This window comes from Mytilus galloprovincialis, chromosome 3 (assembly GCF_965363235.1).
Source record: "Mytilus galloprovincialis chromosome 3, xbMytGall1.hap1.1, whole genome shotgun sequence".
NCBI classification, from domain to species: Eukaryota; Metazoa; Mollusca; class Bivalvia; order Mytilida; family Mytilidae; genus Mytilus; species Mytilus galloprovincialis.
Window position 1 is genome coordinate 62,892,194 of NC_134840.1, and position 60,948 is coordinate 62,953,141.

At 33.8% G+C, this 60,948-nt stretch overlaps 2 protein-coding genes across 6 annotated transcripts; one reads left to right on the forward strand and one right to left on the reverse strand.

The window, feature by feature from the left end:
- The first annotated feature begins 5,009 nt into the window (after positions 1–5,009).
- Positions 5,010–9,871, forward strand: LOC143066747 (uncharacterized). Its single transcript, XM_076239558.1, has 5 exons — positions 5,010–5,439; positions 5,933–6,046; positions 6,838–7,030; positions 8,146–8,361; positions 9,730–9,871. The coding sequence occupies exons 1-5, from the start codon at positions 5,313–5,315 to the stop codon at positions 9,869–9,871; spliced, it is 792 nt and encodes a 263-aa protein (XP_076095673.1). The 5' UTR covers positions 5,010–5,312.
- A 21,848-nt stretch (positions 9,872–31,719) lies between these two features.
- On the reverse strand, positions 31,720–54,597 carry LOC143068598 (monocarboxylate transporter 14-like). Of its 5 annotated transcripts, none has more exons than XM_076242786.1 (7): positions 54,480–54,597; positions 43,813–44,157; positions 42,881–43,024; positions 40,809–41,786; positions 39,476–39,655; positions 32,540–32,665; positions 31,720–32,047 (listed from the first exon to the last, which is right to left on the reverse strand). In XM_076242786.1, exons 2-7 carry the CDS (start codon positions 44,069–44,071, stop codon positions 31,869–31,871), a joined length of 1,866 nt encoding a protein of 621 aa, XP_076098901.1. In that variant the 5' UTR covers positions 44,072–44,157; positions 54,480–54,597; the 3' UTR covers positions 31,720–31,868. The 5 variants fall into 5 exon arrangements, with proteins under 5 accessions (XP_076098901.1, XP_076098902.1, XP_076098900.1 ...); XM_076242787.1 differs by lacking the exon at positions 54,480–54,597 and adding an exon at positions 47,228–47,354; XM_076242785.1 differs by lacking the exon at positions 54,480–54,597 and adding an exon at positions 45,834–45,921.
- Positions 54,598–60,948: the final 6,351 nt, after the last annotated feature.

The window sequence follows — 60,948 nt, forward strand, 5'->3', positions numbered from 1 at the left end:
ATTTTGGCACTCATTGGACCTACTATGTTGCCATGGAAACTACACCAAAAATTTCAAAAATATCAAAATGCTCCAAACTTTATGAAACTTCACAGTAACGATGAGCAACATTGGAAGATGTGGAATTTGGCGTTGGAATTTCCAAAATATCTGTTGTTACCATGGAAACAATGCAAAAAGGTCAAAACTTTGAATTTTCACAGAACATTCCAGAACATCAATGTTAAATTTATTCTAGAGACATTAAATGGAATATGATGGTATATATGATTATGGAGGGAAAAAATTGCAGCGGGGGTTTGACTTTGGAATATTCAAAATGGCCGCCGTTACCATGGGAACAGCAAAATTATGAAAAACTTCAAAATGCTTTAAATTTAATGAAACTTATAACAAATTTTGCCTAGCTTATGTAGACTTAACTTTTGAGTTTCAAATTTTCAAAATGGCCGCCGTTGCCATAGAAACAGCAAAAATGTTCTAAATGGCTGCCGCTGGCCTGGCAATGGGGAAAGGGTGCCATCCGCTATTGCTTGCAATGGCAAATCTAGTTTTTATGGCACCCTCAACGGAGTTGGGGTGACATATTGTTATTGTTCGTTTCTTTTTTTTATGTCACCCTGACGGAGGTCGGGTGACATATTGTTATTGTACGATTCTTTTTTTCTTATTATTCTTATTCCGCACTTTTTGTCCAGCTTAGTTCTTGGAACTGAATGGACCAATGTTGATGGAACTATAACATAATGTTAATCACCATGTGTAGTTTTGCATCTGACTTTGGAATTAAAAAAATGGCTGCCATTGCCATGGAAACAGCAAAAATGTGAAAAATAGAAATGTGTTCCAAATTATATGAAACTTCTATGATATTAAGAGACTCATGCACACTTCAATATGGTACATTTTTTTTTCAACTGGGGGGTCTCTAGACATAATTTGAGGGGGGTGAATTTTTCATGGAACATTCCAGAACATAAGTGTTAAATCTATTCTTGAGACATTAAATGGTATATGATGGTATATAATTATGGAGAGAACAATTTGCAGCAGAAGTTAGACTTTGGAATTTTCAAAATGGCCGCCGTTACCATGGAAACAGCAAAAATATGAAAAACTCCAAAATGCTTCAAATTTAATGAAACTTCAAAGAAATGTTGCCTAGCCAATGTAGACTTGAGTTTTGAGTTTGGAATTTTCAAAATGGCCGCCGTTGCCATGGAAACGGCACAATTGTGAAAACAGAAAAACGTACATAAAGCTATGAAAACTGACAGAAAGATCTTTTGTTATGGATATATCTGTATTTACTGATGGAACTTTTCGAAATGGCTGCCGTTTAGTGGCAATTGGGGAACCAGGGTGACATCCGCTATTGCTTGCAATGGCAATTCTAGTTCTTTTTATTATTATTATTATTTTTATTCTTCCACACATTTTGTCCATACTATTTCTCAGAATTGGTCAGACCAATGATGATGGAACTGTACCATAATATGAACCACCATGTTAAGTTGTGCAAGAGACATTGGAATGGTAAAAAATGGCCGCCGTTACCATGGAAACTGAACAAATGTGAAAAAATCCAGTTTTTTGTTTTTGTGAACTGTTTGGATTTGCTTTAACTCAGAATCGTCATATTTTTATACAATGTAGGTGCCCACTATATACAGGTGTTGGATGATTTTGGCACCCATTGGAACTACTATGTTGCCATGGAAACTACACCAAAAATTTCAAAATTCTCAAAATGCTCCAAACTTCAGGAAACTTCACAGTAACGATGAGCAACATTGGAAGATGTGGAATTTGGCGTTGGAATTTTGAAAATATATGTTGTTACCATGGAAACAATGCAAAAAGGTCAAAACTTTGAATTTTCACAGAACATTCCAGAACATCGATGTTAAAATTTATTCTAGAGACATTAAATGGTAAATGATTATGGAGAGAAACAATTGCAGCGAGGGTTTGACTTTGGAATATTCAAAATGGCCGCCGTTACCATGGAAACAGCAAAAATATCAAAAACTTCAAAATGCTTAAAATTTAATGAAACTTATAACAAATGTTGCCTAGTATATGTAGATTTGACTTTTGAGTTTGGAATTTTCAAAATGGCCGCCGTTGCCAGGGAAACTGCAAAATTTGTCTAATGGCTGCTGCTGGCCTGGCAATTGGGGAAGGGTGCCATCCGCTATTGCTTGCAATGGCAAATCTAGTTTCTTATTTTTATTCTTCCACACATTTTGTCCACGCTATTTCTCGGAATTGGTCAGACCAATGTTGATGGAACTATACCATAATATGAACCGCCATGTGAAGTTGTGCAAGAGACATTGGAATGGTAAAAAATGGCCGCCGTTACCATGGAAACTAAAAAAATGTAAAAAAAAATCAAAATTCTAAATCTTTCGTTATAAGAGCCAACCTAATGAAACTTTATGTAAATGTTGGCAGTGGTGCCCTGAGGTACCAACAGTACTTAGCTTCTGCAAAATCTCTACCATTGCCATGGAAACTGGAGAAAAGTTTAACATTGAACCTATGGGAAAAAACATCAAACCAGTCTTTTCTTAAGGAATATAAGATCAAATTCAAAGAAACTTTATGAATATATAACATGGCATAAGTCGATGTTGAAACTGTAGTTGGAATTTTCGAAATGAACACTGTTACCATGGAAACTGCAAAAATGTAAAAAAATCTCAAAATGCGCCAAACTTAATGAAACTCATTATAAATTATCAATGTCAAGTAATGTTAACAGACATCTATAGATGCGGTCTTTGACTTTGAAATTTTCAAAATGGCTGCCGCTCACCTGGCAATAGGGGAAGGGTGCCATCCGCTATTGCTTGCAATGGCAAATCTAGTTATTATTCTTCTTCTTCCTCTTCTTCTTCCGCCACTTTAAAAATGAACTTGTCCGCAGCGGTTCTCCTAAACGGCTTGTCAGATTTACTTAGGATTTTACAATATGTTAGACTAACATGTCTAGGTGAGCCATCAATGTTTCGTTTGTGCATTGGGGTCTATTAAGGGGTATTTTGGGGGGTAGAAAGGAGGGAGGGGTTTACTATAGAACCCTATGGGATTTTATTTTCTAAAATTTTCAAATGAATATAACTTGAAAACTGTAAGTGATAGATACATGCAGTCTTCATTATAGATTATAGGACAATAAAACAAATCACATGAAATATAGGTGGAGTCCCTGGGGGGTCATCCCAACCCCCTTCAATTTGAGAATATGCTTTTATCTTGCAAACGGTCCAGATCCCCACCCCTAAACCATATATATTCTTGAATGGGACGATAAAACAAATCAAATGAAATTAAAGGGAAGTCCCCGGGGGTCATCCCCACCCCGTTCAATTTGAGAATGTGCTATTATCTTGTAAACAGTCCAGATCCCCACCCCTAGACCATATATATTCTTGTAGGGGACAATAAAACAAATGAAATGAAATAAAAGTGATGTCCCAAGGGGCTCACTCCACCTCCTCTTGTTTGAAAACTTGTAAACGGTCAACATCCTCACCCCTAAACCATATCTATTCTTGTATTGGACAATAAAACTAATCAAATGAAATTAAATGGAAGTTCCTTGGGGTCACCCCCACCCCGTTCAATTTGAGAATGTACTATTATCTTGTAAACGGTCCAGATCCCCACCCCTAAACCATATATATTCTTGTAGGGGACAATAAAACAAATGAAATGAAATAAAAGGGAAGTCCCGAGGGGGTCACACCACCCCCTCTTGTTTGAAAACTTGTAAACGGTCAACATCCCCACCCCTAAACCACATATATTCTTGTATGGGACAATAAAACAAATCAAATGAAATGTAGGTAAAGTCTTTGGGGGTTACCACCACCCCCTCCTGTTTGAATACTTGTAAATGGTGGAGATCCCCACCCGTAAGCCATATATATTCTTGTTTTGGACAAAAAATCAAATCAAATGAACATGGGACCATATAAATGGCGAGTTATGGGAGCTTTGTTTGGGAGACTTTGCAACAGCATCACAGTTTTCTGAAGACCTACAAATTAAGAGTTTCCTGAAAGTCATCACTCCTCATGTGAACATGCTATACTGAGTAATGTAGTTTAAATCTGACCCTTTCAACTCCCCGTTAACAGGATGCCTAAATATTGTTACACCAAATTTCATATATTTTTTTAGTAAAATACATTGTACGCTCTGCAGTTAACGTTTATACGAAAGAGTACAAGAGTTATGCATACCTAAGTTACTATTCACAATAAACACATTACAAGTGAACGAAATTGCAGAATGCTTAATGTATAAAAAAAAAAAAAAATTTAACCATTAAAAATCTAACAATGGGCATATGATTGGAAATTTATTTATGAGAAATAAGACTGGAAAAGTGGTCGTATTCTGATTATTCCCTCAGCACACAGCAAGGAGAAATAACATAGACTGTTCAGTCTGAAGGTACCTGGTATAGAGAGTCATGTCTTATAGTAGATTCTCTCCTTGTGGTGAACTAGCATGTTAAAAAAGTAGCTCAGTGCATTATTGGTCTAGTTTTGTACAAAATAGGTTAATTACATTGTATTTATATCTGAGTATCATTTCCTTTTCCTGCACTCAACTTGCCACTGGATCACATCACATCCAACCTTCCATCTTCTCAAAAGTAATATACCGAGTTCCAATGTTCAATTCTTGTTCAATATGTTCTGATTTTACTCAAGCAAGATACAAATACATGTAATATGGTATTGTCAAATAGAAATATTAATAAGATCTTACTAAAAACACAAACCTTATAAAATAACCACACAAGATGCAATTCTGACAATAAATATGACATAAAGCCAGAATATTAAAAAAAAAGCTAAGTAACTATTGAAGAGCTATAGGTATACAAATTCAAACGTTTTGGATAATTTTTAATATGAGGCAGGTGCAACCTAGCGCACTCCCGAAGATAGGCTTGGATGCAGACAAAGAAGAAAAAAAAAGTTTAAAAACACAAAACATTTAAACTGCAATATCCTGTATCCCCAAATTCTTATCCAGTCCCCTTTTATTTTGAAAAAAAATTAGCCCCCCCCCCCCCCCCTCTCCTTTTAAAAAAATCTGGATTTGCCACTGTCTATTTATATCCATTATGTTTGCATATCAAATTGTATCAATAAACATGTATACAGTTGTTTCAACTGTCATTACATGTACTTAGTGTCACTGTAAATATTGTTATTAATGACCCAATTCATTAATTTTCAGTTAAAGTAGTAGAGACGGAAGTGAGATCAGTAAATCAGATATTGATGGACAAAAAATCAATGGCAAAAAGAAAATTACCAGCTGAATCGGATGATGTCAAACCAGCAAAGAAGGCAAATGTCGGAAGGCCTCCTATAAATGCAGAAAATAGAATGTTGATATTTAAAAAAAGTAAGTGAGATTGTAGGTATTTTTCTTATTTAAAAACTTATAACAATATTATAATCAATTGACGATTTCTTGAAATATATGTACTGTAAATAAAAAAAAAAGCACAACATTCAGAATTTGGAGTAATGACTGGTTGGCTCAAGAATCAATAATGTGTCTGAGAAGAGTATTGTTACCTTGTTTGCTAGCAAGGTAAAGATTCAGTTCAGTATATATAAATAATACAAAACAGGCTTCATATATATTCATTTCATATACACATACACCTTATATTAATAAGCTATCGATGCAGCCGTGGCATTAAACCATCAATCAATCACTCACAGATAAATATTAAGAGCAGCTTAGCTTAACAATGACTAAATGATGAAGATAAAACCATTATTACACTTTATGGATACTATGCAAGTAGCTTTATCTTTAACAGTGTTATATCTTTAAAATGCTTTGATGTATCTCAACCTTTAATACTGATTACTGTGTATTATTTTAGAAGTAAAAGACAAGTTTCCTGATGTCGTCATCAAATCACCCACCTTAGTGTCATGTGCATGCAGTGTAGACATACATTTGCATAGATCTTTTGGTACGACTAATCTAAATAAGCGTAAGTATATATATGAAACAAGCACACTTTATTGTTAGCAAGATTTGTTATACATGTATAACTAATACCTTAATCTTACTATTATATGATATGCAATCAAATGTTAAAGCTATTTTGATTGAGTAATAATTACACCCTTTATGACAATTCAGTCTTTTGAATGGCATGAAGCACCATATTTTCCCCAATTCTTAAAAGCACTGGGATATATGTATGCTATATAAAATTAAGGACTGGCTGTTATAGTGTCTACAAGATTGTTACAGATGGACACACTACCCCCCCCCCCCTCCCCTCCCCCTTAAGGAACAAACAGCCTTTTAAAGTTAACCAACTAAGTTTTAGAGCATGTGAATTAAAAATAAAATATAAATATTACCTTATGTTTAACCATACTGCATTATCAAAGGTAACAATACTTCCGACAGCAATCAACTTTCTTTTAAAACAACCTTACTTACTAAAGATCACTAAAGATCTATTTCTCTGTTTTACTCAATACCCCTTATAAACATAAAGCCCGCCTCTGGGTACAGGATTAATCGCTGTGTTATATACGTAGGTCCATTGGTGGCCTTGGGTTGTTTTGTACATTTTAGTTGGGTTAATGTCGCTTTGACACATTTCTGTTACCATTCTTTATTCTATTCCCCCACATTGAAATATAAACACCAGAATTGGTCATTCTGATTGCAGTAATTTGGATATTTTGTTTTAATGATTATGTCAATAACTTTAGTTGTAGTATCTGTAGACCAATATGACCTGTATACAATTTTTTTTACTTTTAGATATGAAAAGTTGTAATGCAAAGAGGGTCCAAAAGGCAGCAACTTCTGGATCAGCTGTGAAATTAAAAGAGTTTTTGTTGAAACATTCTACATCAGAAGAAAAAAAGTCCACTTCTTCTAAATTGGATGAGGTTCAAAGTGATGATTCACTTCACAGTGGGGGACTTCCCAGTGATGAGGAGCCTTCTGATATGTAAGCAAGAAAGTACTTTATCTTCATTTGTTGACATCAATTGAATATTCACGTGCTATAAGCATTTACCAGTTATATCTGTCCATTTGAATTTCATATGACAATAGTTTTGTAAATGAAACAAGTTGTGACTTCAATATATAGGGTTGTCTGTGGGTTTTTAATGATATGTGACAAACACCATACATTACAGTTTCAATGTATAAATTTGTATTCAAGAATATTGTTATACAGTGAAACCTGTCTAAACCGAACCCTGAGTAAACCGAAAATCTGTGTAAACCAAACTCCATATATAGTCCCGTTTTAAGTATCTATCATGTCTATACAAATAAAACCTGTGTAATCCGAATACCTGTCTAAACTGAATACAAATTTTTGTCCCAAAGGGATTCGGTTTAGACAGGTTTCACTGTACTTTTTTTTTTATCTCTTTTTGTGATGTGATTTTTTATTTACACATTTTTATTTACATATTGTTTTTATACAACTGCAAAAAAAATGCAATTTATCTTTATGTCATGTATGTGTCTTTTTTTTTTCAATTTTATCCATTATATCAGTCTTGAAAAAAAACATGGCCCCCATCGCTTAAAATAAAACATAGGGGTTTATATACCTTAACTACAAAACTAACAGTTAGACCAGATCTACAAACTGATTGGTCCATGATTGTTTGCTGTCAATAGTTGTTAGACTTCATATGCATGAAATGAGTTTTGTAGAATTTTAATATAATTTTGTGGTCAACAAAGTTCTATGTTCTCACTTGCTTCAACTCTCAACTTTACTTCAGTGACATGTTGCAGTCCGTGCTATCATGCTGTGCCCAGAAAAGCCAATTATTTTAATTATTCAACCTTTAATTTTGTAACTGATTACAAAAACCAACCAAATGTTTAACTCGTTCTAAGAGTTTGTTATTAAGTTGTTTGATTTTGTTATTGTCCATGTTGTGGCAAATGAAGGTTTTGTTGTATTTTTATTTATTTATTGTTTTATTAGAATTTAAGATGAAAATCTAGTCATTGCTTGCTAGTCGTTCTAGTTCATTTTATTTTATTGTATTAGATGTATAATAAAAGGTGTCATGAAATATTTCTTGTTTTTTATAGTCTAATGTTGCAAGATGTACAAGACAATACATGGCTTGATGAAAGTCCCCCATGTTCTCCTGCATCATTTAGAGAATCAAGTTGCATATTAGAGAATGAGCTACATGACTTTACATCCAGTTTTGAAAGTGTTTCAAGCTTATCATCTGAGAGTGAATATGATTCAGATGGTTTGTCAACAGCAGTTTACGCAGACCAAATTTCTGACAATATTAGGTAAATTCTTGACTCAGGGATAAACTTTCAATGCTAAATGTCTTATTAGCTCACCTGACCCAAAGGGTCATGTGAGCTTTTGCTACCACTGAGCGTCTGTCATAAAATTATCACATTTTAATCTTTTCCTCTGAAACCACTGGGCCAAATTTAACCAAACTTGGTAGGGATGATCCTTGGTAGTTGGGGATTCTAGTTTGTTCATATGGTGGTCCATGGGGTCCAAAGAAAGTTTTAAAATGGGTTTCAAATGGGAAAAGCTTTAAATCTCCTGAAGAAGAACCAGCAGTAGCAAGGGAGTCATACTTTGTCTGAAGCAGCAGTAGAGTTTGTACAAATGAAGGTCTAGACCTTCATTTGTACAAACTTGAAACATCATGTCCTACTGATGTTTCAGACAAATCACAACTGTCTTGCTACTGCTGGTTCTTAAGAAGAAGATTTTTAAAGCTTTTTCCCATTAAAGCCTAACTTTGAACCCCAAGTGCTCGGACCACATGGACTCCGGGACCTTCATTTGTATAAACTTGAAACATCATGTCCTACTGGTTTCAGACAAATTATGATGCCTTGCTACTGCTGGTTCTCCAGTAGAAGATTTTTAAAGCCTTTTCTCAAAAAAGCCTTTGTTAAACTTTGGACCCCATGGACACCCAGATTCTATGTACCAACATTTCAGAAAAATCTTATGACTCGTTTGGAGTTATTCCCCCTGAAATGCCAACTGAAAGACCAGGTGAGCGCTACAGGCTCCTGGGAGCTTCTTGTTTTAATATTTAATGTACACTGTTTTTGTTGATGTTTAGAATCTGACCTTTAGAGCCACCATATGGCCTTCAACAACCATCATGAATTTCATACTTTATAACAATTGCTATGTGATCCAAGATAGATCTTTGCACGAGTGGTTCTCTAACATTAAATACTTGAAAAAACATCTCGCATTCAGTAATTGAAAACACATGACAACAGATTGCATTAGCCATCATTAGATTTATCAGAAAGAAATGATCAGAAATGAAATGTATTTACCAGTTATGTCAATAATCTAACGAATTTTGATACTCATTTAAACCTATGACATAAAAGTGTGTTATGTCAAGGACATATATATACGTCCCTGGTTATGTATACAGGATCAGTCAGGTTCACACACACATGAAAACATACCAATATAGTTCATTGTCTAGTTCAATCTAGTGATCACAAGTCAAAACTATGCCTACTTCCATGGTTTAATATTGTCCAATCACAAATAATTACACGAAGATGAATTTTTGCAAATCATAATTCAAATTGTGCCTAGGCAATGTTATTTATTGTTACCACATCCCACACCATAATAATTGTGTTTTGTTTTTATTTCAGGAGATTTACCTATTGGGATAGTATATGTGAGAAACTTCAGGACGTGCTCAATTCAGGGCTTTTGCAGAAAAATCACATATTTTATGTGTACATTGATAATGTTTTGAATTTTGTGAAACAAGTAGAAGATCCTAAAAAATAATTTCATTGGGATGAAAGAATTCTTGAGTTTGTAGAAACAATTGAATATCATGGACATAAGAAGGTCTTGAATATCCTCAGAGGTCCAGGGTTTTTAGGAAAGGAAAGGGTGGTATTAAACACTTTGATTGGAAGTCATGGAATCTTCCACTTCCTAGCCATTTTGCAAGACACAAAAATGTAAGTGGATATACAACAGAAAATGGTATCCATTGTAACCTTTTAAGAAGCTTTTTGGAAATTTGTGCTCAAGAGGATTCTGTCGTAACTTCTTTACTTAACAATGGTTACACAAAAGTTATACCGGTTGCAATGCAGAAAGATGGAATGGCGTTAAAACCTGGGCTAATGGTCGACATTAGGCAAGGTGTATTGATAGGCGGAACATTGAAAATAGATAATGAATTCATTGAAAGGCACCCTAATCCCTCTCCGGAAATGCTAAAAAGTTTGTTTGTGCAAGAAGCTGAAGTTACATGTCTCACTTCCCTGGATAATAAACTGACTCTTCCTGTAGGTGTTGATTATAATTGTAAAGGAATTTCTTCTGCTGAGACTTTTGAAAAATTCAATCTCCATTGTAATCAATTGCAAATATGTTTGCAGTGCATAAAATCTGGTCACATTAACACTGAAAATGGAGTGATTGTAAGTGGTAACTGCTCATCAAAATGTGAATCTTGTTTAGAACAAAGATCCGTTTGCCAAGACTGTAAACGAAATGGACAATGTCACATAGACCCTTCCCTTCGATGTTGTGGCAACTGTTTAAGACAAAAAGAAAAATGTGTAAAGCTAATGGTTCTTGTGATTACTATGGACTCCGAATCAAAAAATAAAGGTGCAGAAGAAATGTTTGAAGAAAGAAAAAAAAATGGAAGCATTGATCCGAATGTCTCACTTGCATGTTGTGTACCAGATGGTGTCCATGTAGGAAAGCGTTTAGCCAGACACTTCAGTAATTGGTTTCTTCTCGTTGATGGATGCCGCATCAATCGGGTACTTCTTCGAACATTACGTGGAGACCCAAGTTTAAAAGATAAACTAAGACCACACCTGACAGTTGCAGCATGCAGAAATAGAGATAGAATGGATGTTGATGCATCTTTAGAGATATCAAGTAAACCAGTGAGAAACATTGTTTCAGGTATTAAGACAATAACTCATACAATAATACCAGAAAAATACCGGTTATATAAAGACAACAAAAAGGGGACACTGTCTTCACCCATTGCAGTCTGTATTACTGAAAATGGGATGTTACTGATAGCTGATGCAGCCAAAGGCAAACTGTTTTCTGCACGATTGCATTATCCCGTTGATGTTGTAGAAATTACAGGAAAGTTAAACCATCCTATTGGGGTTGCCTATACTAAGGAGGTTATTTATGTGTCTGATTTAACAGAGAAAGCCATATTCTTTTTAGATTTGAAAGGAAATTCTGTTTACGATCCCGACAGAATGACCATAAAGCAACTGCAAAAAGCTCTCAAAGACCAGGGGTTATGGGAAAATAAAGATAGAACCCTGAAGAAAGCAGACTTGCAACAAAAGTTACAAAAATGGATTAAAGATAATCAAGTCAGCACAGAAAGTTCAGGAAATGTAATTGGATCAGGACAAAAAGCCAAAAAACTTGAAATCATGGATCATGAAATAGATGCCCCTGCAGGACTTTGTACTATAGGAGCAGATAAATTGATTGTTTCAGACTTAAAATCAGGAAATATAAGTATGCTCACTTTGACAAGCAATGGACTTACTGTAACAGCAAGTACTATACAGATAGTTTACACTTGCATACCACTCATTTACAACATGGTTTTGAAAGACAATTAAGTATATTTTGCATCATCTGATTTGGCAAAAGGAGGTATTTTCAGTATCGAAAGAAACGGGGAAAAATTAGCTGAAAATGTAACGAAATTAGTCTCAAATGGATCAGATTTAAAACAAGCTTTTGGAATTGCAGTTTATCATGATGGTCTTGTTTTGACTGACATACAGGATAAGAAAATAAAACTTTTATCTGGTATGCATAGGAGTAATACCTTAACTGATTATGCAGGAGTGGGGAAAACGGGGCACAGAGATGGTGTAGAAGCTGAGTTTCAACAACCAGCAGGATTGTGCACAGAACAGGGTACAATCTTCGTGACAGACATTGCTGCAGGATCTGTGAGAATGGTCATTAGTTCTTCCCCTCTTGTCAAATTTCTTGAGTTCCTTAACATGTTCCACAAAGCAATTGGTGTCACTTTGCCAAATGTTAGTAATGAAGATAGTTTTGAAGATAGGATTGCTGTTTTACAGAAAGTATATGAGTTTCTCATTCAATGCAATGAACGTATTAGAGATTTTACAGGAATTAACAAAACTTTACAGGGTCCAGAGGGTGCATGTTCTGCTCAGTCAGTTTCAGACCTGAAGATGATGATAGACAGCTTACAACAAGTACTTGATCTTGTAAGGAAAGTCAAACCAACATTTGAGGAGAGATTGAATATCAAGTCTTGTCTAACATTAGTTGTTGAAAATCTCTTTGCAGAAATGAGGCAAGGAAATGACATGCCTCTTGTTCTTCAGTTTAGTCAAAGATTTCACTCTTGCACACGAGAACTTCTGAAAAGAGTAACTAAATCCAGTTTTGTTTATTTCACTGGTGAAAACTCATATTATCATCGAACAGACAACTCATATGTCTCATTTCAAGAAATACCAAGAATGGACTTGCCTGTGAAAAAGAAATTGAGTGCAGATCAAATGTCAAAATTAAGATGTTGGCGTTCAGAGTTTGGTCAGAGTGTCAGACAAAACACAGTCAGGGGTTTAACAACTAAAGATAAGCCCGGAACATTACCATTAACATGTTATGAAAAAGGTGATACAGCAGTTAAAGAGATAGATGTTGGTAATCTTGACAACTGTCTTCAAAAAGACACCAGAAAATCTAATGAATCAAGCCAGAAAATAATACTTAGTAATAAAACATTAATATATCTGAAATTGAATCAGAAATTGGTTGTTGCCAAATTGTTAGAACACTTGGTTGAACTGCAAGAAGAGGTAAAATGTATAATGTACCATCAGGCCAATCTTCTTCCTCTTCAGTTTGTTAGTGGAATGAACACTAAGGTCAAAAGTAGTGGCATATTAGGAACAATAGAGCTTGAGGATGTTGAGGTGGAAGATGATACTATTATTCTCTCAGTAGAATTGTATACATCTATTCTTCCAGCAAAAGATGCGGGTGCTACTATTTCACCAGAGGAGATGGATGAGGAAGAGGAAGAGCTTCCCAAAGAAAACCAAAGAAAGAGTAAAAGAGATAGACATTTCAGAGCAGACCCAGCTGTTGAAGCTTTTTTGTTATTAAATATTTAACATTTAAACTGTTATTTAATGATTACAAAGATTTTAGTTTATGATTATTTGATAACTAAAGATAATCAATTTTTGATTACCAAGGCAAATATTTAATGATTATGTGATTATATTGGCAAAAAAATGGTGATTATGTGATTACTAGGACCCCCCATGAGGGGCCTCTTTAGTTCATTGGTTACTCTTCCTCGGTCGTAAGCCATGGTGCTGAAAGATAGGAGAGAGAATAAGACAGTAGATTATCGAAGGTACCAGGATTATAATTTAGTACGCCAGACGCGCGTTTCGTCTACAAATGACTCATCAGTGACGCTCATATAAAATATTTTTATAGCCAAACAAGTACAAAAGAGGGACGAAAGATACCAAAGGGACAGTCAAACTCATAAAGTTGAAGAGCATTCAGGATCCAAAATTCCAAAATTCCAAATAGTTGTGCCAAATACAGCTAAGGTAATCTATGCCTGGGATAAGAAAATCCTTAGTTTTTCGAAAAACTCAAACTTTTGTAAACAGGAAATTTATAAAAATGACCACATTATTGATATTCATGAGATACTCTCAGGAACGAAACGTCCACAAGCAGTGTCTTCGCTCCAGTGGTGTAAATAGTTTATTAAAGGTACAAGATTATAATTTAGTACGCAAGACGCGTGTTTCGTCTACAAAAAACTAATCAGTGACGCTCATATCAATATATTTAAAAGCCAAACAAATACAAAGTTGAAGAGCATTGGAGATCCAAAATTCCAAAAAGTTGTGCCAAATACGGCTTAGATAATGTCAAATAAAACGTTTAAGTTCTGGTAGAACACTGGCAGTGACTTGATTATTAACAAAAGGACAAAGGTTGGCTAAGGAATATGAGAGGTGAAGAACCACTAACATCAGGAAGATCTAAAATTATTTGGAAGACTGGCTTATCACTCTTTATCCTGCAATTGGGTGTTCTACTATACAGATACAGCCCTACAGATATCGCTATGCTGTATCTGTATACTATACAGATATCGCTTAAAAGCTCCGCCCACTGCTGGACTGAGTGTTGTATGAACCTGCGTGACCTCAGAATGTGTATTGCATTCGCATTCCAATGACGTATCAATTGCGAATTATCGATTACTTTTATACGTTCTGTTTGTTATTTTTTAGAGCAATAAGAATCACACCAATTTTCTGATAACATACACACTATCGATTTCAAAACTTGAATGTGTATGATTGTGTAACAAAAACATTCATGTCAATTTCAGCATGAATGTTAATAGTGAATGTCGTCTGAAGCGTAGGACAACTCGTTTACTCCTGTTTCAAATTGGACAATGTTTTGTTTTTTGTTTTTACTGTTGAAATTAGTTGTTATGTTAAATTAGATAATTATTCACCTTGAGCAATGTATTATTGTTGACCATTTGAGATTCTTTTTTTGCGAACCAATCTTCAGCTGAATGTGCGATTACTGTATCGTATTACTACACGGGCCTCAAGGGATTTCAAATCGAAAATAAACGCAAAATATGTGTTTTTGTGTCTTTCAAAACACAAATATTATACAGAATTAATTGCAGGATAAAGACAATAACTGTTTAGTGTCTTTAAATATCAGCTGTATTTGTACTCGGCTCGAAACAGGTGTAAAAACTCGCCAAAAGCTCGCATACACCTTGTTTCCTAGCCTCGTACAGCTGATATTTAAAGACACTAAACAGTTATTGTCTATTTATCCTATCTTGAGTATTTGTTTATATGTTGTTGATATATATGACTGCATGGGCTGAAGTACGCCCAATCCCCTGCACATAATCTGTATTGCAGTGAAATAAACAATAAAGTAAGTTGGAAGTTTTCTACATTTTCTTGTAAATTGTCACAAATTGGCTGTTACATATTTTTCAGGACTTGTATATCACGGGATGCCTTTTTCACTCTTTCTCTATATGGACTTTACCGAATAACTTTTGGATTTTTTATTCCTATTGTTGTGGTAACAGTCTACCCATTATGGTTGGTAACAATCCAGGAAGCCCTTTCGTGTGGTTAAAGAATTAGCGAAGTGATTTCACCTTTTAAATACATAAAAATAATTGATGGAAATACATTTTGACAATGACCATTCCCAAAATGAGGATAAACACATCACCGTAAAATAATAGAGAAACATGTTATCTGTTTTTTTTTTTTTTTTTTTTTTTTTTTTTTTTTTTTAAATATTTTCAATCGATACAGTATCTGAAGTTTCATTCATATCACTTGGCTTCGATATCACAGCCTGAATAGTTTTCTTTTCCAGAACCAACTAATACAAAGTTCTCATTTCTGTTGAAGGTATCGTAAGTAGCACAGGCAAAACTTTCAGAATCTCTATTCAGTTGCATCTCTCTTTTGTAATGAATCTCTTTAATGTGTACTTTAAAATACCTGCACCGAGCCTGGAATTAATAATCATAAGATTAGATGAAGAATTGCTGTACTTATCTGATGTATCCGTTGTTAGTAAATGAAGCGGCTGAACAAAATGTGAGCTGTTATCATACATATTTTACGGGATTTGCCAAGTCTAGAAAAAAGTGCTGCCTATCCTCTGTCCATTAATGACTCTTTCGTGAAAAGTAAACTTTCCTCCAAATGTACTATTCTATATCATAAGATTCTTATTCATAAATGAAGTTCAATAATGTAGAATTTATTTACTCGTATTAATCAAATAAATAAATGTATCCGAATTTCAATGTAGTTACAGTCATCCTGGTGCTAGCAGTTGCACAGTTTCCCCCCGCCTGGATCACATACAGCTATTAAATAAAACAAGTGTTTAGCGTTGTGCTGAAAGCTTTTCCTGTCTTCTACTTCGGTTTTTGGTCCACATTTGCTTTATGTCATTGAAACTTGTGCTGGCATTATAAATATGCCTGGAAAAAATCCAGGAATTTCCTTCATGTGGTTAAGAGCTTAGTTAATAATTAATGGTAACATATTTGATAAAAGCATCCCCAAAAGAAGTATAATACCATACTGTTCAATAATTTAAAACGAAGAAATGTGAAAACATAAATTTCCCATTAAATATCTGATTTTGTAAAAAACTGGAAATTGAGTATTTCTTATACTGATAATTATATATATGAAATAGTGATTTTCTTTTAAAAAGATAGTACTGAATATCTTTAAAAACAGTACTTCAGGAAAATATTCTTTTACAGTTTATTGTCAATAGATTGACTAATATACATTGGTTATCTTTGAACCAAAATGCAGCAAAGGGTATTGTCCTTACATGATGTACATAGTTAGTAAGTGGAAATAAAATGGATATAAAACTTTCAGGTAAAAGCAAAACAAAAGCATGGGTTTAAAAATGCAAATATCAAAAGTTGGTGCTTGCTGCAATACAACAACATTAAACATGGAAATACTTTGTTGAAGATACAACTAGTCGAAATTGTATGTACACTTACACTATTTGGAATTTTGGTCCTCAATGATCTTCAACTTCGTACTTTATTTGGCCTTTTTAACTTTTTTAGATTCTAGCGTCACTGATGAGTCTTTTGAAGGCGAAACGCGCCTAAATACTAAATTTAGTCCGGGTATCTATGATGAGTTTATTATCATACTTGGTACTTACTGTGCTGAATGTGCTTGTGTTTGTTTGCACTGTTCACTTGTCACATAGTGTAATCATTTAAGCGATAAGTTTAACATAACCATATGAGCAGAAGGTTTGGATAGCCACACAGTCGCGTGTTTTGTCACAGGGATACGTACCCCAAAAAAAAGTAAAATCACAAAAATACTGAACTCAGAGGAGATTCCAATCGGAAAGTTTATAATCACATTGCAAAATCAAATGACAAAACACATCAAAAACGAATGGACAAGAACTGTCATTTTCCTGACTTGGTACGGGCATTTTCAAATGTAGAAAATGGTGGATTAAACCTGGTTTTAAAGCGCTAAACCTCTCATTTTGTTTGTTTTTCATTTACTGTTTAAAAATTGATTTACATTTGATGAAAAACACATTTGTTGGTTAAAAATATCTACCATTCCTCTATTAAAAACTTTACAATATATTCAATTTTTACATGTTTCCTAATTATAATTTAATTCCGAAAAAAGTTTGTTTCTTCTTAATCTTCTCTCGGCCTCTCTTTCCAGATTTTTTAAGTCAATGTTTTTTTTTATTTAGCTAAAACAATTATCTGATAGTTCCTTGGTTTTCTCTTGTACCGTAATTCTAAATTGTGAGCCGTGTTAACCTGTTGTACATGATCATGATGAAATGGATTGTAGGTATAAAGATTGACTTCATACTCTGACTCAAAAGAGGGATGAAAGATACCAAAGGGACAGTCAAACTCATAAATCGAAAATAAACTGACAACGACATGGCTTAAAATGTAAAAGACAAACAGACAACCAAAAGTACACATGACACAACATGGAAAACTAAAGAATAAGCAACAAGAACCTCACCAAAAACTAGGGGTGATCTCAGGTGCTCCAGAAGGGTAAGCAGATCCACATGTTGCTTATGTGATAACAAATCCGGTAAATAGTCTAATTCGGTAGGTCACATTCATGAAAGAGAAGGGGATTGTAGTTACGACGTAAGGAACATATCCGATATCATTAAGTGAACGGTTTTCCATAACGGTCAACCAACTCTTGGTGGCGTCCATAAAATTTAAGAAGGGATGATTTCAACTTCACCACTTGGGACTCTTAGTTTAATAGCTTCCTTGTGATCAGCAACCCCTATCAAGAAAATCATTATAGGAAATGCAAGCACGGCAATATCGTATCAATTGGGGGATATATACCCCGTATGCAGGTGCTGCTGGAATGTTGCTACTTAGAAATGGAAAGTTCACAATTGGAAAGCTGAAATCATTTCTTTTGTCGTAAAATTTTGTTTTCAACCGACCCTCATTGTCAATTTCTAGATGTAAGTCAAGATATGAGGCCAACTTAACTGTATATGTAGTATCCTTTATATCTAGTTCGATGGGATAGATGCGTTCCACATAGTCACCAAATTTTAATTATTTAGTGAAAAAAACATCATCTATGTAGCGAAAAGTAGATTTAAAAGATATCGCTAATTTTTTATCTTTCTTCTTTTTGCATGAAGTCAGCCTCATAGTAATAAAGAAACAAGTCGGCAAGTAGAAGGGCACAATTTGTTCCCATTGGAATGCCGACAGTCTGTTGAAAAACACGTCCTCCGAACGTAACAAATATGTTATCACTCAAGAAATCAAGCATCTTGATAATGTCAGTTTCAGAGAATGTTTTGTTTGCATCAGAGTGATCCTTTACAAAAACAAAATGGAAAACAATACGTTTAATAATTTATTGCGTCCGAAGCGCTTTTCTGGATTTACCTTCATCAGGAACGCTCAAAGCCAAATAAAGGCAACAGTAGTATACCGCTGTTCAAACTCATAAATCCATGGACAAAAAACAAAATGGGGGTAACAAACTAAAACTGAGGAAAACGTATTAAATATAAGAGGAGAACAACGTCACAACACTACAAAGTAACACACACAGAAACGGACCAAGCATCAGAAAAAATCCCCCGAGAATAACAAATATAACATCAAAACCAAATACGTGAATTTAGGATAGACAAGTACCGAGACACGTCTTATCGCAATGTGAATTTACACTCAAAAATAAGAGAAAACAAACGACGCAACGTTAAAATGTAACACACACAGAAACGAACTATAATATAACAATGGCCATATTCCTGACTTGGTACAGGACATTTTTAAAAAAGGAAAAAATGGTGGGTTGAACCTGGTTTTGTGGCATGCCAAACCTCCCACTCTCAAATACTGTGGATTAATTTATTTTCGTGGATACCAATTTTCGTGGATACCAATTTTCGTGGATTCATGGAAACTTACATATTCGTGGATATTTAATTTCGTGGTTTTACCGAAGTCTGCATACAAGCCTCTGTAAAATTTGTCATTCGTTGAACATCTATTTTTTTTGGTTTGCCTGTACCAACGAAATCCACGAAAATTGGTATCCCACGAATAATAATGAATCCACAGTATTTGAAATCCGAAGATGTATAAGTACCGAACATCGTTAAAGAGCTATTACAAAGTAGGGTTTATCCCCCCCCCCCCCCCCCAAGACAAGATACTTGTATCTACGTTGGCCATTCTTTTTTGAATGAAGCAAATCATTACCAACTCTTTCAATTTGTCTTTTAGTTTGCAATGTAGAATACTTGTGTAGAGTAGTCAATTAAGGTTGTTACTCTCAGATTGGTGTGATCATAAAGACCTTGTAGCTGGAAATGGCCAGTCTTTACCCGCAAGTCATATAAGTATCTGACCACACGGGGAAAATACTGTGAGGACCACTGGTTTCTCAACCTCAAGTAGTTAGAATGTGCCTGAATTGTGCTTGGTCCCGGTCCAAAAAAGTATATGGAACACCCATACTCATCTTTCCAGAAGGGCCTCATAGGCGGATCTAGGGGGCCTGGGCCCCCTTCCGTGGGAAAAATTGATTATATAGGTAATCATTGAAGCATGACTAGAGCGCCCCCCCCCCCTTTTTAGGAAAGTTCTGGATCCGCCACTGGGCCTCATGGCAGAGCCCTTTTGGACCGTCTCTGCCAGGATAGCTGGGTTCCATTCTGAGGGTGGCCTGGATGGGACGTGGGGTATGTGAGCGTGCTCCCAAAGGTTCCTTAATTTAATTATGTATTTCTCTGTGTAGAGTGTTCTTGCGGGTTTTTATGTGTTGTATTCTGTCACTTAGCGTTGTCAAACAGTGGTATACTACTGTTGCCTTTATTAATAACTTGTATAGTTCTATATATACACAGGTTTTACTCATTCTGTTAGCTGTAATTATCTTAAATGTATAATGTATAATTGATTTTCCTGTATCGCAGGTACTGCGTCAGAGTTTCCCTAATAAAGTTTTGTAAGTTCACCAAAGGTTGTTGGTTTACCCTAACCTTACTATGCCTGGTTTTTAAGCAGCTGGTCAATCATGTTTAACAAATGAAAAACAATAGAGTAAATCTAAATTTTTCAAAGAGTACCAATAATACTTCAATAGTCTGATATGACTATAAAACGTTTCATCTATCATTCTGAAACTCTAAAATAGCTTATACATATACATCAATATAGATCAGGATATAATGTGAAACATTTGTTTTTTCCTCAAAAATTTCCTGTTATCGGTTTTAAAGGGGCACTAAGATTTAGCTTCGTTTCGTGTGAATTTTAGCAATGACGCCATCTAATTAAACTTCGAGATGACCTTCCATGGCCATATTAGCGATGTAAACATAAATATAGATATAAATAGATAATGCAAATCGTTCAGTTGGATTTTTATAGGTCTACTAAATTTTGTATTATAGATTAAACATTTATGTTTATCGTCGTTTTTTCCTTCATAAGAATGATTTTTTTTGTGGATCGAATCAGTAATTCAAATTATTTACCTTTGTTTCACTTTCAATGTTGACGTTCTTTTCCTTTAAATAACCGTACACGGACAATGCATGTGTTATTCTATCTCTTTCTACACTGTGTCTAAACCACACCGGCAAAATTTGTTCGGACTCGATGGTATCTAACACCCGGCAAAATGACGGAACATCAATTGACAGAAGAAAGATAGGTTTCTCCTTATTTTCTTATTTTTTTTTTATGATATCGAAGAATATATATACATATACAACTATTTAATGAATGGCTGTTATTTATTTTGAATTTATTGAACCATAAAATTAATTTTTGACTCTTCACATTGAATAATCCGCGAAGCGGATTATGTTAAATGTGAAGAGTCAAAAATTAATTTTATGGTTCAATAAATTAAAAATAAATTATTGCCATTCATTATAAATAAATTTCTATCAAAAATAAGGCTCAAAGATGTATATTAATACGAATAACAACGTACACAGATATTTGCGTATGAATACACAACGTTAGAGTGGGCGTGTCGTCATAAAAATTGATAACATTGAAAATAAAGCTAATTCTTTTAACCAATCAGAAGACAGTAAATACACCAAATTTATTTATTTTCTATTGTGATATGCAATATTTTCTACAACCGTTCTATATTAACGGAGAAATAAGTAAAATGCAAGTCAAAATGACGAATTGAGTGAACCTTGCCTCGAAATTGTTTAATTTCTCGTTAAATTTTCCACATTGTACGGAAAGAAAGGTACGGGAAGACAGATACTGACACGAAGATTGCAAAACTAGTCATTATGAGCATCTCAATACTTGTATTTCTGTGTAAGGAACAAAAGAAATGGGGCATGTCAAATTAAAATACACCGGTTTTATCATTGTTGTTTACTACACAATCACCCGGTTTCGTCTATATATATCAACCGGTTTTTAATTTTTTTTTTAAACCAACAATTAATGAAATGCAACGTTAACACAGATCTGAACATAAACTTGGCGTGTTTAAATTTATTTTAAACGGGCACTTTTGTACATAGGTAATTATAGTAAACACATTTTCCTAATGAAAGGCGTATCCATTATTTCACTGATCTTCAAACTAATTACAAATGGAATATAAATGCTAAATAGCAAACACTGATATCTAATTATTTTATAACATTATGATATTTTTTTATATAGGTTTCGAGATACATCGCAATATGTGACCGTGCTTTTTTTACAAAAAAAAAAACAAACTAAACAACGCTTAATAAACAAAATTTAAAACATTACCAAAAAGTATGCAGAAGTTAAGATTTATATTACTAAGAAGTGTGTAAAGTTTGATGCAATTATGATATAAAATCGTTTTTGAGATATGGCGCGACATGTTAAAAAAACACACTCCTGTTTTACTTGCAAAGTCCGGTAACTCAAAAAGATTTAATTTTATTTTCACTAAAAGATTTACATATCGTTTGACCTTTATAAGAAATAACTTTGTTAAGTTTCATGAAATTAGATAAGCTGTTCTCAAGTTACGACATGTTTACGCTGGACAGAATGATAGACGGACGGATAGAATGACTGATAGTTGGAGGAACGGAAGAATGGAAGGAAGCACAGACGGACGGACGGACGTATACGTAACAATAATACGTCCTGTCAAAAATTGTGACGGCGTGTAAAAACGCAAAGAAATAAAAAAAAAAAAAACTCTTAATTAAAGGTCAATAAGTTTGATAAGGAATGGATATCGGCCAAGTCGATTAATTGTATATCTTGACTTCTTAAATCATTTTTGATATAGGACTTTTATATGTTTGAAAATAATAGATCGAACTTGATTTAAGGGCAATGCAATAACTCCTCTAAGAACTAATGTGAGAATTTAATAGTAAATGAAAAATGGTAGAGCTCAACATTTTGAAGATAGTCATCTAGCCCTTTCGAATTTTCTATGTTTTTAAACAATTGACATCATGCACTTGCATGTCCCCCTATGTTTATTTCTTAGCCATAGCGGCCATCTTGGTTGACAAGCGGGGACTCAGTAGACTTTTTAAAACTAGATACCCTAATTATAATAAAAAAAGACATATGATTTTAGATAAGATTTGTTAAATGCAGCCTTGTAATTTTAGATGTGAAAATTTATTTAAAAAATTGTGTTGAAAGATAATGCACGACGGTCGACCGGTGACCAAGTGATGAAAAAAAAATACTTTTCTGTTGGGTCAAGTGAGCTAAAAACAACCAAGAATTCCAAACAAAATTACACCGGTCTTGAATTTAAAAAAAAATGTGTAACAACTGAAAATTTCAAATTTCACGAACGAGATAACTTGATCGGACATAGCAAGCAACTTAATTGGCGTTTTTTTTTCAATAAAAGAAATAAGATATATTATTTATACTTATGTGTACGCACTGACATGTCACAAATACTTAAATGATCGCAATTCAATTTATTTTGAAATACTGTAAGATAAAAAAAAATATGGTCACAGAAACTTAACCGATTGTTTATGGAACCATTTAAGTCGAGGTCTAATGAATCCTGCCAGACGGACATGAACACATTCTAATTATTATAACCAACAACGCAAAACCCGTAACGTTTACCATCATAAATGAAGGAAATAAGTTCACGGTCACATGAATCGTCATGTGGCCAAGGGAAAAATAATATAGAAATGAGGTCAAGGGCAAAGGCAATGGACATATGGCAAATAGGAAAAAAAATCGTTAGATCTGTGTTCCATACTTGTATATGTTGCAGTCTAACCTTCTAACTTTGCACACTTTATACAAATAGTTCAAAACGCTATGAATTCGAATCACTTGGTCTCGCTTGTTTAAAAATATCAATGAGAATGTTTATAATAAACATAATCAAACTAACATAATCCTATTTCGCGGGTGGTCCTGTTTTCTTATTTCTTACAATATTTTAATTCGGTATACACTTTATAAGATAAGTGGTGAATCTAGAAGACGTATAGGTTGCACGGACCCCCCCCCCCTTTTTTTGATTGCCAAAACTATATTGATTCATGTATTTAACGATTTTTTAAAGCAAATAATAGTGAAAATATTGGTCGACTCGCTACGCTCAGCGGTATGTAAAAGCTGTTCAAATTACGTACACTTTGAAATAAACGGAATCCATCTGTCCGTATATATTGTCAAAATATATTGTCCAACGTCAGTGTACGATCAAAATAACACAATGGCGACAGTACAGACCCGTTTTTTTATAGTAAGGTTAACCATGGAACTTAATATTACTTCCATGGGTTAAAAAATATTTATTATTGAATTTTGTCGATGGCCTGAGACTATTATAGTAATTTATACATAGTAGTATAGTTACAATTAGTGATAAAAAAAAAAATAATGCATGGTAGTTGTAATCCTTTTCTTCTTATAAACATTCATTTTCTATGTCAATTATGCATGCATATACATATGTCTTATTATCAACGTTTATCCTTAAGAAGATTTATTTTTAGCGATCATAGAAAAGATTACATACATAGAATGATTAGATTACTTATAAAGGTGCCCATCCTATTGTACGAGAAAATCACATATCAATTGTGTGTTTCGATTTTTTAAGACCGTAAACTCTAATTTCAAGTTTAGACATATTTTCCATAATTCATATAGAAAACGCATATTTGAGAGCTTTAACCTCAATTTGCGCTAAAACCTTCATATCTATCTATTCTGTTGTAAAAAAAAAATTGAATGCATGCAAAGTAAAATTAAAATTATTTGTGTTCTATAAGAGTAGGAATTCAAGTGATTGCTTATTATTTATTTTAATCTGAGACTGTCCTGTGAAAGAACTTGTTTTCTAACGACCCACAAAACTCCTTTTAACACTGAAGTTCAATAATCAATTATAATGTAATGCGCTTATGATTTTTTTTTTATTTGACCAAACCGGGTTATGCATTGTGAAATCTATAACAAAACCGGGTGGTAAACATTGACGAAACCGGCCAGTTCCATTTTGACATGACCCATTTCTTTCGTTCCATACTCAGAAATACAAGTATTGAAATGTTCATAATGACAGGTTTTGCAATCTCCGTGTCAGTATCTGTCATCCCGTACCTTTCTTTCCATTCAATGTGAACAATTTAACGAGAAATTAAACAATTTCGAGGCAAGGTTCACTCAATTCGTCACTTTGACGTGCATTTTTACTTATTTCTCCGTTAATATAGAACGGTTGTAGAAAATATTGCATATCACAATAGAAAATAGTTGAATATGTATATATATTCTTCGATATCATAAAAAAAAATAAGGAGAAAATAAGGAGAAACCTATCTTTCTTCTGTCAATTGATGTTCCGTCATTGTGCCGGGTGTTAGATACCATCGAGTCCGAACAAATTTGGCCGGTGTGGTTTAGACACAGTGTTCTACGGGGTTAAATTGGAGTTCACATGAATACAGGTTTAATGAGGTCGAATTATTCACTTGCAAGTGAATAATTCATTATTAATTTTTATTAGCTTAATTTGACAAAATTGAACCATTTTAGCTGCTAAAAGTGAATTATTATTTCACTATTTCACTTTCATCAATGATTGAACCAAAAAAATCATGCTTTAGATTTTTTTTAATATTTCGTAGCTAGTGCCCCTTTAAGGACAATAATTACCAGGATTCTAATTAAGTACGCCAGACGCGCGTTTCGTCTACATAAGACTCATATCAAAATATATATAAAGCCAAACAAGTACAAAGTTGAAGAGCATTGAGGACCCGAATTCCAAAAAGTGGTGCCAAATACGGCTAAGGTAATCAATGCCTGGGATAAGAAAATCCTTAGTTTTTCGAAAAATTCAAAATTTCGTTAACAGGAAATTTATAAAAATGACCACATTATTGATATTCATGTCAACACCGGAGTGTTGACTACTGGGCTGGTGATACCCTCGGGGACGAAACGTCCACCAGCAGTGGCATCGACCCAGTGTTGTAAATAGTTATCAAAAGTATCAGGATTATAATTTACTACGCCAGACGCGCAAACAAGCTGAAGAACTAAACTATATGTGCAGTTTGATTTTTTTGCACGCCTGCCAACCATTTATAAAATTATGTAAGGGAAAACTTTTTATTTTTAATGGCATAATTGCTTTTAAAATCATTTGATCTGAGAAAAAAAAACATTAATGGCGAGATGATTGGATTTATTTTTCTGTCTCATATTGATATGTTCGAGCTTTTGATTTTGACATTTGATAAAGGCCATGCCTTTTCATTTTTTTCCCCTGGATTGTTAGATTTAAATTTGGAAGGAAATAGGAACACACATTGATGGTTACCTTTTTATCAACTGCTAATAACATTGATATGCTATTAGGAGAGACTTTATGGATTCTACGCAAATATTCGGGTATCCAATTGTTTTTAATCTTGCGCATAATATTGACAAACTGGATTTACAGATAAAAGTTGTATTCGTACACAAATGCAAGTACATTAAGCCATACATGTGAAACATTTGTTTATTTTCCATGTGTATGCCGTTATTGATAAAGAGCCGGACTGATTGACAAAATAAGTTTTTTTTTTTTTTTCTTTTCTTTTTACATTTGAATAGAACCTTATTTGGCAAATTCCATATGTTTTCTGTTTCCAGTCCATAGGAAACATTAACTAAAATAATTGACAGCCGGCATTTGTTAAGAAAAAAAGCATGTTGCATCAATTTTAGGTAAGTTGTCTGACATTTTAAACAAAAGATTGTGACATCGAGATCTCTACTTATTTTCAGTATTGATCTACTAAAGTTGTTGTTTTCCTTGAACATATATAACGAAAAACATTTATTGATGTAAACAACTCAATTGTATGTTACTGACATTGAAGAGCTAAGCAAACCAAAAAGGATATAGTTACGGTCAAATCAAGATAAGGATTCAGAGCATACAATGATACGTTCTAAAAGATTTTTTACCGAATATAAAATTTATAATTAATAGTGATATTGTTCATACAGCAATTTTATGTGTTAGTAATCCTTTTTCTCAACTTTTACTGTCTTTTGTACAAAAAATGTTAACTTCTTATCTGTTGCCCCTCAAGTCGACAGGAAGAGGGGCACAATTCGTTCCCATTGGAATGCCGATAGTCTGTTGAAAAACACGTACATCGAACGCTATTACTGTATGACAATTAACATAGACTACATTGTGAAGAAAAATATCTCTGAAACGCCTTAGTGTTTCAAAAAATCTTTACCAGCAACTTATTGACACTTTTTTGAAAACCCCATGTACAAAAAAGCAGTAAATTTAAACACATTAAAGACAGCAACATAAATATGGATATATAACAATCTTAACTTACTGGACAAGATAAATATAAAGTGGTCTGAAATGGCTAAAAAAAAAATTAAAAAAAAATTGATTGATGATCATTGACTATTTTGTAAAGCAAATTTAGAATTTGTCTTTTAAATAACTTGCATGCATGTGTCACTCTTTGTCGTGTCCTGGAGGATTGTGAAAAATGTGTTATCTCCATACCTATTTTGATGTCTTCATCCTGTTCGTCGCCACTATTGTTTCTGTCCTGGGGTTATCAAATAAGTTCCTCGTTAAGAAGTCAGAAGTTCAAATATACTTAATTGGTTTGATTTAACATTTATCTGTGAATTCAGATAAATTCCTTCACCTCATGGTATATGATAATTATCATCCAGTTAATAGTTTGTAAAATAAATGGGTTTCCTGGAGATTTTACATGTACAAACATATACCCCGGTACATTTTCCGATCCAACAGGTGTTTCTATGGTTGTTTTGCAGATTATTAAGTAGCATGTTCTTTTTTTTATTTTTATTATTCATAAGATTCCACACTTCAACAGACAGAAGTAACAAAATTCCAGTTTGCAACATTATAAGTGATGCTTGTTAAACAGTTTCTATTTCATCATTCAACAATTTTTCAAAGCCAATTGTATCAACACTTTATGTCTTTTTCTGATATGCATACAATTGAAGTGTTCCTGCTTTGAATTTGGTAATCGGTAATGTAATAGAGAGTTGTCACTTCTTCCTATATTCATCCTAGAATGTTCTAAAGTGATTTTGATTGTTGGCATTTTTATAACTGCCTTAAAAGGCACCAATCCTTCATGGTGTTCGTAGTAAGAATCCGGATTTATAACATATACATATGGCAAAGATGCATGTTGTTAAGTAGTCAGCACGAATTGTCATTGATATGGTTATATTTATAAATTAACTGTTTACAAAATTTTGATTTTTGAAATGCTAAGGCTTTTCTACCTCAGGCATAGATTACCTCAGGTGTATTTGGCAAAACTTTTAGGAATTTTGGTCCTCAATGCTCTTCAACTTCGTACTTTATTTGGCCATTTTAACTTCTTTTTTTTTTTTGATTGGAGCGTAATTGATGAGTCTTTTGTAGACGAAACGCGCGTCTGGCTTATATACAAAATTTAGTCCTGGTATCTATGATGAGTTTATTCATATGTTCTCTATATACCGAAGAGAACAAAACAGAAACCTCAAGTGTATCATGCATTTTCACTTTTAAGCTCACCTGTCCCGAAGGGCCAAGTGAGCTTTTCTCATTACTTTGCGTCCGGCGTCCGTCGTCGTCGTTAACTTTTACAAAATCTTCTCTGAAACTACTTGGCCAAATTGAACCAAACTTGGCCACAATCATCATTTGGGTATCTAGTTTAAAAATGTGTCCGGTGACCCAGCCAACCAAGATGGCCGCCATGGCTAAAAATAAAACATAGGGTTTAAATGTATATTTTAGCCTATATCTCTGAAACCAAAGCATTGAGAGCAAATCTGACAAGGGGGAAAATGGTTTATCTGGTCAAGATCTATCTGCTCTGAAATTTTCAGATGAATCGGGACAACCCGTTGTTGGGTTGCTACCCCTTAACGAGTTATTGCCCTTTATAGTCAATTTTTGTAAATTTTCGTAATTTTTTTTTTAAAATCTTCTGCAAAAGATTTCAACTACTGGGATAGATTCATAGGTTCATTAGATAGAGATAATTATAAGCAGCAAGAATGTTCAGTAAGATAAGATCTACAAACACATCACCATCACTAAAACACAGTTTTGTCATGAATCCATCTGTGTCCTTCGTTTATGATATGGACATAGACCAATGTGAGCCACACAGGCTCTTTAGAGCCTCTATTTTTGATTCCTTTCTTTTGTTTTATTTTCACATCCCACATTATGGTCCCTTTGCCTTCTTTTTTTCTTGGATGTCGGTTGTTTTGACGGTAAACGGTAAATCTCGGCTATAATGTGTTTTCTGTTGGGCTAATATAATCTTTTTGGCACTCATTACATTTAGTTGTTTTAATTAAAAATCCCGATCTGCATGTAAAAAGAGTGCTCAATGGTAAAAATCTCCCCCGTTTTTTTTGTTTTTTTTTGGACAGAAAGGAAATGTATCATCTTTGGTAATTTTGCACTAGTGAGTGAAAAGCTCCCCTGCTTTTTTGACAGAAAGGAGATATATCATCTTTGGTAATATTGCACTAGCGAGTAACTTCTTTAAAGATTTCACTCTTTGATCGTTCATCAGAGTTGGTACATTTTGATAAATCATACGCTTATACGCTTCTGTATTTCGAGGGTTGTATGATGAGACGTATGAGCATACTTTAGTCGTATTAATTACATAGTACTGTTTTGGTCTTAGTTCTAGGATATCTATGGCTTATGTACCTTCTATTTTATTATTACTTAAAACGTTTGGATACTGTCTTTCTAACAGTGTTTCGTTTGAATATTGAAGTCTTTTATTTTTCATTCTTTTAGTTTTGAAATGAGAAATAAAAGACATTCACATATGGGCTGTAATGGTTTTATTTCGGGGACTTGTATAGCTGACTGCGGTATGAGCTTTGCTAATTGTTGAGGGCAGTACGGTGACCTTCAGTTGTTAATTTCTGTGTCGTTTTGGTCTTTTGTGAGGAGTTGTCTCATTGAAAATCATATCCCATCTTTTTTTTTTATATAAAATATCGTCTGCATATTCATGTACCCAAAATTAGACTTTGAGAGTATCTTTAACCATATGGCAACTCTGCCTTTGGTTCTTTTAAATTTAATAGCAAAATCAAGGCCTAGTGTTTGTTCTGACACAAAATACCCGTCTCATTAAATATTGTCATTTGTATTCAACAAAACGTCGGACAGATAACAGCTCCTTGTCCATTAAGCAGTATTTTTCTCTGCTTTATTAATGGTACGACTCCAATAAGAGATATTTTAATTGGTCGTCTTGCATTTAGGGTTAGTGTTAAAATGCAACTTGGCAGGCTTAGGTCCAATTGAAACTTAATTTTCTAGGTTAATTCTGTGACAGATGTAGCAGTAGGCTAAGTTAAAAACTTTATAAAGATGATCAGAATTAGGTTGATTTTTAAATAAATGGCAAAGAAAAGAACTTCAGTTTTAAGTAAGTCATATTTTTCTGGTTTTAAATTTCAACCAGCTTTAGAAATTCTATTTAAAATAATATCTAGCCTACCCATATGTTCCTCAAAGTCTTTACCAAATACAATTATATCATCTAAATATATGAGGCATATTTGCAATTGAGAACCTTTTGTAACTAGATTCATTAGCCTTTGTTATTGAAAAGGTCATTCCAAACAGCAAGTTTCATAGATTTGAACCCAGAGACCATACTGTTTAGAGTCTATCTTGAGGTTTAACAGGTAGTTGATGGAATCCACTTAATGTCAAAAACGGAGAATAAATTGGCGACTGACACATGCAAAGGCAAGAGACAATCTTGTAATATTGGTAGAGGGTAGTCATCGCAAAGAGTCTTAGAATTAATTTTCCGGTAATCAACTGCTGGTCTTATTTTATCGTTTTTCTTCCTTATGAGAAGTAACAGGCTAGACCATGGGGAACTAACATTTTCTATCACCACCTGGTCCGGCTTTGAATTATAATTTTTCTCCCTTCCTCTGCAAAGGCCAGTGTGCATGTTTTATAGGTCTAGCAACTCCAGTTTCAATGAAATGTTCGGTCCTAATACTTATCATAGGTACCAGGAGTATAATTTAGTACGCCAGACGTGCGTTTCGTCTACATAAGACTCATCAGTGACGCTCATATCAAAATATTTATAAAGCCAAACAAGTACAAAGTTGAAGAGGATTGAGGATCCATATTTCCAAAAAGTTGTGCAAAATATGGCTAAGGTAATCTATGCCTGGGATAAGAAAATCCTTGTTTTTTCGTAAAAATCAAAGTTTTGTAAACAGGAAATTTATAAAAATGACCACATTATTGATAGTCATGTCGACACCGAAGTATTGACTGCTGGGCTTGTGATACCATCGGGGACGAAACGTCCACCAGCAGTGGCATCGACCCAGTGGTGTAAATATTTATCAAAGGTAAATCCGTCTCAAAAACTGTTGCATATTTTGGTAAAAAAAAATAATCTTAAAATCTTATAAATAAATAGATTAAATGTGGAGGAACAATGGTACCCCCCTCCTTTCCATAGTATTTTCTTCTTTATAATGATGTTATAGATTATGCTTTCATTGGTTTGCTAAGTTACTGAATTTGACCTAAGTTTTTTACACCTTACACAATCAAAATTTGTCGAGACTTTAGTGTTTTCTGATGAAAACTAAAGAATAGGTTATTCGACAACCTTTCTGCCAATCAAACAGTTTGATTAAATTGAACCTCTTCATTAAAAGGCTTGATCAATCTTACGTTATTTGTTACATAAAATCAACGAGACTACATTCCATGCCATCATCACAGAATATTTTTTAAATAAACTGGGAACTGGGTTCTATCAAATAATCTTAGGTTGGGATATAGTATCTGTTTTATCTGCAAAAACACCAATGAGTATTTCACTCTGCGGGGAATTAGTATTGTCAAGCTCTGATTTTTCTTCCCGGTTAAACACTTCAAATCATGTTATCTATGTTCAGTGTTTTAGTAATTTTATTTGGGAGATAATATATCTCAAAAAATATTTCTCATGTCACTAAAAATATATATAAACATAAATGAGATTTTCAAAACAAACAGTAAAAAAAAAACACCAATTATCAAGTCCTATGTTTTCCCTTCCGTCAAAGTGTAGAATCACTTGACGAGAGGGTTTTTGATGAGTTGTCATTGTTTGAATTACAAAGAGATTTGAGGTAGTTGTATATTGGATTAATTAGATATACTACTATTGTTAACAAACATAGACATCCGGCAAACAGTATAGCTATATCATAATTCTTGGTCCATTCATAGAGAACTCCTGCAAAAGAAAAATAAACATATTAAAGCTGATATCTATATTTCTACAGTATAGTTGATTCTGCAATTATACGACTACTGGTATAACATTGTAAAACAGATTGACTTGGTAGGTATGATAATATACGTTGCAGAAATACATTCATCTATAATATAAGGATCGTAAAAGTAAGACACGCTAGTGTACTATTCTTTTATGTGAATTTAAAAAGAAGCACTCATTCGCGGAACCTTTGATGCTTTTTAAGCCGATATATCTAGGATGTTTTTTTATTATAAAGAAACAGTCAAAACATGTTATATGAATAACACAACCACTCATCAATAGTTTTCTACTTTCGTTTAATATATTTTTGAAATTATTTATTTGAGTTTAAATTCCTTCTACACGACGAAAGTACCTTTAAACTGCTGCACGTTTACTCATTTCTATAAGTGTTTTATCAGTTCACAAACACTATCACTAACTTGTTATAGAGTACTTTCTTGTTACCTGCAAAAGGAGGTCCAAATACAGCCGCTGGTGCTTTAAGAACAGTAAGAACCCCTAATCCATTAGTTAAGTTGTCTAATCCGACACTATCTAGAACCATGATTGGTTGTAGTGGACAGTAAAATGCTGAAATTTAAAGTATATTACAAATATGCGTTATTTTCATAGTACTTCATTTCAATTATCTTTCACATTTAAGTGCTGTGGTTAGTCCGGCCGATCCGTGAAATGATTGCTCAAATAATGAGGAAAGCACTAATTCTTGCATGATTGTACATTTTTGTGTACTGAGAAATATAAGCTATGGACCCACCCTCAAAATTCAATATGGCGGCTTATTTCAAAATGGCTGCCGTACGTTCTAACATATTTTCCAGTATTGCACAAACCACAGTGGATTTGATGCTAGAAGCACAAAAATCAACATATTTGATTGACTTGGAATACTTAGCAAGATTTTGTTTTGATCTATCTTTGAAGTACAAAATGGCGGCTATTTTCAAAATGGCCGCCTTGAAAAATAAGCAAATATTCATTATTGAGAATTGACCTGAATATAAGCATTTTATTGATGTATAGTGTCATTAAGTATCTGTCCCAGTTCTGTCCTTTTTTATTTTGCCTTGCTTGTCATTTCATACACAAAGTAGTAGCTTTCATAAAAAGCTGCAGTATTAGCTTTCATAAAAAGCAGCACTATTTGTTGTCTTGGGTCACACATAAAAGCTGTGATTTGGGATTTATCTGCCTTAATATATTATTCAGTGCCTATCTTATGTCTTGGGTCGCAATATTTTGCAATTTGAGATATTAAAAACTGTGAATGGAGAATCATTCAAACCCATGTCAGTGAAATGGCAGGAATTGAGGACAACAAGGACAAGAACATTGAAATGGCAGAAACTGAATCACTTTGGCATATGGAGAAACCCACAGCTGAAGACACTTAAACAGAGGACAGCGCAGAAATTACTATTAAACAATTGTACCAAGAATTTTTAGCAGATAGAAAATCTAATGCTCAACGAACAGATGAGAGCAATATCTCAGCAACTTCAGCAGTCTGAAGACAGGATAGACCACAAGGCTAGTAATACTTGCTTGGTGGAATTGATGGTCAGACCAATAAGATATTCAATGGTGTTGTGAGACGAATGAACAAGCTGACAACAACTGACGACTGACACAGTTCAATTTAAAAGTGCATTTGAACAGCAGGGTACCTTCCAACAACTGGCATCTGTTGTAAATGAATTAGTGGACAATCGAAATAAAGAAGTTAAAATTTCTGCAATGGACACATCATCTAAGCAAAAATTTGACCCTAGCCAGTACAAAGCAAGTTTACAAAAAAGTACACAACAAAATCCATGCCTTGGGTCTTTCCCCAATTGTAGTTCGCATGGACCATCAACCGCACCAATTCTGTTGAAGGTGTCTTCACCTAAATTCAAAAGTCCTATGTCCGGGCCCTTGGCCGTGCATGAGACAGTTCAAATTATTCAACAACAATCTCTATTTAAGAACATACTATAATCCTCTAGTATTAATCAAGGATACCAGCAAAATGCTTATGTGTCTTCTTACGCACACTTACCATCTACTATGAGTCAATAATATTTGGTTCAGAGCAGCACACCATTACAGAAACAATTGGCTGCAAGTGGATTCTATCAAGTTTCTCCAATGCTGAATGCAGTGCCTACTTAAGGTATCATCCCCGTCGAGTCAATGGCAAATCCCACATTTATTACTCCAATAATGACAACCTCGTCAGCTCCTTGAGCTCTAACAGGCTTCCCATAAGGAAGTTGACTCCACTGGCCGATCAAGGAAAGGGCAGAGGAAACCAAAAGAGTGTGGCAACACCTCTTCTTCAAAATATACCCGATGGCAAGAAAATCTTGGTGCAAGGGACCGGAGCCGAAGCCCACAGCTCCCAAAAATGCAAACGGGAAGGATTGTGCCTGATATTCATATGATGAAATCATAATCTTTTAATCAGTTTAATTGAAGTCTGGAGCTGGTATGTCAGTAAACTGCTAGTAGTCTGTTATTATTTATGTATTATTGTCATTTTGTTTATTTTCTTTGGTTACATCTTCTGACATCAGACTCGGACTTCTCTTGAACTGAATTTTAATGTGCGTATTGTTATGTGTTTACTTTTCTACATTGGCTGGAGGTATAGGGGGAGGTGGAGATATCATAAACATGTTTAACCCCGCCGCATTTTTTTTGCGCCTGTCCCAAGTCAGGAGCCTCTGGCCTTTGTTAGTCTTGTATTATTTTAATTTTAGTTTCTTGTGTACAATTTGGAGTTTAGTATGGCGTTCATTATCACTGAACTAGTATATATTTGTTTAGGGGCCAGCTGAAGGACGCCTCCGGGTGCTGAAATTTCTCGCTACATTGAAGACCTGTTGGTGACCTTCTGATGTTGTATTTTCTATGGTCGGGTTGTTGTCTCTTTGACATATTCCCCATTTCCATTCTCCATTTTATAAAAACTCAATCGAAGAGGATCCATGACTGGTAGGCGTTCATTTACCAATTTGAACGAACTGCCGTTAGATGACAATGGGAAAACAGGAAAAATGTGTGTAGGCCCCAGATTGCCAGGCCGATGTTGGCTTTGAGTACACTCTTAAGTTAAACGCAGATTATGATTCCAAGGCCTAACAAAAAAGCATTCATTTGTAGCAGCGCTTCAGCAAGAAAAACGATCAAACTAGATTGGAACCGAAGCATACCGTCGAGGATGTAAAGACAAAGATTCTTCAAGGCATGTACTAGAGAGGAACCAAGAAACATTCAACAAGGCGTTAAAACAATTGAAAAACCTCAATAGAATACCAGATGGCGATATATGGACCAAAAAGTGCCAATTATGACCATCGACAAGTCTACTTTGCTGATGGCGCAATATCACCGACCGATAAAGAAAATATGAGCAGTCCTTTGGATAATGAGGTGCATAACCTTACACAAATTGTCACAAAACTAGCTGATGTCATGCTTTCAACTAATCAGCATAACCGTGGATTGGCCGATCAATATAACCTCGGTTCTTGTGATCAAATAATCATGGAAGATCACAAGTTCAATAGAAGATCACCTGATCAATATACACGTGGAAGATCTCCTGAGCAATACAATCGCGTATGATCGCCAGATAGAAATACACCAAAGCTTAATGCCTATCGATCAGCAACACCCCCACTACGCTAGAGATCATATAGACCCTAAAGACAACAGTTAGCATCTCCGCGGACAAACTCCAGAAATCCCAGTTATTTCAGACAACGGTCACCTTCACCAGGATACGGAGCAAATCAAAGTACAACCCCAACAATGGAGTCTTTAAACAGCAAGTAGGCCAACGCACGATTCCAAAGTCTATTGGCAAAGTCACATCACCTCATCGCAAAATCGATGAACCATTTGAAAGAGCTTAGCAGTACGAGGTACTATACATGACCAGAATGTAAGCATGATTGTGGACACTGCTATAATGATAACATTAGTAAATGAGAAATTAATTCCGGCAGAAAATGGAGATTTGGAGAACGTAACGCTACGTGGTTTGGGTTAACAGCTTGTTATTGGGAAGATTATAAAGAACGTCTCTCGACATTAATAGAATTAACATACAATGGGATGTGTGCAAAGAGCCATTAACAGACGATGTTATACTTAGACTTCGGACATACTGAGCGCAGTGATAAACCTGAATACTCCCACAATTACCACCAACAATACAGTGATAAATGCGGCATTTGTTAACAGTGGAAACGAGATTTCAATAAAACGAACCATCATAGTTCCACCAAACTCAAAAATAACTGTTACCATTAAAACTAATAACAGTGCTGGCCTGGAGTGCATTTTAGGACCATGCTCGCTGAATAGTTGAAATTGGCTTCGCACGTAGTTGGAAAAGGAAATAGTTGCCCTTTAACCATTTTAAATGATGGCAATCGTCTAATCCGCCTGAAGAAAGGTACACCTATTGATTACATAGAATAATTTGACGATGTAGTGAGTACGGCAAATGAAAACGCGATAAGTGACGTAAGACGTGACATTGAATAGACACAGACAAGGTGCCCTCGGCACTGCCTCAAAGTTCAGATGAGTAACCTACTATTCCACCACATTTAACCGACCTATATTAACGTTCAATCGACTCGTGTCAACCTATTTAATTCCAACCATTAAATTACAGAACAATTACAATAACATGAAACATATTGATTAACATTTTTGAATTTCACTATATTTTTTTGCATATGCAGCCATATTTGCAAATGTATGTTATAGAAATAAGCAAATTATTTTTTTTTGGATATTTTAAAACTAATTGATAACAAATTCAAGAACATGAAGTCCATTTTTAAAGAATCATTAGTTTAATTTCCGAAATTATAAAGAATACTTTAAGGACAATCTTGATATTTATACCGTTTTTCCGCCATCTTGAAAATGGCAGTCATATTGGATTTTTCAGAGTGGGTCCATAGCTGAAATCAAAGGGTATATAACCAAGAACTAATATGCAAAGTTTCATGCTTTCCTCATCAAGTGAGCAATTCTGTTCTATATCTGCACCAATCGGCCGGACTAGGTTGGCTGAAGGAAGAAGAATGATAACTGTACAAAATCGCACGATTTTAAATTTGAATAACAAAAACCTGTCCTTTTGTTTAGACGGCTTCACTATAACAACATAAAGAAACGAGGCTGCATTCTGAGCAAAGTTTGAACACATTTTCTATTATGAGGTAAAATAAGGGGAAAGACCCGTGTCACTATTCAATTCCATTTAGTACATGTTTTGATACTTTTAATATGATAAAATGAGATTTAGAGTCAATAATCATGATAATAGTTATCAAAGGTACCAGGATTATAATTTAGTACGCCAGACGCGCGTTTTGTCTACACAACACTCATCAGTGACGCTCATATCAAAATATTTATAAAGCCAAACAAGAACAAAGATAGTCTGCCCTATTCCAACATACCAAAATTACTGCCTTTCATCTGGTCGACCCATGTTATAGAGCCTACCTATTTTGTTGTTTATTTATTTGTTTTTCTAAACATGCATAACATATTCGCTATTAAGGCCACACCAATTTAATTCCTTATTCGACGGACCCGCCCGCACCTATTTTTTCAAAACAGATTTTTTTTTTTAATTTTTATTATATTCCCGCATTCGGAAATGTAATCATGTCCATTTCCCGCTCCGTTTTTTTGTAAATATTGTAAAAACTTTAAAGATCTCAACATTTGTTTTTTAAATAACAGTATAACCTTTATATAACGATTTTAAACCTATAAGCACCCCACAACACTGTAAATATCTGTGAGAATATTTGTTTCAGCATGAAACCAATTTATTCCAAGTGGGAGTGCTCCGAAATAAATATATAACAGCGGAAATACCTGTACAGAACAAAACATTGGTTACTTTCCCCCTGACTTATAATCCCTAACAAAAAATGTTCGTTGTTAAAATAAAGTACAAAGAACTTCTGAAGGATTTGCCTTCAACTGCAATTAAAATTTTGGAAATATAAATTAGATCGTTGGTTTTCCTGTTCGAATTGTGTACAATACTAAGTTGTGGTCCCTTATAGCTTGCTGTTTTGTCTAGATCAAAGATCTGTGTAAAAGGCCGTACTTTGACCTAATGTATGTTTGTTATTATCAGGTTATCCCTCAAACAAGGGCATTGAAGGGGTCATTTTACCATGTTTACTGTTGTAGAAAAGAAAATAGAAATACTAAGGATTTGTATAGTGCTACTATACAAAACCTTTGAAAACTTAGAATTTTTTACTCGAAAAGAGGAGAAATACATTATATTTTACAAATGTTTTAAACAACTTTTCTAAAAGAGGGGTCCACTTATTTTGAATAATATTAAACTGTTAAAGTAAATGTGTTAACATGATTAAAGTCCAGGAATATTACAAAATTCTTGGACATGTTTTGACCATTAAATTCCATATAGATATTATAGTTCTTTGGGAAAATATTAGCCCTTTTGTACTAAGGGAGCTACCATTTGATCTTTATGGGGGTGCTAGGATGAAATTTGAAAAAAATAGGCAGGACAGGAGTTTTGAGTAAAAAAAAAAAAAGGCAGGATGAGACAATTGCCAAAAAAAAGTCAGGACGACAATTTAGGTAAAAAAAAAGTCAGGATAAACTAAAAAAAAAAAGCAGGACCAAACAGAGTGAAAAATAAAAAGGCAGGACAGAGATTACAGCTAAAAAAAAATGCAGGACAAAATTTTTCATCCTAGCATCCAATTGTCTCATTGTCAGTCACACATACATAGATCATATTTAATTCTTCAATTATTTCTTGTTGAACAGGGAAAAAATACTTCATAAATTATAGAAATGTCAAGGTACAAGTGATAAATCAAGTTTTAATATAGTCAAAACCTACTATTTAATGTTTACAAAAAAAATTATAATCGCTCGCCTTTACTTTTTAAGCTTCGCCTCAAAAATTTGCAAATTAAATATTTTTTTATTAAAATTTTCAAATCGCTCGCTCGCCCCAATTTTTGGAGTCCAAAAATCCGTAGAACAAGAAATTAAATTGGTGTGGCCTAACGTTAAGAAAACAATAATCAATCAATACCAAGTACTATTTCTTCCTCCACAGTCCCCGGACAATTTAATTTGCTGTGTCATGTTCTATGGAATAAATTTTTTTAACCATGCCTTTTTGAATACCTGTTAGAATCGTCTTGCTATTTTAACGCACAGATAGTATGAGGAAACAAACATTTTGATAGGTACAATATAAAATTTCAATCTTATTTTAAAGCTGCGAAAATGAGTAATCTTCTAAGACGAACAGTCATGACAGTGAAATAGTATATAGTATGACGTTTATTAAATACATACCTATAAAGAATCCGAAAAAAGAAGAAAACGCCATCAGAGATGCAAACTGGTCACATAACGGAAACATAAAACAGGTAATGGTACACCCAGCCATACCAATAACACATAGGCATACAGATGATAATTTTGTATTGTCGATTATAAAACCTGGCAGGAGTCTGCCTAAAGTATTGACCACACCTAGATAGAAAAAGAACAAAATCATTTCTTCACATAATTCTAAATAATATTGGACACCTAATCAAAATTTATCATGTTTATTGGGTTTCGATCGTAACTAGTTTTACGAAAATTTCTCATCTTCATTTAAAGTTATTTTAATTTAATCATGCTACAATGTGTTACAATAATGTCAGTTATTTAATCTTGACTGGGATATAAATATAGTTTTGTATCAGTGTCTGAACTGAGATACATTTTTTTGTAGGAGTGTCTAATACTATGGTACCGTATGTGCTCTACCACCACCCTTATTTTATTCTGTAAATCAGCAACTGATATAGACTCTTGTTGTATATACTGTATGCCCTGTAACCAGTTTTAAAAATCATATGCGGTACTGGATAGTCCACATCGAGGTTCAAATGTTTAAAGTTTAAAATTGAACTCAATACGTCCAAGACATTTATCCATATTTTGAGCAATAACCCTCCCCCCCCCCCCCAAAGTCAATACTAACTATCCCTCAATGGTATGGAAACTTGTGGTATTATTTCAAAGGGATTCATACACTGAAGCCCAAGTTATAGTTTGATAACTAAAAAATGCTTATTTCGGGTCCCTTTTTTGGCCCCTAATTCCTTAACTATTGGGACCATAACCCCCAAAATTAATACTAACTATCCCCTCATGGTATGGAAACGTGTGGTATAATTTCAAAGAAATGCATACACTTAAACACAAGTTTATTGTTTGAAAACTACAAAAATGCTTATTTTGGGCTCCTTTTTGGCCCATTATTCCAAAACTGTTGGGACCATAACCCCCAAAATCAATCCCAACCTTTCTTTAGTGGTATTGAAACTTCTGGAAAAAATTTATAAAGATCCATTAACTTACACTAAAGTAATTGTCCTGAAACAAAATGCGTCTTCGGAAAAAAAATTGCGGTTGTATAATATAAATTACCTGTTAGCAACTAATTTCAATCTTTCATTTTTAATTATAGATATAAAGATATACTGCAACTATTGTAACGATACGTCATTATGCTAATTTTGGTAAGGTAAGGGTGGCCATTTTTCAACATGGTAATTGGTAAAACTTTTTTTTCAGGGCCTGGATATTAAATATTAATTTGTTGCTAACAGACCATAAGTTAATTTTGTCCTACCAAAAACAGAAAATATCCAAGACACTTGCATACTGCTTAATCCAATGGTTTTTCCATAATCGCCAAGGAACATGTTCGGAATGAACTGTGCCATCTGAGAAAGAACAGCTGCGATGGCGATGAACCAAAATGCTTTATTAGCACACAGGCCTTCGTTGCATGCTTTATGGTGATAATCACTTTCATCAGAAGGATTGGAAGTATCTAGAGATACTTTGCTATAACTGTATTCGTCTCCTCTAATAACTATTGACCCAATAAGACTTTTTGTGTCAGTATTATGTTTGAGACGAGTTAAACTACCACAGTAGAAAATGTCTTTTTGAGAGAGAATGCCTTTATTTATATTTTTAAATAGAGATGATGAATGCTGATGAGGTTCACTAATACAGTGACTAGAGCGAAATGGGAGAAATGAACTTTTCTCATAAGGTGTTCTAAACATGTTTTGTGGTAGACTACTAGTACTATGCTTGAAATTTTCTGTTTTCGCAAACTGCATGGCATGTTTTTTACAACATTTCCCTTCAAACTGAATTTTTGTGCACTTTTCACTCAATTGTGTTTTCTGTAAACTTTCAATTCTCTTGTTATAATTATCATTATCAAGGGATTTCACAGACAATATGGTGTCATGTTCTACACAGCCTGTATTTGGTTGATCAACTAAAATTTCAATTTCTTTGAAAATTTCTCCCATCGCCTTCGTTTCTTTGGCATTTTTGTTTTGAGGTGATATTACCTTGTAAGTCCTAAACATCGCACAAGCAACACATAATTGCAGAAAAAATCCAGCAAGAATTAAAAGTGTTCCCCGCCAGCTATAAACATCTAGCAACTTTTCTGTCACAGGGGATATAACCATTAATCCGATACCGGAACCAGCAGACATGATGCTCTGCGCAATGCCTCTTTTCTTGTCGAAGTACTGATTAACCATTACGATTGCCGGTAAATACATAAGTCCCATACCACAACCTGCGATAAGTTATAAAACGTCACTTTTAAATATCATCTTTCTATATACATATAGAAAACGGATTCGACTATGAATAAACATATAATACATACTGTTAGACTGTTTTCTGCAATTTACAATGAAATCAACAACGTTTACAGGACTTCATTTGGCAATGTTTGGATAACACATATACATGCATTTTGATTTTTAGATGAAGAACGGTAGCTTTATTCGAAATTTTGCCTATATTGTACAGTATTTGTAAGTTTTCTCTATTTGTATAGCCTATTATTATCCCGCAGCTGTGTTCCGCAATGCAAGTGGCTTGACCTACATATTGCAAAGTATTCCTCTCAAAAAGATGTTAGGAGCCGTAATCAACATAGATAGAGGTACTGCTTTTTTTAATGTTAAGGGCTCCATTGGAACTATGCGATGAAGAGCAGCAATAAAAGCGTTTTCATTTTGTTCATTATGTTCATAGAGTGTGTCTCCGTGTGGAGATTTTAGACGTTCCCTCTGCTTAAATATAGTATGCTCTTTATATTTTAACAGATGTAACGTATGCATTCTTGATATAACATTTTTATATGTACGTTTTTACCTTTTTCAGCCTGTTTGTTAATCACAATTATATTTAGCAAACTGAAGTATTAAACCTATGCATATATTATTTCTTGCCAAGCTATTTAACAATTGTCTTGTTGCGTCTGAATGTTTGAAGCTTTGCGATGAAATTATATGTCAATGTATGAACATATGTTGGCTCTTTTGCCGTTACAGTTTATGATTTATGTATATTATATTACCTAACAGACATGGTTTTTAAGCACAGATGCGATGTGAAATAATTTACATCTTGCACTGCATTATACCAGTACTAAACCAATTTTTGAACGTGCTGTGCGGTTTGGTATATTGGTCCGTTTTAAACGGTTTTACAGCAACTTTAAGCTGAAGAACGTTATTAAAAGCGTTGTTTCTTTTCTTTTCTCAAATATGGGAAGGGATTTTGTGTCACTAATTTTGTACATCACATATCATTATTGATTTTTTTTCAAATTAAGATATCGTTCTCCATCAAATGCTGATCAACTTAATATTTATTTACCCGTGACTACTCCATAAGTCGCAAGAAACATCCATATATTAACAGCCATAGAACTTAAAACTAATCCTAGTGTGGCAATCAGTGCTCCGGTTATAGCTACAACTCTGCAACCAAATTTTTCTATCAGAGGACAAGCAACAATAGCTACAAACAGAACAATAACGCATACATTGTATCACATTTATTGTATATATAATGAAGAGGATGTGGTATGCTTACCAATGAGACAACTCTCCACAAGAGACCAAAATGACACAGAAATTATTACATTAACAACTATAGGTCACCGTACGGTCTTCAACAATGAGCAAAGCCCATACCGCATAGTCAGCTATAAAAGGCCTCGAAATGACAATGTAAACAATTCAAACGAGAAAACTAACGGCCTCATTTATATAAAAATTGAGCGAAAAACAAATATGTAACACCAACAAACGACAACCACTGAATTACTGGCTCCTGACTTGAGACAGGCATACCATATTCTGGTTTCATCAATACTAGTATTTTCTTCCTCCCTATAAATGCACTTGTTAACGCTACATGCTGATAAAATTAGGTCCACTATATGCGTCTTTCACATCGGTGTGATAGTTATTATACTCGGGCCTAATTAGAGAGAGAACATCACAAAATGTTTTATTAGTGTTTAAAGTGACAATGTACTATAGAATGGAGTTTAGTAAAATTCCAGTGATTTCCCTTTCAACATTTATTTATGATTTCAAAGAAAATGATACTTATAAATATTCAATACATATTATGAGTCGACTATATGACTATAACAAGTGCATTTTGAGTCAAAGTTACTTGATTTTTAATAGTGAATTCTTGTGTTCGACTGGATTCTCTGAACAAGTGCGTCCGTAGATAAAAAAAATAAGAATACGATTAATTAGAGAACACTTCTCAAATTAAGAAAGAGTACTTACCAATGAATAAAAGACATCCAACGATGACCGAACCAGCCAGAGAAGTCAAAGAAGGACTAGCATGTAAATTTTCCATTAAAACTGGAAGTAAAAGTCCGTAAGATCCGAATAAACCATCGATCATGAACATTACAAAGAACGAACACACTAATACGACCCATCCCCATCCTCCGTCGGGAACTTTGTTCTCCGTGAATTCGTAACACAGCTCTTGAGTATCAGTTTTTAACTCTTTAAATTCTTCAGCTTCAGTTGTCATCGTTGCTTCTGTAATTCGATGCTGGTAATATGTTCGATGTTTCTGTCATTTGTTAACTCATATCAAAGATGTCATAACTTTATTATCTGTAAATATTTATATCAAAGACTACTAAGTACATCACATTCATAATCTAACTTTATTTTAAACACCACACCTAAAATATGTATAATTTCTCAATTTGATCATGATAGTGGTGTGTTTTGTGCATGCGAATTACATAATGTACAGAATCCATATATATTTAGCTGAATGTTAATTTCTCTTTTGTACTGAAACGCATTTTTTTAATGTTGTCAAAATAAGACCACTGCTCTCTTTCGTCAATAGGGATTGTAAAGGAGTAAGAAGATTCAAAAGGGTCAATCAGACATCAAACGTTCAACAAGACAGGCAACACCATGGTCAAACAAAATTTAGTAAGGCGAACCTTACCAAAATAAAAACTGGGGTAAACCCAGGTGCCCTGGAAGGGTTAGTAAATCCTGTTCCGCTTTACGTAAATATCAAACTTAATAGTTATTTGCTGCGTTCGATGCGAATTTTCAAATGAATCGTATATACTAAATTTAGTCCTGGTATCTATGATGAGTTTATTTATAACGTTCTTCAAGAAAGATGATCGGTAAAGTTATGATACTAGGATACGCGTAGAAGCGTCTTTATAATTAAAATGTTTCTTATTTAGCTGTGGTATACTTTGACGGTTTTTTTTTTAAAGGAATTGGATACCGTTTAAAGACAATCAGTATTCGTTGCAAACTTAAAATACTATCAAAAATTAATTAGTTTTGATTTAATATTTCGAATTAATGATTTGGAAAATAAGCGGACGGGCCAGGATCCCCGAATGTAATGTAAGGAATACAATGTTTACAGTACGTTTCCCCAATTTTCGCCTCTTCCGTGTTTCCTGCATTCAATACCTAAACTGAAAGTGCATATGGAAAATCAACGCTAGCAATCGTGTACAAATAAGGAAATTGTGTAATCTATTAACTCACGAGAATGAAAAGTAATCAATGAAAATTAATACACTAAATCATTGTAAATATATAAATAGATATTTAAATGTTCATATGTTAGGCGAAATGATTAATCAGAAAATATAGCTTATATAGTTCTCGTTCTGCACTGTACACACGCACAGCATTCATGTCTAACTTTGTACAACTTAAACATGTTAAATAAATAGAAGTGTAATGTCAGTCGTATTGTCAATCAAAGACCAATAAGAATTATTGATTCATTTCTTAATTAATAATTAATGTTAAAAAAATTAATGTATCATAATTATGTAAAATGTTCAAAATGGAATAGCTGCATGTATATGTATATTTATACGAAAATTCCTTTAAACAATTTTTTTATAGATTATATTTTTAATGAATATCGTGACTGGTCTATCTTTCTTTTGTTTGCCACAGTCCTGATAGTTGTTATCAATGATTGTTTCCATTGATAGAATGAATACAAAAATGACCGCTTTAATACATTATTTTTTGTTCTTTGATACAACAATGAAGACAAATACGTAATCAAATACACATACACTATTGATTTGTAATAGCTGTCGTCATAATATGAAACACACTATAAATACACACAGACATGTTTAGAATAATATGCATATCATGTGTGATATTTGAACAATAAAAATACGTATTCATAGCACTTTATTATTCAGAAAGACTAAATACATGAACAACACATTTTATATTCAGTAAAAATAAAACCAATCGTTTGCGTAAATGCTACTTACAACCCAGATACGTCAAGTCCTAAAAAAATCATTGGAGATAATGAATTACCAGAAGCATTGTTATTTTGACCTTCATCTAGTTTGGACCGGTTCTCATGCACATGCGTTTGTGAACATGGTGACCTCTTAACCAGATTAAACCTGTATCAACACTATGCTTAATTACTTTCACTTTATTTTCGATTCTCTCTTGGCATCTTTCGCCTTTCTTTTTGCATTAAAGGTCTTACATGCAAACTGAGGAATATAGACAATGATTAATTTAAAGGCCGGAGTCGCGTAAATGTCTTATTTCAAATGTCTAGCAGTATTCTAAATTCTTGGCGTCGAGGTAATCAAAACTGCGGTGAATGCTCGGGGTAAATGGAAACAGGGAATGAAAACACGCCATAAGAACAGAAAACAGCCCAATTAAGGCTGAGAATTGACGGGGAAGGGGGAGGGTCTTCCACACAGCGACCAAATACCGCACCATGCAGGAGGCAGCCCCCTCCCCCTGTTCAGCAATGTATATACTTGATCAGCGAAAATGGACGTACGTCACACTAAACTCCGAAATATATAAATGAACGAAAAGATACAAGACTATAATAAAGGCCAGAGGTTACTGACTTAGATCAGGCTCATCCAATTTCTCTGTTGATGACATTTGCAAAAAAACTAGAATATGGATGGATTTGTTCATCCGTTGATGGAGATAATATTGAGAATTATTAGTTTATCAATATATTTTTTGAAGCAGTAAAGGGCAAAACATTTAATTTTCTGGCGAGGAGATTTTGTTTTTTGAAAAATAAATATGGTCTGGTAAATATATAACTTTGTACAAAAGTGAAAATTAATTTCCGCGCAGAGAAAAATAAGCATGTGAAGACGTAGATTCTAGATGACAATAAATATTCAATCCGTGAAAATCCTCCTGCTCACCCTCTCCAAATATCAAATGGACATCCCGTAATGCCCCTTTTCCTTTTGCGAATTCTTATAAGATTTTTTGTATATGAATATTCCTTAATGATGAAAAAATTAGTGTTCGTAATCATAATGCAAAGTCTTGACAATAACAATTTAAACTAGATGTGTCAAAGCGACACCAATGGCCCCGTCCCAAAAAGTTGAAAAATCTGCAATTTCAATATAAACACATGTGGACACAAACATGATGGTAGTCTCACATATCAAAAATCAGCTCAAAATCTGGAGGGGAATAGAGAAAAAAATCTGTATAACTGTGATTTTCAATAATTTATCAAAGGCCAAAGCCCGTAATTTCAGCAAAAATAAGTGGAGCTGTAATGACTTGGCCAAGCGAAATTCCTTGGAAAACATGTGTTTTTTCTTTCAGGCACCTGATTCAATTTTTGGCTAGTTTAAAGTTTGACACCGGTTCTCACCTTTTTAATTCAATTCTTTATGTTTTCAGTGTTCTATTCATTCCGTTTTCCCAGTGTTCAACCGTTTTTATTGTTGTATAATTGAGATAACTTATGTAGTTAACTTTCACTTTCACTTTAGTCGCCATAACCGGATTTTTGTGTATTGATTATGCAAATGAGGTGAACTGTGGGTGTAACCTCAGGTGAACTATATGTACCACTAGCGTAAAACAGTGTATGAATACTATAACGGTTGTAGATCGATTATTACAAGATCATTGTATTAAAACGATATTATTTATGATTGTACATTGTACTAAGATGATTTTTATGTTCCGTAAACATACGTTTTAATGTCATGACTTAATTCTATCAATCGGGGATTCTTTTCGTACTTGTCAGGCCCGTTCCCATTTTCCCCGTTCGTTCCCCAGTTAAGAATCGTTCGTTACCCCGATAGCTCCGTCAGGTATAAAAAGCTTGCACCTGTTTGTTAGGGGCTCTCTCGAGGGGGCTCTTCCTCCTTAGTCAGACCTACAGGTATGTTGCCAGATTTTCCGTCAGTTTATACAGTCGAATATTTAATATTTGCTGAAGTTTAGCATATATTTATCAAGTATTTCATGCGATTTTAAGCAATTTTACTGCAGTTTAGAACATTTGGACGTTTTCTGTTCATTGTAAGTCTTAGTATTCTAGGACTAAGATCAGAATCAAAAATGGATTAAATATAAATAGCAAGTCTATTTATTAAGGCTAGATTTCATTTACTAACCTGTTTCTTTGAGGTAAAACGGATTAAAGTTACAGGCCTTCCCCATTCCCCTTTTCCCCTCCCATTTTGTTAAGGACATTTTGTTAAGTATCCTGTTTGCTGAGATTTTCCAGCATTCAGAGAGAATATATGTAAATCCCTTATATTTGTTAAGCTAAGAATTGTTTAAAGCTAGAATAATTAAACTTCGCTTTTTAACTACTCTCAATACCAGCGATTGAAGTTTGTCTTCCTGTGCTTACTCCTGGAGGCTAAAGTCTATTAGATAATAAAACAAAGTACTGTTATTTTAATGTATAATTTATTAGAATATGGCATACAATCTATGTTAATGTTATAACATATTTAATAGTTGATTGAACACTGTGGCAAATAATTTAGATAAAAACTGTGTAATATTGTTAACTGAACAATTCATGAATTTACTGATAAAACATCATTATGCTCACAATTATCTTACTTTTCCATGCTGAAAACACATTATACGCCATAGTTGTCCAACTGGTCTCTGGTTTTTGTCATTACATTGTCTCATGAGAGAATAGATCTTCTTGTTTATAGACCGAGACAAGAGACTATTCGATTGTCAGATAGATAGTATTCATTTGTGGAATAGTCTGACGGTACTGTCCTTAAAGTTTCCACCTCTTGAGTTTTAGTTTATATGTGATTCCAAGTTAGAGGTGCAGCCTCTATTTTACAGTGTCATGCTGTTCTATAAACTACACGATAGAAAGTGTGTTTAGATACACAGACTATTACGTATTTGAATATTCTTTACCCCTGTTGTCCTCCCTTTTTGAGTTTCTTGTTAAATATAAAATGAAGTTAATATGTCAGAAGTATTTTAACCTTGCTGGTCTAGTAATATAAAGAACATCCGTGTTTTAACCCTTCTCTGTTTTAGACTAGCCTATTCTAGTCTATTAAGGTCCCCTGTGTACCTGAAAACACAGGTAGTGGCAGCAAAGTAACAAGACACCCGTTTGGCCAGCTATTACAGAGCAGAACGAAACTTAAACTTGATCTGTAACTCATCATGGTTAACTCGCATACCGTAACAAACAATCAGCCCAATATCTGAAAGCGTTTAGAAAAAAAGTCCGTATAACTGTGATTTTCAACAATTTCTCAAAGTCCAAAGCCCGTTTTTTCGGCAAAAATTAGTTGAGCGGAACGAAACTTAAACTTGATCTGTAACTCATCATGGTTAACTCACATACCAAAAAGCAGTCCAATATCATTCTGAAGGCGTTTAGAAAAAAAATCCGTATAATGGTTTGTTGCGGAATGACGGAATTGTACGGAAAGACGGAATTCCGGAATTTAGGACAAGAGTAAAACTATATGGCACCGACAACTTCGTTGCGGGGCCATAAAAACGCCAGAATAAATTCAGAACTTCAAAGTTGGTCGATCCGGAGGAACTGCGTTGGACCACAACAAGAACACGAAGGTATGTTTTCTTGCAGTGGTACAAACATTGCTTTGCAAAAGGTCATCGACCACTGGTGTAAATTCAATGCATGGTTCTTTACACCCAGAAAAAAAGGTGAATTAATGAAAAATATAAAACTCCAAGAAAAATTCAAACTGAAATTCCTTTATTAGATGGTAAAATCAAAAATTCTAATACGTCAAACGAATGGAAAACAACTGTCATATTCTTGAGTTGGTACAGGAAATTCTACGAAACGGTGAATCAAACCTGGTATTATAACTAGGTGAAACTCAATTTCCTAGTCAAATCTTTCTGAAGACATTCACGACTAGACATGGTTTCGTACATCCAAACATCAACACAGCCAAAATGGCATGCCCTCTATGCATGGGGTTTTCTGCTGGATGGCAGAAGTCGATACTAATAAAGTTCATCAACCCCTTGGGGTCTAACAATACACTGATAGAACATTTTCATTAAAAAAAAAGGTTGTTCCTCGTTAACATAGACCCAAGTCATTTATTTACAAGACTGGTAAAGATACATACATGAGATGGAGAAATGTGATAAAAGGACCGACTAGGATTTAATTTATAACAATTTAGTTACCCAAAAGTAAAACCTATAAAAATCATTTAAAAGGTCTTTACGTATTAGATCGATACCAAGCAAAAGAAAAAAACCAACCAAAACACAAACACAGATTGGTCGTGACCGGGTATTAACACATCACTTAATAAAGATCTGAGAGTACTCGTAGTTACTGATCGCTACTTCTAAGCCAATAAAAACTAATAAAAATATCATGTTTCTTAAGCAATCATATTCCACAAGGCGAAAATGATATCGTATGATAAACGACAAGGACTGTCAATTAATCAAAAATGGTAAAAATATTTACTGAAAGGTAATACTTCTACAAATAGTTAATTGAAAATTAATAATTTCCTTTTACGAGACCCTGTTTCTTAAACTTCTTTTAATCTATAAACGGGTTTTGATGATAAAAAGAAATCGTGCAAAGCTACTGAAATTGTCATTTAAGAACAATTACTCTCATGAGAAGCGAAATGCCAGTTTCAGTTACATTGACGTTTTTGCAATCTTTTATGGCTGATCATCTCTGCTTATCATAAATAAATTGGGGAGCCTATTGAATGTCATATAAAAACCCAAACTATTATGTATTTAACAAGGCTTTTCACCTCAAATTTGAATCCCTTATTACATGAATCTTCAGTTAATTGGCCCCCCTGTTCAGCAATGTATACTTGGTCAGCGAAAATGGACGTACGTCACACTAAACTCCGAAATATATAAATGAACGAAAAAATACAAGACTATAATAAAGGCCAGAGGTTACTGACTTAGAACAGGCTCATCCAATGCAAAAAACTAGAATATGGATGGATTTGTTCATCCGTTGGTGGAGATAATATTGAGAATTATTAGTTAATCAATATATTTTTTGAAGCAGTAAAGGGCACAACATTTAATTTTCGGGGGAGGAGATGGTATTTTTTGAAAAATAAATAATATAGTCTGGTAAAAATATAACTTTGTACAAAAGTGAAAATTAATTTCCGCGCAGAGAAAAATAAGCATGTGAAGAAGTAGATTCTAGATGACAATAAATATTCAATCCGTGAAAATCCTCCTGCTCACCCTCTCCAAATATCAAATGGACATCCCGTAATGTCCCTTTTCCTTGTGCGAATTCTTATAAGATTTTTTGCATATAAATATTCCTTAATGATGAAAAATTAGTGTTGGTAATCAAAATGCAAAGTCTTGACAATAACAATTTAAACTAGATGTGTCAAAGCGACACGAATGGCCCCGTCCCAAAAAGTTGAAAAATCTGCAATATAAACACATGTGGACACAAACATGATGGTAGTCTCACATATCAAAAATCAGCTCAAAATCTGGAGGGGGATAGAGAAAAAATCTGTATAACTGTGATTTTCAATAATTTAATAATAATAAGTCCAAAGCCCGTAATTTCAGCGAAAATAAGTGGAGCAGAACGAAACTTAAACTTGATCTGTAACTCATCATGGTTAACTCGCATACCAAAAATCAGCCCAATATCTGAAAGCGTTTAGAAAAAAAAGTCCGTTTCAACAATTTCGCAAAGTCCAAAGCCCGTAATTTCGGCAAAAATTAGTGGAGCAGAACGAAACTTAAACTTGATCTGTAACTCATCATAGTTAACTCACATACCAAAAATCAGCCCAATATCTGGAGGGGGATAGAGAAAAAATCTGTATAACTGTGATTTTCAATAATTTAATAATAATAAGTCCAAAGCCCGTAATTTCAGCGAAAATAAGTGGAGCAGAACGAAACTTAAACTTGATCTGTAACTCATCATAGTTAACTCACATACCAAAAATCAGCCCAATATCTGAAGGCGTTTAGACTTTGCAAAAAATGCAAAGTACTAGATGATTAGAAACATTTCTTAATAAATTGTTCTCACAATTCAAATATTAGATTAGCATATTTTTATTGCATTAACATCGAAAATAATTCATTTGCTAATCTCGCTGACAATGACAAAGTTATATATATATATATGCTTAACCCATCAACACCAACACAAGTGAATAAACTAGGATTCTTTATAAAAAAAAGTTAATGGAACTGAGGACAGGGGACCCTTTGATATTTACCTGAATTTGTATATATATATATTGAGTTACTTAGTTATTGTCTTCATTTGTTTTTGTTGTTGTTATATGTCACAAAACTGTAAAGTTTATATGGCAATAAAACTTTGGATTTGGAAAAAAATTGAATTTGATTAACAGTTTTTATTGAAAGAGGCAAACACGCAAATAAGTTTCTTGTTCAATACTTTCTAAGCGTATATGATGTAAACGGTGGTTTTATTTACAAAAAGGAATTTGACAAAAAGAAAAACAATCTATAAAACACTATAAAAACAAAAAAAATAATGTACATGTTTCACAAACTCCACCATAAACCTGGGTGTTTGCTTTGTAGAGCTTTGCGAGTGTTTGAGTGTTTTGTCCGACGTCCCGAACCTGAGGCGAACGTGTTATATAGCCATTCTCCCCCATGCCAGTTTTCACCCCGGAGAAAAAAACTGGTATGAGCCAATAGAATTCAAACCATAGCAAACATATTATTGAAAGAATGAAAACAAACTACAGATTGTAATTTGTTTGTTACTACTGTTGATAGTTTATGAAACATGTAATTTATTACACTTATGCAGAACATGTTAGGTATGGTCAACATCAAATGGCATTTATGTAGGCTTATACTATATATAAACCTGAATAGGAATCTTAATGAAATTGAGCCAAATTAATTAGATTCCACTTTACTTTGCTTTTCCACGTATTTACACATTTATAGAACTGGCACGGTTATATCACGTCAGCTGTAGAATAGCACATTGAGCTCTGTACAAAAGTACAAAAGTACAAATACCGACAGATATCAAACGCTCATTAACCTATAATTTGGGTTTTTTAAACAAGGAATGTCAGTTATACGTATGACGTTGAACGGGAGTTCAATACTAATATTGTATCTCACATGTATCACTCGAAGTCAAGGTAAACAACCTGCTATTCGTACGAACTGCAAATCCTTCGTAAATATTACGACCACCATTACTAGTTGGTTCCCCCATATGACGGCGGATATGTTCGAATGATCTTAATTGCAATCCCGCCCCTTTCCCCCGAAATTTACTTACCACATTATACTGATCACCAGGTTTGTACTTACAAGAGCAACACGATAGGTGCCAAATGTAGAGCAGGATCTGCTTACCATTACGGAGCACCTGTAATCAGCCCAAGCTTTTTTTTTTGTTCATATGTCTTAATAGTCTTTAGATGTTTATGTCGGGTTTTATGTAATGTCTGTTTATCATTTTTTTTTAAGCCAAAGCATTGACAGTTTATTTTTTATTAATGCGTATGAATGTCCAGGGTGTGTTTTTTTTTTTTTTTTTTTTTTGTCTCTCTGTAATGACTTGGTGTTTGCATCTCAACTAGTTTAGAATTACTCATTAACTTGGCCCTTAGGCTATTGACACTGAGATTGTTAGATAAGGGACGACATCAAAAGTTCAATGAAGGATAAAAAACTTAATTCACATAGTTTTTTCACTGACACCCCCCCCCCTCCCCCCCCCCTCTTAACTTAATTTGGGAAAAATTGATTGACCAATAGAGATACATGTAAAATCGATGTTAGATTAACAAAACTTGCAGCAATGTTGCCCTCCCCCCCCACCCCCACCCCCAAACTATTTGATTTAAGTTTTTTTTATCCTACATCGATCTTTTGATGTCGTCCCTAAATGTGGTCATGTTGAAAGTATCAGAATGTTTATAGTTAAATTTGGTCATGCTGAAACTTTCAGATTGATAGATAAATTTGGTCATGCTGAAACTCTCAGATTGTTAATAACGTTCGAAAAAGTCAAGTTATGCAAGACTCGCTCGGTCAGAGTTGTGATCAAAGGGAAGTTATTCACTTTAGTTTTTTCAGTCAAGATTAAAATTTGAAAAAAAATAAACACCCAACTGTAACAATGTCGTAAAGCTACATGTGTATGTTGAAAATTAAAATAATTTCGGAATCCATTCAATATCGATTTAAACCGTACAGCATCATATTATTATCTGCTATATCACCTCCCCCTCGACTATACAAACGATGCATGAATCCAGTCATCGATAACCTTTGAGCACCCATGCACTGCATTTAAACATTTTGTATAATGATTGTGCTGTCAAAATTGTTTTTTTATTCAACTATATATACTTTATCCTACTCTAGAGAACTTTCCCGCATGTTATGTTATAAGAGTATGTACGACATTGGAATGAACGAAGGAAAGAGCTATCGTGACCGGAAACTGGCTCAAACTAAAACAACCTCGAGAAAACAACCGTGATAATAGGAATGAATACAATACTATCCTGTCTTGTATGGAACTGCAATGATTCAGATAACTGTTAAACAATTATATTTAAAAATAAAACGTTATTAAGTTATTTTACCTGACTTTTCGAGAAAGCTACTTATAGTTTATCTATGTCAAATATCCCTGTATAATAATAGTCTTTTCAATACATGTATTTATTTCGTTCTCACTAACCTCAGTACTTAAAATGTCCACCCTTTAAAAGTCCTTGAAAACGTTTAAATACACAACAAGTGTAAAAACGTGATTATTAAGTATTTTTGTGTGATACGATCATGGTAAGAAATCGTCACACTGACCACGTGTACGTAAACCTTTCATCGTATCATATCTTATGCGCATGCAATACAGCAATACATACCGTGTATAGCAGCAGATTTTAGTTTGGTTTAAAGAGTACCTTTTAGCTAATATCAGATACACTTATTAAAAGGGGGTTGCTGAATTATATACAAAAAAACGTTGAACCCTGTTAAATACGTGTCTTTCCAAAGTCTGGAATTTTGTCAGTTGTTGTCTGTAGCTATAATATAGTACTTATTTTTGTCACTATACAAATCCTTGGTCAAATTTATAATTATAGTAATTATGGTGTCAGATATTCATGTATTTGGAAAGGGGCCTTCAAAACAGAAAAGAAATCAAATTCAGATGTTTCCTCCCTCACCCCAAACCCCATATGAAAGAAAATGACCAGTACCTTCATGAAACAGATTATAGTTAGAAGGGAGGCATATAAGTCTTACGTGCATCGTTGTGCATCAAGTGAAAATTTTGAAAAAAAGGTAGTGATTATGTTCATACCAATATCACTATCTATCAAACCAATAAGGCACAGATAATAGTATGTGTGGTTGTATTTCTCATTGATTGATGATGCCTGAAGATGACGATATTTTTGGTGTTGGAAATTGTCTTGTTTTTCCTTTAAATTGCAAATATTCCCCAGCAAGCTTGCAGTAACATATAACTGTATGTATAAGTTTGGTTTCGAAATGTGTGAAACTGCGTGAAATTGTAGGTTACCCAAATAAATACCCTATTTCTAAACCTGTGTCTTCGTGAATATAAGATTGTGATTGCATCGATATTTCAACTTCCAGTAAAAAGAGTTATCGACCTTTGAAACCCTAGCGGCATGTACATGTAGAAAGGCTAGCTATATCCCGTTTTAATTGTCAAATTTAGGTTTTTGTGCCAGATATTTGATGAATCGACGTTTATTTGCAACTTTCCTACCTAATTTGGGCGATTTTTAGCTTGATACCGGTATATTGTCTAGAACATTAACTATGATTAAATAGTAGTATTTTAATTCATTCGGTTGCTGTTGCATTGGCTTATAACCCAAATTTCCACACATTCCCAAACTACTAAAATGTCATTCTGTGAGCACAGTTCGTGTATCATTTTAGTTAAATGCTTGTTTATTGTAAGTATGACTCTCCTTTAAAAGAAAATTGGCGACCTGACGATAGTTTAGTTTTATTTTACTAACATAACATTGAGAATTCAGTTTAATTCATATTTTTCAGTATCAGCATACGATTTCTACGCTGACAACTGAATAAAATAAAAGTGTCGCTCTATGAAATGCGGTTAAAATATTTATATAGATCCTACAACATCGTCGTGTATAATCGTTTTTTTTTTCTTTTCTTTCACATTTTTTAATTTTAATTTTTTTCTCTCCTTCCAATTACCGTTAAATATTCAAAATTCAAATATTAATTAATAAACCTATCTTCCGGAACATTTAAATATGGAAATGTGTATTATTCCATTAATTGACAAGTGATATTGAAATATATGAAGTCTACTTTAAGTTTAATTCTCAGTCTTAATCTTATATTTTGTATACTAAAATATTCATTAAATTTTTACATTTTTAAGGTCACGATTGATTCATCATCTTTCATTTTTTTTAAATTCAAATTTAATGTTTCCAATTTATATACTAGTATTGTTTTGGTTGTATCTTTTTTTTTCAAAGTTCAAATTTTAATTTAATGTTTCCCAATGTAGAACATTGTTTTTTTTTTTGGTTTTATCTTTCTTTATTTTAAAGTACAAATTTAATGTTTCCCATTATAGTTTTTTAATTTTTTTTTTTGTGAGCAGGCATATATGTCTGTTTGATCGAGTAATTTTTAAGTATTCCACGTAAACCATTCTTTTCTTTTTAAATCAATTCAGTTCAAAGATTTTATTATTTAAGTCAATTTTTATTCAAACAAAGAGATTGGAAAAAGGCTATATAACCCTTTACCCATACAAGATGGAAAGAATAATAATTTTACATATGTTCATACACCATATCACAGCGAGCCAGGGACGGGAACCCTTCCTTATCTTACGAAACCTAAATTATATTTCATAAACATTTGGTATAGTATGGTTGACCCTCAGTCGGTACAATGGGTTCAGAGAGATTATAGATATAAGAAGATGTGGTATAAGTGCCAATGAGACAACTTTCCATCCAAGTCACAATTTGTAAAAGTAAACCATTATAAAACCATCAGCTGTTGTCTGCTCTATGGTCGGGTTGTTGTCTCTTTGACACATTCCCCATTTTCATTCTCAATTTTATAGGTCAAAGTAAGGTCTTCAACATGTATGTTTCTAAACTTTTATAGCACTCCATAAAAGTGGATTGTAGAGTGTTCTTTGTTAGGCTATTATCAGACTCAATGTGGTTTGTCATAGATCAGGACACCAATATTAGTATTTGGGAACTTCCTAATACTCCCAACACGTTTATATTTGTGTCTAGTATAGAATGGACAAACATAAAAGAAATGAAAGTCATCTTCAATAGGATTGCTACAAGCTTACCTTGAGCTGAGCTATCAGACATGTGTTCAGTAACAAGATGCCGATTGAAGGATCATGCTTCATTCCTAACCTGACAATTTATAATATTGTAATATCGTTTACCAATGTCAAAATATTCTAGACCGTGGATGATATCATCATGCAGCACACTCTTAAATTTGGCAAAGCTAGCAATGCATTTAGTATCGTGGTCAAGAGAATTCATTTTTCTAGGATCATTAGATAAAACAATGATAACATGAAGTACAAGTACGACATAGGGGGTTCTATATTCTCTCCAATGTCGTAAATTGTTTTGTGTATTATTGTTTGTAAATGGTGGATGGATCTCTGCAGCTATGTATCTTGGGATCTCTCCAGATGAGACTTTATGAAAATATAATAATTTATTTTTGTGTCGTGTACTCTGGAGGGAATCCCATCCAAGTTCTTTATATCATATACATTTTTTAATCCTTGTGGTTCCCTTTCTGCGACCAGTAATTATTCGAGCAGTATCTTTTTGAACTAACTCAAAAAGCTCAGTGTCTTTCTGGCTACAGTTATCCCAAATAACGTTCCCATACTCCAAAACGGACCAAATAGAATCTCTAAATCCAATATAGAGTTTTTCTAAAGAAGCTCTGTCAATCTTATTTCTTTATATCTCATAAATAAATGTAAATGTAAATGCGCTTGTAGGCCTGAGTATAAATTTCTCTCAGTGTATGGTCAGTTCACTTGTCATTAGACGAAAAAGTAAGGTCCAAGTGTTTTTGTTTTTAATTAGACATATTTTTCAAGGAAATGTTATTCATATGCAGTGATGTGACATCAGAATTGTTTTTTTTTTTTTTTATTCTGGTAAGATATGAAGATTAAGTATTGATAGCATTAAATGTTACACCTCAGTCTGTAGACAAAGGCCGAATAAATTATCTCATTATTTTGATGTTATTCATTACCTAAGTTCTAAGCTTAGGTTACATATAGCAGTAAATAAATTGATAAAATTATTGAAGATTATGTAAAATTTATTTTTCTATTAAATCAAATCCTAGCTGTACCATATATAGTCTATCATGTCTAATTTTAGAGTGGCTCTTGATTTATATGTGAATTTATTTTTGTAGATTTTTTGTTAGAGATGATACTTAATGTTAAGATATTGGTTTGTCTTGGTCTTGTAATCAGATTTCTATATCGTCTATTTTCCCGAGGGTTGATTATTTGTCTATGGACAATTGTTGTTAAAGTATTCAATACTTAGCAAGATTAGGTCTTGATTAATTGTTTTTAAATACTTGTATTTTTTTTGTATCCTCCTTATAATGTTAACCACCTTTAAATGATTGACAGAGATGATTTTTCAGGGTGCCCCACCCCCCCCCCTTTGGGAAAAATGGTTGATTGTATAGGGAATCACTGAAGGATGACTGAAGGGGCCCCTCTTAGGCAGTCAGTCCCCCCTTATGAAAGTTTCTGGATCCGCCACTGATTGTTAGTATTGTAATTTTTTCAAGAGACTTTCTCATTCATTAGATTAAAATAAAAAAAAGGTTTTTTTCTGTTAACGTTTCTACTTCCAGATGACTTTGCGTAAAATTTTCGGAATATAGCTACCAGAGCAGAATTGTTCCATTCAACCTACTTGGAATTTGATTTTCGAGATTGTGGAATCTATTGGCTTCAACTGCTAAAGCATCTTTATTATTTGAAGCTGATATTTTTTGTTGTTGTATGATATATATAAATTACCCTATTCTGTCAAATAAATACATTCCTCTCTTTAATGATGCAGCACTGTGATGAAAACGGAGAGGGTGGGAAAACAGTCGATCCCTGCCACATCTTATTGTGCCTGATGTCAGGAAGCTGTCTTTTGATGTGATTGGTTAAATCATTTTTATTTATTACAGTGACTTGACTGTTAGTGTTGCTATTCAGCAATTGCAACTCATTCAAAATTTTGACCAAATTGCAATTTGTTTTATTAAACCAAATTGTTCAACTGGTCAAAATATTGAACAAATTGTTCAGCCAAAAAGTGAAAGTGCAAGGTGATAAAATAAAACATACTTACAATCTTATAAGACTTTAACTCCACTTTAATGATGTTGTGAAAAAATGAGTCTATCAGTTTGTATTGGTATATTATAGTCATTTCCATGGTGAAGGAACTGTCATTATTTTGAATTGCTATAAAAATGTCCAAACTAAGCCTTCATATAGTTTTTCTTTCTAAAAGTATTCTATATTCATAAGAATAATTCAAAATATAAAGTTGCATTTTTACAATTGCTATCAAAACAATGCTCTACCCGAGATAAAATGATAAGAAACAAGCAATCCCAGGTCATCGGATGGTCTTCAATATATATTTAGAGCAAACCTCATACCGCGTATAAATAAAGCATGAAATAAAGGACCCAAAATAAAAACTGCCAAACAATCCAAACGAGACAACTAAAGGCCTAATTTATATACAAAATAATATAGTATGAAATTCAAAACAGTGTAGCTGTGGCCATTGATTGACACATTAAAATCATTCATTGACTGGGACAATTTAGGTGAACGTTTGTATGTAACGACCAATGCTCACTATGTACTTTTTAAAGACACTTAAACTATGGGGTCACCAAAGGTTCTCAACACCTAAATAAAGTAATTCGAAAAATTAATCAGAAATAACACTATATTTTGATTTATATCAATTATATAAATCAAAACACAGGGGTTATTCCTGATTAATTTTTCGAATTATTTTATAATTAAAGGCGTTAAGAAACCTTTGTTGACCCCGCAGTTTAAATGTCTATCGTAGGTACGTCATGAACAGTGGTTGTTACAGACAAACGTTCACGTAAATTGTCCCAGTCAATGGATGATTTTGATGGGTCAATCAATGGCCACAGCTACACTGTTTTGAATTTCATACTATGAAAAAACAAATATAGTATACAACAACAAACGACAACCACCGAATTGCATGTTCCTGACTAAGAACAGGCACATACATAATGAGGCTCACCCCTAACTTAATTTGTGTTTTTGTTGGAATCTTGTCTCATTGAACTTTACGTCGTAGTTGCTTAATCTAGCAATAAATTACAGTCTTCTGTTATACGGTACTATATATTCTTTAGTAGGGAGCTATTGTTTTTTTTTCTGTTTTCTTTTAAGCTTTATTTTTGCTTAAACTGATATTTTCTTTTACTATGCGTTTTTTTAAACTTGATCATATGTACTATCACCGATTATGGTTATTGCCGATAGTTGATTACAAATAAACTTAGTATAATATGATGGTAACTTTTTTAAGTGAGTGAGAGCAACCCCAAATATAATAATACAGCATTTTTTTTTCAAATTTCATCCTAACCTCCCCATAAATATCAAATGGAAGCTCCCTAATCAGAATTTTAACTAAATTACCGCGAGTCTTGGGGTTTTCAATATAGAAAAAAGTGGACAAACAGTGCAGAATAAGGGAAATAAGGGAATATAGAAAAATAAGACAAAGATACAGAGGTGGTCAAATATAAAGAATAAGGAATATGGGCAAAAAATTCAAAAAATAGAGAAAAATTACCTAAAAATTATAGAATACAGAATAAAGGACCCCGGGCCATCCAGACCCTTAATACTATCTGAACTACGTACACAAGATATAAATTACAAATGGTAATATCTATTTGTGCAATTGTACCGGTGAAAATTCAGAT

Excerpts from the sequence above, each read along its gene's own strand:
- LOC143066747 (XM_076239558.1), top strand. The coding sequence starts at position 5,313 with ATGGACAAAAAATCAATGGCAAAAAGAAAATTACCAGCTGAATCGGAT. Across the intron at positions 5,440-5,932 it reads AATGTTGATATTTAAAAAAA|AAGTAAAAGACAAGTTTCCT; the intron begins GTAAGTGAGATT and ends GTATTATTTTAG. Across the intron at positions 7,031-8,145 it reads GATGAGGAGCCTTCTGATAT|TCTAATGTTGCAAGATGTAC; the intron begins GTAAGCAAGAAA and ends TGTTTTTTATAG.
- LOC143068598 (XM_076242786.1), bottom strand. The coding sequence starts at position 44,071 with ATGACAACTGAAGCTGAAGAATTTAAAGAGTTAAAAACTGATACTCAA. Across the intron at positions 41,787-42,880 it reads GACTTATGGAGTAGTCACGG|GTTGTGGTATGGGACTTATG; the intron begins GTAAATAAATAT and ends AACTTATCGCAG. Across the intron at positions 39,656-40,808 it reads TTGGATATTTTCTGTTTTTG|GTGTGGTCAATACTTTAGGC; the intron begins GTAGGACAAAAT and ends TTTTCTATCTAG.